The following is a 72,089-nucleotide window of genomic DNA, read 5'->3' as shown; positions in this document are numbered from 1 at the left end:
GGGTTAGTGGACCCACTAGGCCGTACCGCCGCAGCGGGGAGGCAGCTGGCAAAACAGGACACCCCAGAAATACAATGTCCCGCACAAGGGTACCTGAAGAGTCCAGATGGTGGCCGCAGCTCTGACACAGATGAGATGGGTGCAGCAGATGGCGCCAAATGTGTCAGATGACACAGGAGCCGCAAGTTCCTCCAGACGTGGCGAATTCCTCCAGACGTGGCAGACTCCTCCAGACGTGGCAGATTCCTCCGGACGTGGCAGATGACACAGGACGTGGCAGATTCCTCTGGATGTGGCAGATGACACAGGACGTGGCAGATGACACAGGACGTGGCAGATTCCTCTGGACGTGGCACGACTAGATACTAGGGCAAAGCACGGGAAACAGGAACGGGGAACAAGGTACGGGTAACAACAGGAACGGGAAACACTAAGGGACCATTTGCAAGACAGACTGGGAAAACTAACAACGCTCAGGCATCGAACTAGGGGGCTGGACCCCTCTTATAGCCCAGGGTACTCACGGGTCAAAGGTCGTTCAAGGTGTCCTTTAAGAGCGGGGACGAGCGTGCGCGCGCACCCTGCGGGTTCCGGCGAAGGTGAGTGGATGCAAGCGCTGGCGTCTCCTGAGGAGGAGGCTGGGGCCAGCGCTTGCCGACTCGTGGCTGCGGCTGTCAGCGGGAGGCTGGAGCTGACAGCCCGCAGCCACGGACGTTACACCCCAGTTTTGACCGTTTGTACAAACTGAGACCCCTATTAGACCATTTCAGTGCTCGGTTTGCCCAAGCATACACCCCCGAGAAGTGTATTTCTTTTGATGAGTCCCTGGTACATTTTAAAGGGAGTCTTCAATTCCGCCAGTACCTGCCGAGTAAGAGGGCAAGGTATGGCGTAAAGATGTATAAGCTGTGCAAGAGTGCATCAGGGTATACCTACAAATTTAGGATGTATGAAGGGAAGGACAGCAGTATTCAGCCCCCAGAATGCCCCCTCTTACTGGGAATTAATGCAAAAATTGTGTGGGATTTGGTGCACCCACTGCTGGACCAGGGTTACCACCTCTACTTGGATAATTTTTATACCAGCGTCCCACTCTTCAAGTGCCTCGCTTCCAGAAGTCCTGCGGCATGCGGCACTGCTAGAAAAAATCTGAGAGGCCTCCCTAAGACTCTGCTTGGGCAAACACTCAGAAGGGGTGAGAGCAGGGCACAATCTAGCAGCAACATATTGTGTGTCAAGTACAAGGACAAGAGAGATGTCCTTGTATTAACAACAATACATGGCCACACCAGTACCCATGTACCTGTACGAGGTACCAGTATAGAGACCCCCAACCAGACTGCATCCTGGACTACAATAGGTACATGGGAGGGGTTGACTTGTCAGATCAAGTCCTGAAGCCCTACAGCGCCATGCGGAAATCGAGGGTGTGGTATAAGAAGCTGGCCGTGCACATCATACAGATGGCATTGTACAATGCGTATGTGCTACGTCGATGTGCAGGCCAGAGGGGAACTTTCCTGGAATTTCAAGAGGTGATTATCAAGAACCTAATCTTTAGGACCAAGAATAGGGAGCATCCAGTACTTCCGGAAGCGAGGCCACACGCATCGTACCAGGGCAACACTTTCCAGGAGAAGTTCCCCAAACTGGCAAGAAGGGAAAAAGTCAAAAGAGGTGCAGAGTCTGCTCAAAGAGGGGGATAAGGAGGTAAACAATATACGAATGCGACACGTGTCCCGAAAAAAGAGGGCTCTGTATGAAAGATTGTTTTCGAATTTATCATACATCCCTTAATTTTTAATTTACCCTGACAAAGATAGGGATTTTGCAAATACCCTCACTTTTTTTATTTTATATAAAGTGAGTTGTGGGAACCACAAAGGTGTATACCACCAATTTGTACTGATTTTATTTAGGAGATAGGGAGAAAGGGAAAGAGTTGTGGTTCCTATGTAAAATTGAGAGCAATAAAAATAATAAACTTTATTGACTAATTAATTTTAAAATTGTAAAATGAATTTTTTACAAATGTCCAATGTAGGTCAGAATAAATTGCAGTGCAGATGACCCCTTGTCCTGCACTATAAGAGCAAAATTTGCCTGTTAATCATTAACCGTCCAATGCTATTGTCATACAAAAACCATATTCAGATCTTAGGCTGAAATTGATAATTAAATAAATTGTTTTAAATTGTGCTTTATTCTCTATTCTATGGTGGACTGAGTAGAGATCTGATAACAGTGGTATATTGATTTTTATTCCAAGTGTGCTTATATTGTGTGCACTGAATAAATCAGCTTTGCTGCTAGTAAGTGGACACTGTATCAATTTCTTAGAGTTCTCTTATGTGCACTGAGTGTATCATAATTGTTGTTAGTTAGTGAACATTGTATCAATTTCTTGAAATTCTCATGAATGCACTGAGTGTATCAGCATTCAATGTTAGTTAATAGGCATTGTATCCATTTGTTGAATATATTGAATATATCAGCATTAATTATTATTCAATAGTCACTATTACAGCGTCTCTTCTTTGGTATAAATACCAAATATAATAGACAGAAGCACGATAGAATATTGTGCTAGAGTTTGAGCATTAAATTATAGTTGCTGAACAGTGATGCGGTAGCCTGTATGAATAAGCGCCACAAAATGCCCCAATTCTTAAGTGCTTGCTGTCAGTTTTCACCTTGTGTTCGTGGGAACTCGTAGGCAGCAGCACATTAAGGTATTTTGGCTAAATAGCCTGTGTGTTCAACCTTTGTGTGTGGTGCACACTTATAATCTTCACTATTGGGGTCAGCAGCGTTCTAATTGTCGTGCTGAAATTTAGACAGCGATGTAGTGACTTATGTAGAATTAGCACTACTGAAAGCTCTGATTCTTATGTGCTTGCTGTCAGTTACCACCATAGTACGTGGAAGACCGTCAGCAGCAGCAGTGTAGATAGCATACAATCAGTGGCGGATTAAGAAGACCATGGGCCCTGGGCTGTTACCCAAACTTGTGCCCCCCTTCTCCACCACCACCCTGCCGCGCCGTAACTATTGCTAACACTACCTAAACACTAGTACACAAAGTAGGCACATTATGCACAAAGTACGCACATTATGCACAAAGTACGCACATTATGCACAAAGTACACAAAGTAGGCACATTATGCACAAAGTACACACAGTACACAAAGTACCACATTATGCACAAAGTACGTACATTATGCACAAAGTACGCACATTATGCACAAAGTACACAAAGTAGGCACATTATGCACAAAGTACGCACAGTACACAAAGTACCACATTATTCACAAAGTACGCACATTATGCACAAAGTACGCACAGTACACAAAGTACCACATTATGCACAAAGTACGCACATTATGCACAAAGTACGCACAAAGTACGCACAGTACACACATTATGCACAAAGTACGCACAGTACACAAAGTACCACATTATGCACAAAGTACGCACAGTACACAAAGTACCACATTATGCACAAAGTACCACATTATGCACAAAGTACGCACAGTACACAAAGTACCACATAATGCACAAAGTACGCACATTATGCACAAAGTATGCACAAAGTACGCACAGTACACACATTATGCACAAAGTACCACATTATGCACAAAGTACCACATTATGCACAAAGTACGCACAGTACACAAAGTACCACATTATGCACAAAGTACCACATTATGCACAAAGTACGCACAGTACACAAAGTACCACATTATGCACAAAGTATGCACAGTACACAAAGTACCACATTATGCACAAAGTACGCACATTATGCACAAAGTACGGACAGTACACACATTATGCACAAAGTACTCACATTATGCACAAAGTACGCACAGTACACAAAGTACCACATTATGCACAAAGTACACAAAGTAGGCACATTATACACAAAGTATGCATAGAACACAAAGTACACACGAGTATGCACATTATACACAAAGTAGGCACATTATACACGAGTATGCACATTATACACAAAGTACACCTTGTAAACACATGAATATGGATATTAAACACACATGAATATGGACATTAAACACACATGAATATGGATATTAAACACACATGAATATGGACATTAAACACAAATGCACTTACCTTTTATGTCTTCACTGCAGCTCTTCTCCTGCTCACAGCACAGAGCCCGCCGACAGTCTCCCCTCCCCCATGTCCCGACAGCTAGCAGCAGAGGAGAGATGTTTAGAGCAGGGAAGGGGGGCTGGAGGGGGAGCTTCTAAAGCAGCACAGACCACGGCTGCTAAGTAGAAGCGAAGCTGCCCTCGCCTGACAGGTGCGGTCCTGGCACCGGGGCTCCCTCCGGTGCTAGCGACGCCACTGGGCATGAGGGGGTTCGGGCGGTCATAGGCCCCCTGGGAGCCTTGGGCCCCCTGGCAGCCTTGGGCCCCGGGCGACCGCCCGAAACGCCCTAATGATAATCCGCCACTGCATACAATGCTGATCCTCACAAATAGGATCAGCAGCGATGCAGCTCGTCTGTTTGAAGATGGCAGTGTGCTTTGTAAGTTGCCCTATTGATTAAGGGCTTGCTGTCAGTTCTCACCGTCGTCACGGGAGAAACAGTGAATAGCAGCACGATGTAATATAGTGGCTGAGCAGCCTGTGTGTATAAATTTTCTGGTTCAGTGAACCCTGTCAGGGATTCAGCCCAGCAGCGTAGTGTAGTAATGTGGCTGAACAGCCTGTATACATCGATATACTAATTCAGAGAACGCTGTCAGGGAATCAACCCAGCAGCGTATATCAAATTGTAGGCACCGCTCTCTTCCAGGGAGCAGCGTTCATTCATACAAGTCGTTGCCGACTATTGATTGATGTTCTGGGTAGCATTAGGTAGAGTTAGGACCTTATACATTGGTTGCTAAATTAGGACAAAACACCCGACGCGCGTTTCGCCGGCATTCCGGCTTCCTCTTGGGGTGTAACCCGCCGGTTCTGACGCCCTTATATATGGTAAATGCTGATTGACAGCTAAGGGGGCCAATAAGGTTGTTTCAAGTATAACAGTGTGTTGATGACAGGTGGATTAATTACCAAGTATCTGTCAAAAGGCTCAGTATTATTTATTTACAGAAAAATCAACTATAGAAGAGTTTTATATTTATATTAGGTATTATTTACAGTTGCTTATATTTGTTTTAATTAATACGTTGCTTATACATATGTGAATCTTTGAAATGTTAGATTTTTGTTTTTATTTTTATTTATTGTTTTGCACCATGTCTGATCAGATAAAGTGAAATGAAAAGAATTTTTAGACATTATTATCAAATAATATATACAAGAATAATAAATTGATCATACTCATCATTCCCTGTCTATTTATATTTATTTTAGTGTCTAAAGTATATTATATTGATATATGTTCACATATATATCCCCATTTTTATTCTCCACTTTAAATTGTTTAACCAATTCTAGACTGTCTGTTGTTTTGTGTTTTTATTTTTTATTTTTTATTATTATTTTGTACTAGAGTAACTTTCATAAGTAGTATTCAAATAATTGAAACCACTTAGAGGGAAGGAAAGTTTGAAGCTAATTACTTATCATATTAAATTATTGCGTTTTATTCCTCACGTGCTTGTGCTGGAATGCCAGATAGGATCAATTATTTTAGGTTATGGGCCACAAAGATCTTTATTATTTATTATAAATTTATTAGGATTTCTCCTTTGGTGTAGAGCTTATATTCACAGAAAGCAACCAAAATTAAAACTCTCATTTAGGCCATTTGGACTAACTGAGTTCATCTGAAATATCCATTGACTTTCCCTTATTAAAAGGGCTTCATCTAAGTTGCCTCCTCTTATACCCATTTTGAGTTGGCAGATTGCCCATCCTTTGAGATTTGTCCAGTTTAGATTGTGATGTTGCTTGTAATGTCTGGCGATTGGGGTCGGGGTAAAGGGTTTATTGTACGCTTGACTATCTAATTTATTTTTCTCATAGTTTATAATGGAGCCAATATGTTCTCTGATTCTGACCCTCAAATCTCTTTTTGTTTTGCCTACATATCTGAGGCCACAAGGGCACTCGAGGCAGTAGATAACGCCTGTTGATGAGCATCTAATGTGTTCCCTTATGGTGTAGATTTTTCCTGACCCATCCAAAAAAGTCTTTGTGCTTTTTAGAATTTTACATGCCCTGCATAGTTTGCAAGGGTAGAATCCTGGTGCAAGGATTTTTTGTTGATTGTTGGTTCGAGAGAAATGACTCGAAACCAACATATCTGAAATGCTTTTACCCTTACGATAACCTGTGGGAATTTTTTCTCCTAAAATTTGGCCTAGATCTATGTCTGTTTTTAGAACATGCCAATGTTTGTTTAAGATGTCAATCATTATATTCCAGTCTTCATGATAGTCGGTAATGAATCTTGGTTGACGTGGGAATTCAAGATCTTTTTTCTTTGGGGTTAGGAGATCAGTCCTGTTTGTTCGTAATGCTATATTATAGCCTTCTTTTATGCTTCTATTAGAGTAATTCCTCATCTGTATTCTTAATTTTAATTCTGCAGCTCTCTCTTTGAAAATTTCAAAGGTTGAACAATTGCGTCTCAGGCGCAGAAATTCACCTCTGGGAATTCCCCTAATAGTGCTATTAGAGTGTGCACTCTCAGCATCTAACAGACTGTTTGTGGCAGTTTCTTTTCTATATAGGTCCGTATTCAATTCTCCATTATCATCTTTGTATATTTTAATATCCAAGAATGGTATAGAGTTATAGCTAAAATCCAGTGTCAATTTAAGATTGCAATTGTTGTCATTAAGTTGGCGTATAAATTCTTGAAGGTTGGAGACAGTGTCACTCCAGACCACCAGAATATCGTCTATAAAACGCCGCCATAGACTGACATGATTAGTAAAATAGCTCATTCTGTCATCAAAGACGACCATTTCTTCCCACCAACCCAAATAGATGTTAGCAAAGGTGGGTGCAACTGCCGCTCCCATTGCAGTTCCTCGGATTTGCAAATAAAAACGACCATCGAATAGAAAATAGTTCCGTGTAAGAATAAATTTGAGGGCACGAAGAACAAAGTTTTTCCGTACAGGGTTATAATTAGTATCCTTAGATAAGAAGAATTCCACTGCTCTACACCCCTTGGAGTGGTCTATACTTGTGTAGAGACTTTCCACATCGCAAGTCACCAAGATCTCATCTGGATTTAGGTTTATTCCTTCCATTTCTTTCAAAATCTGCATGGTGTCTCTGGTGTAGGAAGGCAGCTGGTAGACAATATCTCTAAGTTCATGGTCTAACCAAATGCTGCATTTTTCGGTTAAATTTCCCACACCAGAGACAATGGGTCTTCCTGGAGGGTTATCCTTGTTTTTATGTATTTTGGGAAGTAGATATAAAGTGGCTACCCTTGGATCTTTTACCATTAAGTACTTTTTTTCATTGAGGGATATAGCTCCCAGACTAAAGCCTTCTTCTATCATGATTTTGTATTCTTCAACGAATTGCGATGTGGGGTCACCCCATAGGGGTTTGTAACAATTTTTATCAAGTAGTTGACGCTTAGCCTCATGTATATATTTATCCTTAGGCCAAATAACAATATTACCACCCTTATCGGATCGCTTGTAGACTACATCATCCCATAATTTGAGTTCTTTTAGCGCTTTTTGTTCTTCCGGCGAGATGTTGTCACTTGTTGTGTGAGCCGGGAGTGGCAGAATATCTCTACTAACCAAGTCCACAAACACTTTTATTGCTGGACATGTATCCATTGGTGGCATTATGGTAGATTTTGGTTTTAGATGTTTTTTAGTTTTCAAAATTAGAGTATTTGTTTCATCTTGGTTGAGGTTTTCTGAAAGTAGTTCCTCCAAATCCCTAATAGTTTCCATTTCTTGCTCCAACATTGGATCTTCTGGGAGTACTATAATTTGATCTTCTAGTAAGGTATTGTGTTTAAAAAAAATCTTTTTGTAGGTAAGTTTACGTCCAAAGAGATGGAGATCTTTAATAATAGAGAATTTGTTTAATCTAGTTGTCAGGCAAAAATTTAGACCTCTTTTCAAAATCCTCACCTGAGCCCCTGTTAGAGAATGTCCAGAAAGATTTATGACTTGTAATGAGTCCAAAGGTACAATTTCCTTATCATGGGTTACATCCTTTGATGTGTTAGATTTTTTCTTTTCCCTCTCTGGGATCCCCTGAATCCCCATGTTCCTCTGTCCCGTAAAAAAGGGACTTCCGAATTGGGGTTTGTCTCTTTGTCTAATTCTGGTTTTCTCTTAGGCAGATCTTTTTGTCTATTTCTACTTCTCTGTAATGGGTATTCAGATTCAGATTCTGAGGCTTCTGTTGCCTCTGTATCAGTATCTGTAAAATTATGTGTTCCGATATGTTCAGGATTTCTTGTTCTGTTTTTATTATTCAGGCGGGTAGATTTCTTTTTTCCCCATTGATATATTTCCCCCTTAAGATAATCAGATTGGTCCCTCAGATATTTCCTCCTTTTTCTATTTTTAACTTTTGTTTCTACAATATCAACTTGATCCAAAGCTTTGTTGAAAGCTTCTTCAAACCCACGTGAACTTTCATGAGTCTGTAGTTCAGGAGTGAGTGTTTCTATTTCTTTCTCTACTCTCTCCAAAATATAGGACTCATCCTCAATCAAAATTTCCATCAAACTATTTGAGCAATTTTTCAGTGCCGTTTCCCACTTCTCTCTCAATCCTGACTTAGACAATTCATATGAGGGAAAAAGGGAAATTCGTAAACCTCTTGAAATTAATCCTTGCTCTAAATACTGTGATAGAGTTGACTTAGTCCACGTGGATTGTATTTGTCTTATCTGTAGGTCTTTAAATTTTTTTAGGAGTTCATCAGCATACAGATTTTATCTAGACGCTGTGGATCCGGGACTGTATTCTGTAAGAAAGCACTAGAGAGCTCTTCTCTCTGTTTTAACCCCTTAGTGACCAGCCCATTTTAGGCCTTAATGACCAAGCTATTTTATTCGTTTTTCTATAGTCGCATTCAAAGAGCTATAACGTTTTTATTTTTTCGTCTATATAGCTGTATGAGGACTTGTTTTTTGCGGGATTAGTTGTGCTTTTTAATGGCACCATTTTTGGGTACATATCATTTTTATATTAACTTTTATTAACCTTTTTGGGGGGGGATTATAACAAAAACCTGAAATTCCGCCATTGTTCTATGCGTTTTTAAATTGACGCCGTTCACTGTGCAACGTAATTAACATGTTACTTTTATTCTATGGGTCGGTACGATTACGGCGATACCACATATGTAGAGTTTTTTTTATGTTTTACGACTTTTGCACAATAAAAACACTTTTGAACTAAAATTATTTGTTTTTGCATCATCGCTTTGCAAGAGCCGTAATTTTTTTATTTTTCCATCAATGTAGTGATTTTTTGGGCTTGTTTTCTGCGGGACAAGACGTAGTTTTGAATGGTACTGCTTTGGGGTGCATGGGACTTATTGATTCATTTGTATTATGACTTTTTTGGGGGGCAATGAAAAAAATTGCAATTTCGCCATGGTTTTTTGCGTTTTTTTTTTTACGGTGTTCACCTTGCGGTTTAAATGACATATTAACTTTATTAATGGAGTCATTACGGTCGCGGCGATACCACATATGTGTACTTTTTTTTTTTTTTTACACTTTTACTAAATAAAACCACTTTTTATGGAAAAAAATGATTTTATTACTGTACTTTTTATTAATAATCTTTATTTCACATTGATTACTTCTTTTATTAGTCCCACTAGGGGACTTTACTGTGCGATGTTCCGATCGCTGCTATAATGCTTTGGTATACTTCGTATACCAGAGCATTATTGCCTGTCAGTGTAAATCTGACAGGCAATCTGTTAGGACGTGCCTCCGGCGCGTCCTAACAGGCATATGTCCAGGGCAGACCTGGGGGCTTTTATCAAGCCCCCGGCTGCCATGACACCCCATCGGAGACCCGCGATTGCATTCGCGGGCCGCCGATGGGTGACAGAGGGAGCGCACTCCCTTTGTAAACAAAGTTAAATGCCGCGGTCGCTATTGACGTTGGCATTTAACGGGTTAAACGGCCGCGATCTAAGTAAACTTCGATCGCGGGCGTTGGAGCAGGAGCTCAGCTGTCATCAGACAGCAGAGCCCCGGCTCCTGCCTGCACGGGAGACCCGTGCAGGACTTAGACTAGGCTGACGTGAAAAGGCGTCAGCCTAGCCTAAAGCCCATTAGTGACTCACGTGAAAAGGCGTATTGGTGGTCACTAAGGGGTTAATTGTCTCGAATTGATTTGATCTGTAATTTTAAATTGAGCCATAAATAATATCACACTGAGTTGGAGAGTATTCAGCTGAGAGTGTCCAAGCAGGACAGATTGAAATTGTCAAAGATAGGGATTTTGCAAATACCCTCACTTTTTTTATTTTATATAAAGTGAGTTGTGGGAACCACAAAGGTGTATACCACCAATTTGTACTGATTTTATTTAGGAGATAGGGAGAAAGGGAAAGAGTTGTGGTTCCTATGTAAAATTGAGAGCAATAAAAATAATAAATTTTATTGACTAATTAATTTTAAAATTGTAAAATAAATTTTTTACAAATGTCCAATGTAGGTCAGAATAAATTGCAGTGCAGATGACCCCTTGTCCTGCACTATAAGAGCGAAATTTGCCTGTTAATCATTAACCGTCCAATGCTATTTATTCAGATCTTAGGCTGAAATTGATAATTAAATAAATTGTTTTAAATTGTGCTTTAGGCCTCATTTACACGAACGTATTATACGCGCGTGCGACGCGCGTGCTTTGCACGCATGTCGTACGCACCTATATTAGTCAATGGGGCTGTTTAGACGATGCGTGAATTGCGCTCATTGCGTGTGCGCAGAAAAAAACTCACGACATGTTCTATAATCGTGCGTTTTTCGCGCACTCACGCACCCATTGAAGTCAATGGGTGCGTGAAAACCACGCATGCCGCACGGAAGCACTTCCGTGCGAACTGCGTGATTCGCGCAAGAGCTGTCAAACTCCTGAATGTAAACAGAAAAGCACCACGTGCTTTTCTGTTTACAAACATCCAAACGGAGTGTCAAATTCGAGATGAGCGCCCCGAACTTCACCGGGTTCGGCCAAACTCGTTTTGACCGAAACCGGTAAAAAATGTTCGGGTACGCGACGTCAGGAGACAGTCACTGTCCACGGTGCTGAAAGCGTTAAACTGGTTCAGCACCATGGACAGTGACTTCCGCTCCGAAAATCCATGAACCTGTAAAAAAAAAAAGACGTTCTGACTTACCGATAACTCCGGTCCGACCTCCCGGGATGACAGTTCAGTCAAAGTGACAGCTGCAGCCAATCACAGGCCAAGCACAGGCTGCAGCCAATCACAGGCCAAGCACAGGCTGCAGCCAATCACAGGCTGCAGCGGTCTCATGGACTGCGGCGTCATCCTGGGAGGTGGGGCCGGATGACAAGAGAGGGACGCGTCACCAAGGCAACGGCCGGGAGCCCGGACTGGGGGAAGCAGGAAGTTCTTGGTAAGTATGAAAGTCTTTTTTTATTCACAGGTTGGTGTATATTGTGTTCGGCATTCACTGTCGAGGGTGCTGAAATAGTTACTGCCGATCAGTTAACTCTTTCAGCACCTTGGACAGTGACGGGCGTCGACTAGCCTCATCAATATGATGGCGGCTGCGCGAAAATCACGCAGCCGCGCATCATACACGGATGACACACGGAGCTGCCAAGTGCCTTTTGCGCGCGCAAAACGCAGCGTTTTTTGCGCGCGCAAAACGCACACGCTCGTGTAAATGAGGCCTTATTCTCTACTCTATGGTGGACTGAGTAGAGATCTGATAACAGTGGTATATTGATTTTTATTCCAAGTGTGCTTATATTGTGTGCACTGAATAAATCAGCTTTGCTGCTAGTAAGTGGACACTGTATCAATTTCTTAGAGTTCGCTTATGTGCACTGAGTGTATCATAATTGTTGTTAGTTAGTGAACATTATCAATTTCTTGAAATTCTCATGAATGCACTGAGTGTATCAGCATTCAATGTTAGTTAATAGGCATTGTATCCATTTGTTGAATATATTGAATATATCAGCATTAATTATTATTCAATAGTCACTATTGAGAGGTGCAGAGTCTGCTCAAAGAGGGGGATAAGAAGGTAAACAATATACGAATGCGACACATGTCCCGAAAAACCAGGGCTCTGTATGAAAGATTGTTTTCGAATTTATCATACATCCCTTAATTTTTAATTTACCCTGATACACTCCGCACAGCTTATGCCCCTCATCTTTCCCTTCTGAGCCTTCCCGTGTGCCCAGGCAGCTAATAACAGCCACATGTAGGGTATTGCCGTACCCGGGAGAACCCACATTACATCTTATGGTGTGTATATCTCCAGTGGCACATGCTGGGCACACTATATCGGGCACGGACATGCCATATATATATAGAAAATTGCAAATCTCACTCTACCCCATCTGCTGCGCATTATCTTTTACACATTACCTGTGGGGTCAAAAGGCTCACTACACCTCTAGCTGAATGTCTTAAGGGGTGTAGTTTTTAAAATGGGGTCACTTCTCAGGGGTTTCAACTGTACTGGTACCTCAGGGGCTCCTGCATACATGACTTAGCACCAGAAAAACTCCAGTAGGCCAAATGGTGGTCCTTTCCTTCTGAGCCCTCCCATGGGCCCAAACGGCAGTTTATCACCACAAATGGGGTATTGCCGCACCAAGGACAAATTGGGCAACAAAATGGGGTATTTTGTTTCCTGTGAAAATAAGAAATTTTGATAAAAAATGACATCTTATTGTTCTACACACAGGTATCCAGGCTACCAGGACTACTATTATGGGTAAGGCTATCTGAGTTATTAATGTTGGGAGTATTTTACTCTAGAAAACACCCTTTGGACACTTCTGTCCTTAACAAAACAGCTCACACTCAAACAACTAACGTTATATACGATAGCACACTGCCCTATTCATATGTCCTTAATATAAGGACATTAAACACACCATACACTTGGTTTTCCTACTTACCTGTGTTCATATCATATAGAGTCTCTCCACTCATGTACCTTTTTAACATGTATGTTTTTATATGTATTTAATAAAATGTGTTATTCTCTTCATATATACTTGGCTCTATACTCTGTTTCTTGTGTGTGTATAGGGTTTAAGTAGAGTATAACAGAGAGAGTTCCCAGCATTATCATTCCCTTACCCCCCTACAACATTACGAATTATATTCACTTGGGACTGGTGTTGATTTATTAAATTTCTTTTGATTCTCTTGATTTTTTTTGCTGTTTTTGACATTCCACTATGTTCTGCATAAAGCTTAGTGTCAGCTGTACTGTGACTTCTTTATCATAACGGAGCCATACCGGGCCCTTATACACCCTATATGCTTCCCCAATAGAATCCATAAAACATAAAAGGGCCGAGCAGTGCTCCGGGGTCTTTTCGCAAATCACTCTAGCTAGAATCGCAAATGAAAACGTTCACCATATTAACCAATTGGTAAACATTTGCGGAATCAGGAGATAACGCCTTTTCTCCTCCTCCTCCTTCTTTTATGCTCTAGCCCCTCTTCCCCTGATCCAGATAGAACTTCTCCAAGGGGAGGAGGGAGAACATCTCCACATACTCATCCTTCCCTATTTGTTTCCTGACCTCCTGCTTAAGATGGGCACCGATCCCTCGAAGCAGACATACACAGCCAAGTTATCCCTGTTTACCTAATTAGGTGTCTCAGTCTGGACTGAGACCGCAACCGCCTCATAACTCACCGGAAGAGGGTTAACAAGGGAAAATGAAACAGGACCGCCCACGCGAAAACCTGGGATGGACCCGCACCCTTCACCAGGGAACCGCCCACCATGTTCAGCAGGCACACCACTGAGTCCCTCAGGCATCTGCACACGCCTCCTGCTGTGTTACCCCACAGCCCCTAGCGGCAGGGGGCAAACCTGACCTAAACAATAATGGCACCAAGCACCAATAGTGATGCTTTTGAAAAGTATCAAAAAACTTTATTAAATATAGAGGACAAATGAATAAAAAGTGTCACACAATAGATATAGCAACATCTCCAGAGTGAAATACACAGGGTGAACACATGCCCATAACAATACGGATACATCTTATTTATAAAGTGTATAGTGCTAAGCAATATATATGAAATAAGGATATATATACCATATATAATATAAATTGTCTTTACAATACTGCAGGATGGACAAGGACATGGACAAGAAGCTAAATACAAGTAGTGATGGTCCTAGGATAGGTGCAACACATGTTCAAAAGAGTACAGCATATGAAATAACATGCCTCAATATATACCCATCTATATGACACAACCGGGATGGCGCCAACCACGACGCACGTTTCGGCACAGCCTTCATCTGGGGGTGACATCATCTCCTAACAGGTATAATATAATAATATATATATTATATAATATATTATTATATTATATAATATAATATAAATTTCGGTATAATAATGATACAACAGTAAACTGGAGATAACCGTCCAACACTGCGAATTTAACCCCTTAATGACAATACGCCTTTTCACGGTGGTCATTAAAGGGGTTCTCTGGAAAAAACTTTATGGTCTCATGTTTACTTGATAAAGTGGTTCTGTTTCCACTAAACGCGTTGTACCTCAAGAGACCCTCTATCTCTCTTTTTTATGTATGTTTTATTATGATCTATTGTTTTAGACAATTAATTATATATATTTTTTTTCTCAAAAAAGTATTGCGCCTGAATGGTGTCTCTTTTTTACAGAGGATCCCACCTGGTTCCCACTGTTTTTATCTACCTGTTCTTACTGAAGATGTCCTCAAAACTGGCTTAATGAGATGGTAGATCGGAGAGTGACTGAGGCAGTGGAGGCAAAACAAGGCGGACCTGTTGCAGGCAGCGGCTAAGGCATCTTGGCCCCCATTGGGGGACCTCTCCAGAACTCCAGTGAAGGACCTGGGCGTGTAGACGAAGCCAAGGCAGACCCAGCAGAACCGGGTTGATGGCTTTAGGCAGGACGAGGAAGTTGATCTGTTCTGAGTGAAGGACTCCGATTTGTAACGTAAGTGGTTTCATGATAGCCACAATAGGATCGGGCAATGGTAGTCCATTTACAGAAGCAACAGCAAGGGATCTCTCTAGGAGAACTGTGGGTAGATGTAGTCGGTCTACTAAATCCTGCTGGATGAAACCTGCAGCTGCCCTGGAGTCAAAATAGGCAGAGGAGAAGTGTGATGTCTCTCCCGAGATGATGGTCACAGGAATAGATAATTTGGAAGAGGTTTTGATGTTTGGCATCATCCCACCTAGAGTTGCATCTCTAGGAGCTGGAGTCTCCCAGCTTTTGTGGACATTGGCGCACGAAAGGGCCTTTAAGGCCGCAATACAAACACAGACCTGAAGAGCGTCAGCGCTGTTTCTCCTGCTCGGACAACTTGACTCTGTCTACCTGCATTGGTTCCTCAGGTAGAGCAACAAGAGGGGGCAGTAGTGGTCTCTGGAACGAGGGTGCTAATCTGTGAAAACGTCTCTCCACCGAACCTCCTCATCGCGTTCCTGGATCCTCATGTTGACCCAGGTAGCCAACAGGATATGGGCATCCAAGGTAGGTGGGAGGTCGCGGGCTGCCGCTCGTCCATGGTGTGTGAGGACAGTCCATGCCATAGGTCGCCACCAATGCTTCATTGTTCAATGCCAACTCTGCTGCCAGGGTACGGAAGGAGATGGCATACTCTCCTGCTGTGGACCCCCTTGCTTGAGGGTTAGCAGAGTGGCTGCTGCTAAGGATGTTCGACCCGGCTTCTTGAACACGTCACAAAAAGTCTGTAAGAACAGGGCTAAGTCCCAAAATTTGGGCCCCTGTCATTCCAGGATGGGGTTCGCCCATGCGAGGGACTTGCTAGCGAGGAGGGAAATAATGAACACTACCTTGGCCTCATCAGAGGAGAAATGGTGAGCACGCATTCATAGCGAGGAAAAAGAGGCAGTGCAACTGTGGATCTGGAAAACAGACAGTAGGAGTATTAGGCAGTGGAACGGCAGCAGTCTCTGGGGAAGGCACAGGGAGTTGATCCAGTCGGGCGATGATGGAGTTTACAGCCACGAGGAGTTGATCCTGACGTGCATATAGATACAATATATACTATTGGGGTCCACCCCTTAGTAATTGCTGACGTGCATATAGGTCACGCATATCCGTCTGTATGACCTGAACTGTGGTCTTAGGCTGGCCAGCGGGTTCCATGGCCTGAGCGTACTGTCACAATCTAGGGAACATATGTAGCTGACTTTAGCTTGACTAATAACGCATTAAATACACAGTGGAAAGATCCCTTATCTTGACCTTTTCAATGACTTCTCAATGGTTATTTTTGTGTGATATCATGCTGCAACAACTTATCAGAGTCAAGTTAAAGATGGCTACATCCGTATGTGGACCCACTAGGCCGTGGGCTCCGGCTCAGATAGGGCTAGGTGTGGCAGGTTGCGCCAGACGAAGCGGATGGCACCAGGAATGGTAGATGACACACAGACGTGGCATATCCAGCCGGCGGTACCACACGACTCTGATAAAAGGCAGGCACAGTTAGGAAACAGCAAGGGATACAGGAAATAGGATGCAGGGAACGGGAACTCTGGGATCAAGCAGGAAAATACTAAGGGACCCTTTGCAATACAAACATGGGAAAAGTACAAACAACGCTCAAGCAAGGAGTGGAAGGGCAGAGACCTTTTTAGAATCCAGGGTGCACTGGGGTAGGATAGAAAACTTTTAGGAAGCGCGCACGCTGGCCCTTTAACCCCTTAAGGACGCAGCCTAGTTTGGGCCTTAAGGCTCAGAGCCCATTTTTCAAATCTGACATATTTCACTTTATGTGGTAATAACGTTGGAATGCTTAAACCTATCCAAGCGATTCTGAGATTGTTTTCTCGTGACACTTTGGGCTTCATGTTCTTGGTAAAATTTGGTCGATATATTCAGTCTTTATTTGTGAAAAATTGCAAAATTTAGAGAAAATTTAGAAAAAATAGCATTTTTCAGAATTTAAATGCATCTGCTTGAAAAACAGACGGTTATACCACCCAAAATAGTTACTAGTTCACATTTCCCATATGTCTACTTTAGATTGGCATCGTTTTTTGAACATTATTTTATTTTTCTTGGACGTTACAAGGCTTAGAACATAAACAGCAATTTCTCATATTTTTAAGAAAATTTCAAAAGCCTTTTTCTTAAGGTACCTCTTCAGTTCTGAAGTGGATTTGAGGGGCCTATGTATTAGAAACCCCCATAAAACACCCCATTTTTAAAACTAGACCCCTCAAAGTATTCAAAACAGCATATAGAACGTTTTTTAACCCTTCAGGCATTTCACAGGAATTAAAGCAAAGTGGAGGTGAAATTTGCAAATTTCATTTTTTCTGCTGAATTTCAATTTTATTAAATTTTTTTCTGTAACAGAGAAGGTTTTACCAGAGAAACACTACTAAATATGTATTGTCCAGATTCTGCAGTTTTTAGAAATTTCCCACATGTGTCTCTAATGCGCTCGTGGACTAAAACACAAGCCCCAGAAGCAAAGAAGCACCTAGTGCATTTTGAGGCCTCTTTTTTATTAGAATATATTTTAGGCAGCATGCCAGGTTTGAAGAGGTGTTGAGGTATCAAAGCAATGGAAACCCACCAGAAGTGACCCCATTTCGGAAACTACACCCCTCAAGGAATTCATTTATGGTTTTTGTTATCATTTTGACCGCACAGTTTTTTCACAGCACCTATTTGAATTTGGCTGTGAAATGAAAAAAATGATATTTTTTCCAATAAGATGTCATTTTTGATCACAATTTCTTATTTTCACAGGGAACAACATACCCCATTTTGTTGCCCAATTTGTCCTGAGTGCGGCAATACCCCATTTGTGGTGATAAACTGCCGTTTGGGTCCATGGGAGGGCTCAAAAGGAAAGGAGTGCTATGTGTTTGTTGGAGTCCAGATTTTGCTGGATTGGTTTTCGGTTGCCATGTCGCATTTGCAGAGCCCCAGAGGTATCAAAGCAATGGAAACCCACCAGAAGTGACCCCATTTTGGAAACAACACCCCTCAAGGAATTCATTTATGGTTTTTGTTATCATTTTGACAGCACAGTTTTTTCACAGCACCTATTTGAATTGGGCTGTGAAATGAAAAAAATGATATTTTTTCCAATAAGATGTCATTTTTTATCACAATTTCTTAATTTCACAGGGAACAACATACCCCATTTTGTTGCCCAATTTGTCCTGAGTGCGGCAATACCCCATTTGTGGTGATAAACTGCCGTTTAGGCCCATGGGAGGGCTCAGAAGGAAAGGACCACCATTTGGCCTACTGGAGCTTTTCTGGTGCTAAGTCATGTACGCAGAATCCCCTGAGGTACCAGTTCAGTTGAAACCCCGAGAAGTGACCCCATTTTAAAAACTACACCCCTTAGACATTCATCTAGAGGTGTAGTGAGCATTTTGACACCACAGGTACTGTGTAAAAGATAATGCGCAGCAGATGGTGCAGAGTGAGATTTGCAATTTTATATATATATATGCCATTTCAGTGTCCAATATATTGTGCCCAGCATGCGCCACCGGAGATATACACCCCTTAAATTGTAATGTGGGTTCTCCTGGGTACGGCAATACCCTACATGTGGCTGTTATCAGCTGCCTGGGCACACGGCAGGGCTTAGAAGGGAAAGATGAGGGGGATAAGCTGTGCGGAGTGCATCAGGGTAATAAAACTGGTGTAAATTAAAAATCAAGGGATGTATGATAAATTCTAAAACAATCTTTCATACAGAGCCCTGGTTTTTCAGGACACGTGTCACATTGGTATGTTGTGTCCTTCCTTATCCCCCTCTTAGAGCAGACTCTGCACCTCTTTTGATTCTTTCCCTTCTTGCCAGTTTGGGGAACTTCTCCTGGAAAGTGTTGCCCTGGTACGATGCGTGTGGCCTCGCCTCCAGAAGTACTGGGTGCCCCCCCTTCCTGGTCCCTAAATAATAGGTTTTTGATAACCACCTCTTGAAATTCCAGGAAAGTTCCCCTCTGACCTGCACATCGATGTAGCACGTACGCATTGTACAATGCCATCTGTATGACGTGCACGGCCAGCTTCTTATACCACACCCTCGATTTCCGCATGGCGCTGTAGGGTTTCAGGACTTGATCTGCCAAGTCCACCCCTCCCATGTACCTATTGTAGTCCAGGATGCAGTCTGGTTTGAGGGTCTCTGTACTGGTACATGGGTACTGGTGTGGCCATGTATTGTTGTCAATACAAGGACATCTCTCTTGTCCTTGTACTTGACACACAATATGTTGGTGCTAGAATGTGCCCTGCTCTCACCCCTTCTGAGTGTTTGCCCAAGCAGAGTCTTAGGGAGGCCTCTTATATTTCTTCTAGCAGTGCCGCATGCCGCAGTACTTCTGAAAGCAAGGCACTTGAAGAGTGGGACGCTAGTATAAAAATTATCCAGGTAGAGGTGGTAACCCTGGTCCAGCAGTGGGTGCACCAAATCCCACACAATTTTTGCATTAATTCCCAGTAAGGGGGGGGCATTCTGGGGGCTGAATACTGCTGTCCTTCCCTTCATATATCCTAAACTTGTAGGTATACCCTGATGCACTCTCGCACAGCTTATAGATCTTCACGCCATACCTTGCCCTCTTACTTGGCAGGTACTGGCGGAATTGAAGCCTCCCTTTAAAATGTACCAAGGACTCATCAATGGAAATACACTTCTCGGGGGTGTATGCTTGGGCAAACCGGGCACTGAAATGGTCTAATAGGGGTCTCAGTTTATATAAACGGTCAAAACTGGGGTCATCTCGGGGTGGGCACTGCTCATTATCAGCATAATGCAAGAAGCGAAGTATTGCCTCATAACGCATCCTGGACATGGCCATACGGTACATCGGGGTGTGGTACAAGATGTCCGTGCTCCAGTAGGTCCTAATGGACGGCTTTTTCAGAAGCCCCATGTTCAGGTGAAGTCCCCAGAACTTGCCCAACTCTGCTGCATCTACAGGGGTCCACCTGTTGGATTGGGCATAAAATGATGTGGGGTTCTTACTAATATATTGTTGGGCACATAAATTTGTCTGGGAGACCATTAGTTCTATAAATTCATCAGTGAAGAACTTCTTGAAAAAGTCCATCTCACTGAGCCCTGCCGTGTTAAATTTGATCCCCGGACTGCCCGTATACTCGGGGATTTGGGGCTCATAATTTTCTGGTGTGGGGGTCCATATGGGGTCACTTCGCTCTGGGGCTTCAACTGCGACGGGGTCACTTCTCTCGGGGGTCTCAAGGAATGCATAGTCCTCTTCGGCAGAAAATGACCTTTGGGACATCTTTTTTTATTATTTGTGCGACACGTGTAATTTGTGTGATTAGACACGTGTATTACGTATACAGGAAAAAAAAAAAAAATCCCTAACTCAAAGCAATAAGATGATACTTTTTTTTTTTGTATTTTTTGTTTTTTTTAGAGAACAAGTGGCCTTCCCTAACACTAAAGCTAACTAGGGCGAGGGTTCCTAACACTAAAGCTAACTAGATTTTTTTGTCAGAAACAGCAGTTGTCACAGCTCAAGCACGCGCCGGGATTAAATGGCGCCGTGTTTACTCAGGTCAGTACTATTACTGACCTGAGCGCGAACGATGTACTTAGCGCGACGTAATAGTACTGACCTGAGCGCAAAGGGGTTAAGGCACTCCTCGCACACTCCAGGAAGGAAAGGCCGCGCCAGCCGTGGTCTCTGGGGAGGTGGCCAGGAAGTTGCGGTCGCGGCCGTTCATCACAGGGTGAGCGACAGAGGTCCGCAGTCATAACACTGAGATTTTTTTTGGTGTTGTATATATGTACTGAGCAGTGGCATAACTACCGCCGTAGCAGCCGCTACGGGGCCCGCAGCATGAGGGGGCCCGTGTCGCCCGCCGGCACGGGCCCCCACCATGGCCGGAGGCTCCGCTGGCAGCCGTTATGGCTCCTACAGCGGGACGCCACTGAACACTACGGCAGAGCAGGGAGGTATCTCCCCGCTCTGCCATTAACTGGTTCCCGACCGCTGGCTGTATTTTTACGGCCAGCGGTCAGGGTCCTTAAAACCCGAGCCATAGACTTTTTACGACTCCGGTTTTAACTTGCTGCCCGCGCGATCGGGCTGCTGAATGTCGGGTCTCCGGCTGTCAGTGACTGCCGGGGACCATGAGGAGAGGATAGAAGCAGCTTTCGCTGCCAGCGATCACACATGTATCCCCTATCCTGTGGATAGGGGATACATGTTTTTTGTAGGACACACTGTAGGTCACATTTTTTTGGGAGGGGGGACGCTGTATGGCGTTCCCTACAGGGGGGGAACGCTGTATGGCGTTCCCTACAGGGGGGGCTGTATGGCGTTCCCTACAGGGGGGGCTGTACGGCGTTCCCTACAGGGGGGGGCTCTATGGCGTTCTCTACAGGGGGGGGATGTATGGCGTTCCCTACAGGGGGGGCTGTATGGCGTTCTCTACAGGGGGGGCTGTATGGCGTTCTCTGCAGGGGGACTGTATGGCGTTCTCTACAGGAGGGCTGTATGGCGTTCTCTACAGGGAGGGCTGTATGGCGTTAGCACTGTCCAATAAATATAAAGTAAACAGAAGAAAATACGGTCCAGCAATCCTCATGACAATGTGATGACTTTATTAGAAAAACATTTTATAAACCACACGGCATGTTGAAGTGATGATACAAGACTGCTTACGCGCTTCGAAAGCCAACTACATTCTTCGCAAATGTACGCCATCTCCTCCAAACAGTCAATTACATCAGAAGTCCAGTTCCTTGTGCTGCATGACTCGTGGACGCCCTATCCGTGGCGATATCCGTGTCCTTTCCACTGCTTCTCACTTGAGTCCTGTAGGCACAAAAAACATTCTGCAAGTATCCATTGTCATCCGTGCCTGCAGATTCTGCTTTAATGATGCAACTCACTCAACTCCTTGTCTATTTCATCGTTTACTGATGCCTCTTTTAGATGCGACAGATGTATTTTTTGTATACTTACCAGCCTGCTTCACAGGCACCATCCCTTTTTATTGGCACCTGATCAATAAGGGGGTCCTGCTCCACCACCATAACACTGCAATACTAAACAAAATCTTCCATAGACATCACAAAAACTAGACAAGCCTTTCCTCCCTTATGTTTCCCAACATTTCCTGGGACAAGTGTGTGTAGGTAGAAATCAACAAACATGTTTCCTGGCCCCAAACTTTACCCCCTCTTTCCAGTAAAGGATTGGCTTTCGGTATCACGCCTCCTCGCTTTTACCTTTTTACTTTATCCTGCGTAAACATTTTTTTCAGCATCTTAAACGTCTTGCCCATTAGCCCATCTATCCCCAACATCAGACCACTTATTATCATCTGACAGATCAGAATCAGACTCAACCAGCTACTGTTGCCTTCTTCTGCTTCTCTTTACATCCAGATGCGCTGCTCCTGTAATTCCAAACATTGTGCCAGTACCCCGTGTTCTAAACATTTTGGCAACCCCAAGGTGTCCTCTCCCATGTTGAGATTATGAGGCCCTACTGGGATATTGCTGCCTTCATCGACCCTGGATCCCTGCGCAAGGATCCTGGCACTTGGCCCATCATCGTGCCATGTTCCCTCAAATTTTTGCTAGAATGATACCATTGAGGATACCTGCCTTGCTTCCTTGATGCCATTTGCTCCAAACAATCCAGTACACCCCAAGTCCAGGTCCTTGTGCTGCATGACTTGTGGGGGCTCTATACGTGGCAATATCCTGGCACCTTCCATTGCTTTCCGCTTGAGTTCTGTAAATATAAAAACATTCTGCCAGGGTCCATTATCACCTATGCCTGCAGATTATGACTGTGTAATGAAACTCACTTAAGTCCTTGTCTATTGCATCCAGGCCTTGACACATCGCAAATGTTCTTGGCAGACCAAAGCTGTCTAAAATCCCCCTACACTCCCTCACCCAATTACCTTACACCTACGTTCAGTCCCAAACCGAGCCATGTGGCCAGCATTTTGGACAAAGATACCCCTAACTTACATTATGCCTATTCCTACGAACTATCCAAGGTTCCCCACTGCTACGCCTTTCTTGGCATTTTGCCCGCTCATTACTTTTTCAATGTACAGAGCTACTGGTGGATACTGTATATAGTAACTAATGATGGACATACCGCATATAGATGAAATATTACTTCAGAGAGTCCCCCTGGCAGCAGGCAGCCGATCTCAAGAAATTCTGGAACAAAAAGTATAAACTGTGAAGATATTATGACGTGCGCTTAGTATGGTTCATCATATCAACAAATATATGTTCAGCCTATTGAAAACATCAGGGAGATTGTTCCCACAGTCTTGTCATGTGTCTCTATAGGAACATTCTGGATGACATCACATTATAGAATTTCTATAGGTTGTTATTTGCTATAGTACTTACATATATACAGTGGATCTTCTGGCATGTCGGCTGTCACTGGTGCCACATATTCAGATGTTATAAATGTCTGTAAAATACATAATGGGTTTAATGCACATACATAAAATAACCCCATATCTATAATGAATAATAATATATTTACTTTCACACATTTCATTTTCTATCTCAGGGCGAGTCCAATGCCCCTCTGCCACACAAATAACACCAGCAGTATAATGGCACATAATAGTTGGAGGACCCTGGTATAGATTTTGTATCAGGGACCAGGAGCTTATTGTTATTCTTCTATATAATCTTATCCTTAATGGAAAACTTCTAATTTGTCTTTTGTGGAGTCTTTTGGACTGGAGTAGAGAGAGTAGAAAATGGTAAATTGGATTTCTGGATTCAACAGACAAAATAATTATTAAAGGGGTTTTCTGACAGTTTCATAAACCTTAGTCTAAGCCGCATATGGCTAAAAATAACAAATTGTCCCTACTCATTTTTTAAATTCCCTGTGGCTCCTGCGCTGGTGGTTCTGTTGTCTTTAGTTGCTAGGCCACAGCGGTCATGTCCGTGTGGATGGCATGTCACGTGGCAGCTATTGTGTCACATCCAGGGCCGGCCTTAGGTTTATTGGTGACATGTGCAGTATCTGTGACGTCCTCCCCCTTATGATGCACCATGTAGTGTCCAAATAATTTAATCATACAGTGCCCAAATAACATCACCCAGTCAATAAACTAGGGATTGTATCTTTCTGTTTTTTTATATTATAGGTTTGGGCCCTAAATGCCGGATCGGCAGTGTAAGTTGAGGGTGCCCAGGCCATCTATGGTGGTAGTGCCCTCTTCAGTATTGACCAGTAATACACACTATGTGATCATTTAGAGATGCAGTTAATAAAATACACTGACCTTGGACTCTCCTACTGAATACATCCGACTGAATGTAGAACGTTATGTGATGTGAGGTGGAGGGCTCTGCTTAATCTTTGATCTGCCCTCCTGGGACGTGTGGTTATCATTAACTCTTATGAGGAATTAATTCTAGGAGAAAGAAAGACAATGTATTAGGACAAATCTCAATCAATGGCAACATTTCTATCTAGAACAGAGTCCAGTCCCCAACCAGTGTAAAATTACCAAAGGGGTAAATAGGATGACCGGCTGGGGTCCAGGGATTTGGGGTGGCCCACAGCTCTGGGGCTCCATACGCCCCTGAAATTGGACAAACAATAACGGCGCAGGGAGGAAGCGAAATGTCTGACCCGGTTGGTCGTCTATTAGGTGAGTATAATTTTTTATTTTATAGGAGCAAAGGGGGCACTATTAATATGGGGGATAAAAGGACTGAGTCGGGGCTTAGAAAAGGGGGCTTCATTACTGTGGGGCCATACAAAAGGGGCATTCTGACCCAGGACATACAAAAAGTGTCATTCTAACTGTGGAGGGTATTGGTGGATACTGCATATAGTAACTAATAAGAGACGCACCTTGCATAGATGAAATATTGCTTCAGAGAGTCCCCCTGGCAGCAGGCAGCTGATCTTAAGGTGTTCTGGAAAAAACAATAATTGTGTAGTTTTATTTCTCCAGACAGACGTGTGCTCAGTATAGACCACCCAACAATGAAGGAAATATACATTAGGGCTCATGTACACAGCAACTTCATGTGGACGGACCTGTATGGTGGCGCACAGACTGCAGTACTGGTAATGTAGACACTCTGTGTGCGCTGTGTGCTCCCCCATAAGCCAAATGTGTATTAGGAAATTACATAAATAACAAGTCCCTTATATATTACTAATACCATAATATCTTCTTTATGGAGCATTTCTATAATAATAATAATATAAAGCTGCAGCAAAATTCCCAGCGTTTACTTTTGCTACATGTGGGTGAGTTTTTGAGACTGTAACTATTCACCTGTAACACTTGTGAATTTTGCCGCGCAGCAAATCTGCAGCGTCTGAATTCAGCTTTATGGCGTAGAATATAGTACTCAAATACTGCAATCATACAGTGCCCAAATAACACTGCCAGACAAGTATTGTCTGCCACACTGTAATGTAATCCATTATCAAGGAATTGTATCTGCATCCTGAGTAGTGCCCTTTACTTTTTTTACATGAAGAGTGGGATTGAGTGTTCAAGCAATGGGTGCCCCAGACATCAAGACCAGTGGCGCCCCATTCATTAGTGACAGGTGATGCACCCAGTGTAACCGCACAGGTCGCACACCCCTAAGACAGGCCCTGGATGAAGAACATCAGGGAGATTGTTCCCACAGTCTTGTCATGTGTCTCTATAGGAACATTCTGGATGACATCAGATTATAGAATTTCTATAGGTTGTCATTTGCTATAATACTTACATATATACAGTGCATGTCCTAGCATGTCGGCTGTCACTGGTGCCACATATTCAGATGTCATAAATGTCTGTAAAATACATAATGGAATAAACATAAAATAACCCCATATCTAGAATGAATAATAATATATTTACTTTCACACCTTTCATTTTCTATCACAGGACGAGTCAGACATTGAAAACATTTTGTAATGTTAGTGTAAACCCAGGGAACATAACTATAGGGGTGAAGAGGTTGCAGTCACACCCAGGCCCAGGTGTCCATGACTGACATTAGGGGGGGTCACAATGTGGGCAATTTACAAATGCCAATCCCCAATGCCCCCATCTCCTAGAGGAATCCCGATTTTCGCTGCTAGAAACGCGATGTCAGTGAGAGAAGCACCCAGGCGGAAAGGCAGCTTCTGAGTTGCCCGGCCGCTTCTAAAACAGAAGCAGTGGAAGGGAGCCAGCGCAGCGCCCCGTTCCACCTGCTGGAGGGATGCGCCCTATGTAATGGCACAGGTCGCACACCCCTAAGGCCGGCCCTGGCTACTGCTGAGCCTTATTAGGATAATATACGGTAGCTTTTTAAGACTATTTAATTAAATTAAATTAGACATCATATTGAAAACGACTGAGAAGTCACATTCCACATTACTGACAGCTGCAATTCTCAGACAATGGTAAGGGTATGTTCACACACTTAACTAAAAAACGTCTCTAAAATACAGAGCTCTTTTCAAGGGAAAACAGCCTCTGATTTTCAGCCATTTTTTAAACCACAAACATTTTTTGAGGCGTTTTTACCAACGTTCTTGGAGCTGTTTTTCTATTGAGACAATGAAAAACGGCTCAAAAAACGGCCGAAGGAGTGAAATGCACTTCTTTTTACAGGGTGTTTTTTATGCGCCGCTTTATCAAACGCCCACGTAAAATGCACCATCGGAAAAAAAAACAGTTTTTCCCATTGAAATCAATGGGCAGATGTTTGGAGGCGTCTAGCCTCCGTATTTTCGGCTGTTTTTCGGGGTGTTTACGGCCAGGAAAACTGCTGAAAATAGGCTGTGTGAACATACTCTGTTGTACTGAGTTGTAACTTTAATGAGAAAATATGAAACATTGTAATCTGAATGTAAAATGTTCAGTTGTTACTTGCATTAATAGAAACATTTTACTGGAACTTGAACTGTTTGTCTAAAAAAAAAAAATCAACCCCCGACAATACCCAGAAAAAAATTGTTATACAATCATATAGTTGTGGTGAGGTGTTGGTGTGGTTAGAAATTGCTGCAGTAATGTCCAGTGTGAATCTGGCCTTATATGAGAATTCTAGAGCGTATATATTTCATGTGTCCAGTAACATGTAGAATTAATGATAAAATGCTGCATCTTACCTGTCAATCACACAGTCAATCACAGTCCCGGTCCAGACGTCATTGGCAGAAATTGTAAAGAATATGTAATCCAGCTGCACATAGAACCTAACGGCTAGTACTGTCTATGACATCATCAGTGACATCATAAGCGGCTGCAGTATCTGTTACATCATCTAATTATCTCCTACTGCCTGGATAGACTGTCTGTGCATACACTGGTTATAGGCGTTACATGGGACTGCTGTTTATAAACATGGAAGAAAGATACATGTGTGGTTATAGGGGCTACGACTAAGAACATGTAATGTATGAAACGTGTAATCTGTTACTAGATGGATTTTATACTGTAATACAGATGTAGCCATCTTTAACTTGACTCTGATAACTTGTTGCAGCGTGATACTTTCTTGATCCCGCAGCACTCCGTGTTTCAAGTGTGCGTGAGTAGGCTTCCACGCCAATGTGTAAAAAATGGGAACTCAGCACTCCAAGGTATTATGCAATAAGTGATATTTGATTTCACATATAGCGAAAAGTAGTAATCCAAAAATAATGGCGCCATTACCCAACAGCGACCGAGGTCACAAGCGCCGCATATCCGTGTCTAAAGAAGGTTGAATGTATAGACCGAAACGTTAACAACCTATTTTTGGATTACTACTTTTCGCTATATGTGAAATAAAATATCATTTGTTGCAGCGTGATATCACACAACAAAAGCCATTGAAAAAGTCAAGATAAGGGATTGTTTATTTAATGCGTTAAAAGTCAAGGTAAAGACGGCAACATCTGAACTAATAAAGGATACATTTTATTGAATTTCGTTTTAGGCTACATTCACACAACAGTAAAAAACGTCCGCTTTCAGAACAATGATGTTCTATGGGTATATTCACACGGCCTTTTTTTAACCACCCGTGAATATTGGCCGTCAAAAAATAGAACATGTCCTATTTTTGGCCGCTTTCACGGCCAGACGGCCCCCATAGAAGTCAATGGATCAGTTTTTAACGGCCGTCAATACATATAACAGCCGTTAAAAACGGTTCTGTGATTTGGGGATTCAAGAGCCAAGGGAACTATTGGCTCCCTTGCTGGTAATCGGCGGCGCAATGACACATACTCACCGATGCAGCGCCGTCCTCTACAGGTGTGGTCTCTAGTCTCATGGGTTCTGCGAAGGTGACGAGATGACGTCCTCGCGTCGCCTTTGCAGAACCAGTGAGACTAGAGATCACTCGTGACGTAGACGGTCATGCATCGGTGAGTATGTAGGGCATTCAGGCGGACAAAAATTATGGATATTGTTGCGCTCACTACAATGGTAGCATGGCGCTAGTACAGGGGACATTGTTGTCTACTGTAGCAAATTTTTCGGCACGGTCCTGAATTTACAGAGAGAGTCCCGGAAGATTACCACAGGGAGGGGGGGTGTGGTGCTTTCTCCGGAGAGGTGTCTGTGTCATCATCTACATGGGGGCTGTGTGCCATCGTCTACAGGGGGCTGTGTGCCATCGTCTACAGGGGGCTGTGTGCCATCATCTACATGGGGCGGTGTGCCATCATCTACAGGGGGGCTGTGTGCCATCATCTACAGGGGGGCTGTGTGCCATCATCTACAGGGGGGCTGTGTGACATCATCTACAGGGAGGCTGTGAGCCATCATCTACAGGAGGTCTGTGTGCCATCATCTACAGGGGGTCTGTCTGCCATCATCTACAGGGGGTCTGTGTTTCATCATCTACAGGGGGTCTGTGTGGCATCATATACAGGGGGTCCGTGTGCCATCATCTTAGGGGGGCTGTGTGGCATCATCTACAGGGGGGCTGTGAAACAATCATGACAATGACCTTTGTTTGGGTGTTTTCAGGGGGTTGGGACAAAAGAAGCCAGACAAATGAAATTCATCAGTTTTTTTAACGGCCATGACAAACGGATGCAAAATGGATGTCAAACGGCCATTAAAAACGGACAGACGGACTGGAAGTGTATAAAAATTTGCAGACACAATGATGCAAAACGGCCATGAAAAACTGACAGTTGATCAGTTTTTAATGGCCATTTTTTTTCACTGTTGTGTGAATGTAGCCTAAGTTCTGGATCGTCTCCATTTTAATGGATAAAGTTACCGGACAATTATCCGCCCACCGAGAGTTTATTGGACACATGGACGGCCTGGTGAGCAGATGAACTTCTTGTTTCTTTGTTTGGAGTCGTGTACAGATACAGCAATCCTTATCCTGACTCTGATAACTTGCTGCAGCGTGATAATTTATCACTTAAGTCACTGAAAACCATTGAAAAAGTGAAATTAGGGGGCGCTCGCGAGCTGCTAACCAAGATGGCCGCATGCTGAGGTAGCTCCGCGACTCCTGGGCACAACAGCTATATAAAGCAAACATTTGAGGTGAATTCACTCGCCCTTTTACCCTTCTTCTCCCTCCGGAAGATCTTCTGCCCGGATTGTTCATGGTTCGGAAGAGCGCAGTGGGCCGAAAGGACTCGAAACCGGAGTCCTCCGTCCCTGCCCCCCAGCCTGAGACTGCAACTTCGCCCGCCATGTCGGCTGTTTCGGACGACGATATACAGGCCTCGCCTGAACTTATTGCAGGCTCCCAAGAAGACGGCTCGCAGATACCCCAGTTCACCACCAGGGACGCTTCTTTGCTGCAGAAATTTAAACAGCTCCTGCAGCAAGAATTGCAGCTCACCGCTTCTAAGCTGTCGAGAGATCTTACCAAAGAGATACGTGAACTGGGAGCCAGGACAAACGTCTTGGAAACTAAGATGGACGACACCATTGAAGTTTTGAATGCGCACGATGCCGAATTTGATTCACTGAGAGCAGACCTGGATTCAACGATGCTACGCCTGGAGGACTTCGAGAACCGTGCACGACGGGGGAATCTCCGGATAAGAGGTCTGCCCGAGACATACGAGGACCTTAACTCCTCCATTACGGCCCTATTCCAAGAGCTGGCACCGGATCTCCCAGTGGATAGGCTGGAGATGGACCGGGTTCATAGGTCGCTAGGCCCTAAACGACAAGATGGCAAGCCACGAGACATAGTGGTGAAGCTCACTTATTATGCCACCAAAGAAACCCTGTCTCAAAAGGCTAGAGCCACATCGTCCCTAAAGTTTCAGGGCCACGAGTACCAAATATTTGCGGACCTTTCTCCGATAACTATACAGAAAAGGCGAAACATGAGAAACCTACTGGCTGTTCTACAAAGCCGCCATATCAAATATCGATGGGGATATCCTTTCAAGCTCCAATTCTCCCTAGCCAACAAATATTATTCGGCCAGCACGGCAGATGAGCTTCGGCAAATTTTGGTCACCCTACAGCTTCTACCGACAGACGCCGCCCGATCAAGTCAACTTTCTCAGGAACGTCGTGATGGGCCGCCGCTACGTCCTATTTGGAACAGGGTCCCCCCCCGCAGACCACCCGGGAGATCTGGATCCGTTTATGATATCCGAGATGACCCCGACTGATGGATGAGTACTTTTAACATGTTTCCACCCTGTATATTGGTTCTCTTGCGGCGGGGACTGATCTATTTGCTGGGTGGCGGGCGGTAGTGGAGGCCATGTTTTGCTGTATCTGGAATAAGTTTGCTGTTTAACTAGATGCAAGGTTTATTAACTTGGCACTAACCATTTATTTTTATTTTTTCTATTAATGTGGTTGTCGTTTTGCTGTCCTGCCGGCTAGACATACTTTGCCTTGCCTTTTGGCGGCACTGTGTGTATGGCCTGCAGGGGGTCAGCCGGCAAGATAATTCCAAGTAATTGTTGCCTTGATTGATGGCTATGTTTAATTTTGGTTATATGACTGTACGTGACTCGGCGTGCCTGGTCCGCCATCTTACTTGGGGCAGAATGTTCTGGAAATTCTGTATCTGGAATAAGTTAGCTGTTTAACTAGATGCAATGCTTATTAACTTGGCACTAACCATTTATTTTTATTTTTATTTTTTCTATTAACGTGGTTGTCGCTTTGCTGTCCTGCCGACTAGACATACTTTGCCTTGCCTTTAGGCGGCACTGTGTGTATGGCCTGCAGGAGGTCAACCGGCAAGATAATTCCAAGTAATTGTTGCCTTGATTGATGGCAATGTTTAATTTTGGTTATATGATTGAACGCGACTCGGCGTGCCTGGTCCGCCATCTTACTTGGGGCAGAATGTTCTGGAAATTAATGTTCTCTCCCCCTGGCCCATACTCCCTTGCTAGTTTTCCCCTCTCTGTCATTGCTTTCCCCTATATGTCATGACATGGTGTTTAGGTTCACCTCAACAGATTGCCGTTACCACACCTTTGTGCCCAGGTGTTGGCGAACCCGAACTCTATCAGTAGTATCCCCTGTGCTACTGTCCACCCTTTTCGGTCGATTTTCGGACGAATTTCCCTCTTCAGTTTTCCAAATGCATATTTGTCTCTACACCCCTTTTTACCTATTCTGTTTCTCCCTCCCCTCTCTTTCCAGCCCTTCTTTCCCTTTCCCCCTGCCGGTCAGAACTCATTATAAAATCATCAGATCATACATATGGCTACTTCTGCCTTGAAAATAATCTCTCATAATGTCCAAGGCTTCAATTCGCCACATAAACGATCGAAGGCATTTCATTTCTACAAAGCCTGTCATGCGGACATTGTCTGCCTCCAGGAAACCAGGTTCTCTGTTGCCTCCAAACCACAACATCTTAGTGCACACTTTCCTGTTTTCCATTGTTCTTATGCCCATGAAAAGCGACGCGGGGTAGTTATTGCCTTCAGAAAGAATCTCCCTTTTCTTTGTAACAAGGAAATTCTTGACCCTACTGGTCGATATGTGATTCTGGTCGGTACTCTATTTGATGTAGAGGTGACCCTAGTGGGATATTACGGACCAAATGAGTTTCAAACAGAGTTTTTTTCTCACTTATTTAAACAGATAGATGCCAATCGAAAGGGCTTGCTAGTGGTCATGGGCGACTCAAACCTGGTAATTAATCCAGCTTTAGATAAATCCCCGACCCTGACATCATCCACACCTCAAACTTCCTCGTCTATGTTTAGTGACATGCTACAGGCTCACGATCTACATGACCTGTGGAGGGAATTACATCCCAATACAAAAGATTTTACGTTTTACTCCAACCCCCACTCCTCTTTTAGTCGCATTGATCACATATTCACGTCTCAGCGTTCATTACCACTATGCTCCGCCGCAAAGATACTTAGCACACCCTGGTCTGACCACAACCCGGTTGAGGTCTCCTTCTCTTCTCTAATCCCACGGGGGCTATCCTTTAATTGGCGACTAAACGACTCCCTTTTGACATCCAAAGACTCATTCGCACAGATTGAAGAAGCGGTTAAGGAATACTTTAACTTAAATGTAGGTTCCACGTCTTCGCCGATCATACTATGGGAAGCCCATAAAGCCACCCTGCGGGGGACTCTCATTAGGTTGGGGTCTATTAAAAAAAAAAACAGAGAAAAGAGGATAACAGATTTATACCAAACACTAGCACAAAAAGAAAATGCTTGGAAACAGACGCCTTCGCATGCTAATAAAGCGTCAGTTGAGGCTACCAGATTAGAGCTTGACCTTTTATTGACGGAACAGGCTGAACGTAAGCTACGATGGTCCAAGCAGCGCTATTACTCGCAAAGCAATAAACCGGGTAAACTTTTAGCACGTCAGCTGCGAGTTCCCGCTGCGCCAAAAGAACCAATTAGATTGCGGACAGCCTCCGGCACAATAACAGCAGACCCTAATAAGATTGTTTCCCAATTTCAAACTTTCCTTTCCAAATTATACTCATCCCCCCCACCTTTTGATCCCTTGAAGGCTGAAGGCTTGTTAGCTAATTTGGTTTTTCCAGATATTACCTCCTCTAATCTCGAAGCATTGGAAGCTGAGATTTCTGAGACTGAAGTTCAGGCAGCTATCAAGGAATTAAAACCTTCCAAATCTCCTGGCCCAGACGGTTTCTCCCCATTATATTACAAAAAACTTTCTCCGCTCCTAAGCCCATATTTGACCCAACTCTTTAACACTATCAGAACTGGCACAACCCTTCGGACACCAACCCTGACAGCACATATTGCAATGATCCCCAAACCTCAAAAGGATGCTCTTCAAATTACCAATTATAGGCCAATATCCCTCCTGAACACTGACATAAAAATTTTAGCTAAAATCCTGGCGGGTAGAGTAAACCGCTTCCTTGACGGGATTATACATGGAGACCAAGCAGGCTTTGTCCCTGGAAGACAAACAAGCGACTGTACCAAGAGAGTTATATCCTTGGTTCACCTAGCACGCAAGAGAAATGTGGCGTCAATGCTTCTCTCGCTCGACATTCAAAAAGCCTTCGATACAGTATCTTGGTCTTACATGGATTTTGCCTTGGGGAAGTGGGGTTTTGGTAGCCACTTTATGTCATGGGTGCACGCCCTCTACTCCAACCCTACTGCTAAAGTCTGTTACGCGGGCTACCAGTCTGCTTCTTTTCCTATTGAACGGGGCACCAGACAAGGATGCCCTCTATCCCCTATTCTATTTATCCTAGCACTTGAACCCCTAGCCATGATGATTCGCCAGAATCAGAACATTAGGGGACTGGAGTTAGGGGGAGTGCAACATAAATTGTCCCTCTTTGCAGATGATATGCTACTCATGCTCTCCCAACCCCTTATTTCCCTTCCTAACTTAATGCAAACTCTATCAGATTTCGCTGCTATTTCTGGACTTACTATAAACCCCGCAAAATCTATCGCTTTAAATGTTAATCTATCACAACAAACCCTGCACTCACTACAAAGCCATTTCCCCTTCCAGTGGGCCGGACACTCATTGAACTACCTGGGTATCCAGTTGACTCCCTCCTATGAGCAGCTGTATTCCGCTAATTACCCCTCCCTTATTCGCTCAATAACATCTTTGATGACATCCTGGCAATCCACCTATTTATCTTGGATAGGCCGTATTTCTGCAGTCAAAATGACCATCCTTCCAAAGCTTCTTTATTTGTTTCAAACCCTGCCAATCAAAATCCCAGCACATATTCTGCGCCTCATCCAGAATCGGATCTCATCTTTTATTTGGAAGGGAGCACGCCCTAGAGTATCCAGGTCCACCCTCTGTGCACCAAAGGCAGATGGGGGACTGGGGGTTCCGAATGTCTCCAAATATTACCAGGCAGCTATGATAGCATCCTTAACTAAATTGCATGCTTCTGCAAATATGCCTCTATGGGTATACCTGGATATTCCGGAGATGTCGCCAACCCCGATCCAATCAGTGCCCTGGTTACCTCCCTCTCTCCGCTCCTCCCACCTATCACCCCCACTCATGCACATTTTATCGGTATGGGACTCAGTTAAATATTCTAGCAGATTGATCTCGCCGCATCTTCCCCTCCTTTCCCTGTGGCATAACCCTTTATTCTCCCCAGGTACAGACAATTACCAAGCCTTTAAATGGTGGTGGACTAGTGGTATACTCAGAGTCCATCATCTTCTAACGCCCACCCATTCCCGGATTCTCTCGTTCTGTGAGCTTCAGACCTCTCAGCAGATTCCCAACGGCGAAGTGTTCCGATATCTACAACTTAAGAATTGGATTACTTCTCTTCTCCACAACAAGACTGCTTCAGACTCTTACTCACAGTTCGAGCGAATCTGCGAAAACAACCCTAACACTAAAGGGATCATATCAGTCTTGTATAAATGGCTCCTTAACAACCCCACACCTGTTCCCCACACATACGTGGATAGATGGCACCGGGATCTGGGGGTGACGCTCGAACCAGCAGATTGGCATAATATCTGGAGTATAGTATCACACTGCTCCATTAACACAAATATTTTAGAATCGGCTTATAAAGTCATGATGAGGTGGTATTTGGTTCCTAGCAGACTTGCACGTGCCTTTCCCACCTACCCTGCCTCTTGCTTTCGTGGTTGCCACTCTCCCGGTGACATGCTCCATATTTGGTGGTCCTGCCCTAAGCTTATCCGATTCTGGAGTAGGGTATTTGGTCTCGCCCAAAGTCTGTTTGGCATTATTATAAGAAGAGATCCGAAGATAGGCCTTCTCCACCACAAACCCCCAGAGCTTACGAACGCACAATTTCGGTTATTCTCTTATATCCTTTTGGCTGCAAAAATAACTATAGCCCACTCTTGGAAAAAACATACAGTAACTTTTGCAGGGGTTAAAACTAGAATGGACCAGATGTTTGTGAACGAAAAACTCACAGGAATCTTACTAGATAGGGTTGCCGGGTTTGAGTCGCTTTGGTCGCCCTGGATTAGCTACGCATACCCTCACTTACCTGCCAATATGATCACTGCTTATTAAGTCCAGAGACTTTTCTTTTCATTCTAGATTTCTGACCGGCTCCTCCCCCCTTACCAATCCCAGTTTTCCGCTATATTCTTCCCAACCCTTCTATTCCCCCCTTCTCTGTCTCTTGTTGTATAGGATGTTTCCTTTTCATATATTGATCCTGCATTTACTGTCATTGCATTCACGAATGCTTGTCATTTTGTTTTTTATAACAACATTATAATTCATTGAGTGAAATGGTTTATATTTAATTTTATTTTAATCTGTTTTTGATATATGTCTTTTACCTAAATGTAAAAATGTTCAATAAAATTTGTTGAAAAGAAAAAGTGAAATTAAAGTTTCTTGACACTGTGTATTCAATGTATTTAACCCCTTCGAGCTCAGCAACGTAATATTCCGTCGCCCTGACCGCCCCGTTCGCGCTCAGCGACGGAATATTATGTCGCAGGGAAAATGCATCGCCATTTTCCACCGGCGCGTGCACGAGCTGTGACAGCTGCTGTTTCCGACAGCAGGCTATCACAGCTCAATACGCCGGGACCTATTGCGATGGTCCCGCCTCCAGAATCGCCACTATTGGTCAGTCAGTGAGTAACTGTCCAATAGTGGCGATCGGTCTCTTCACTTCCTCTCCCTGACATCACATCCTGCCGCACCCGCCCTGAGATGGAGATAGCGAGGCGTTCAGAGCGGTTGTGAGTAGAGGGAGAGAAGAAAAAGAGTGAAAAAAAGTGAAAAAAATACAACTTTTTTCTGCTTCCCACCTCCCCAATCCACTACCCAGTCCTTTACCCTTCCTCCTTGTGTTCCCCCCACATTTTTGGTCAGTGATCTCCTATCACTGACCACTTCTTAGTCTTCAGGACCAATTTCTTGGTCCCTGGGGATTATTTTTTTCTTTATAAAACATATAAAATAAAAAAATATATAAAAATAAAAAAAACGAAAAAAAAAACTGTTAATTTAGACAATTTATCTAGTTAGTTTAATATTAGTGTTAGTTAGTGTCAGGGAACCGTCAAAAAGCATAGTTAGGTATAGCGTCAGGAATCCATCACCATAGTTAGATCTAGCGTTAGGGGTCCATCACAGTAGTTAGGTTTAGCGTCAGGGAAGCTCGGAATAATCTAGATAGGTTTAGTGTCAGGCACCCGTCACCGTAGTTAGGTTTAGTGTTAGGGAAGCTCAGAATAATCTAGTTAGGTTTAGTGTCAGAGAATAGTCGCCGTAGTTAGATTTAGTCTCAGGGAAGTTCAAATAAAATCTAGTTAGGTTTAGTGTTAGGAACCCTCGCCCTTGTTAGGTTTAGTCTCAGGGAAGCCCACTCGTTCTATAAAAACACCAATTTTTTGAGCTGGTTTAGGCTTTCAGCCTATTGCTCCTAGTTAGGAAAGCAATCAAACATGTCCCATCGGACATTTAGTGCCAAAGAGGCATATTAATTTCTTGCCTCCGACACAGAGTCGTCGGATGGTGAGACTCTGTTTTATTTATCAACCTCCTCATCCAGTGATGAAGAAGAGGAACCTCCTAGGAGATGCCCCTTGACCACCAGTGCAGTTGAAGCCCCCGAGCGAAATGACCCCGCCGCAGTTCAAGCCCCCATTTGGACCCCCACACCAGACATTTATGAGCCCAAAATCCCAGAGTTAAAATTTAATACGGCAGGGCTCAGTGAAATGGGCTTTTTCAAGTTCTTCTTCACTGATGACTTTATAGATCTTATGGTCTCCCAGACAAATTTATATGTCCAACAGTATATTACTAAGAACCCTACATCATTTTATGCCCAATCCTACAGGTGGACCCCTGTAGATGTAGCAGAGTTGGGCAAGTTCTGGGGACTTCACTTGAACATGGGGCTTCTGAAAAAGCCATCCATTAGGACCTACTGGAGCATGGACATCTTATACCATACCCCCAATGTACCGTATGGCCATGTCCAGGATGCATTATGAGGCAATATTTCGCTTCTTAAATTATAAGGATAATGAGCAGTGCCCACCCCGAGATGACCCCAGTTTTGACCGTTTGTACAAACTGAGACCCCTATTAGACCATTTCAGTGCTCGGTTTGCCCAAGCATACACCCCCGAGAAGTGTATTTCTATTGATGAGTCCCTGGTACATTTTAAAGGGAGGCTTCAATTCCGCCAGTACCTGCCGAGAAAGAGGGCAAGGTATGGCGTAAAGCTGTATAAGCTGTGCGAGAGTGCATCAGGGTATACCTACAAATTTAGGATGTATGAAGGGAAGGACAGCAGTATTCAGCCCCCAGAATGCCCCCTCTTACTGGGAATTAATGCAAAAATTGTGTGGTATTTGGTGCACCCACTGCTGGACCAGGGTTACCACCTCTACTTGGATAATTTTTATACCAGCGTCCCACTCTTCAAGTGCCTCGCTTCCAGATGTCCTGCGGCATGCGGCACTGCTAGAAAAAATCTGAGAGGCCTCCCTAAGACTCTGCTTGGGCAAACACTCAGAAGGGGTAAGAGCAGGGCACAATCTAGCAGCAACATATTGTGTGTCATGTACAAGGACAAGAGAGATATCCTTGTATTAACAACAATACATGGCCACACCAGTACCCATGTAACTGTACGAGGTACCACTATAGAGACCCCCAAACCATACTGCATCCTGGACTACAATAGGTACATGGGAGGGGTTGACTTGTCAGATCAAGTCCTGAAGCCCTACAGCGCCATGCGGAAATCGAGGGTGTGGTATAAGAAGCTGGCCGTGCACATCATACAGATGGCATTGTACAATGCGTATGTGCTACGTCGATGTGCAGGCCAGAGGGGAACTTTCCTGGAATTTCAAGAGGTGATTATCAAGAACTTAATCTTTAGGACCAAGAATAGGGAGCATCCAGTACTTCCGGAAGCGAGGCCACACGCATCGTACCAGGGCAACACTTTCCAGGAGAAGATCTCCAAACTGGCAAGAAGGGAAAAAGTCAAAAGAGGTGCAGAGTCTGATCAAAGAGGGGGATAAGGAGGTAAACAATATACGAATGCGACACGTGTCCCGAAAAACCAGGGCTCTGTATGAAAGATTGTTTTCGAATTTATCATACATCCCTTAATTTTTAATTTACCCTGATACACTCCGCACAGCTTATGCCCCCCATCTTTCCCTTCTGAGCCCTGCCATGTGCCCAGGCAGCTAATTACAGCCACATGTAGGGTATTGCCGTACCCGGGAGAACCCACATTACATCTTATGGTGTGTATATCTCCAGTGGCACATGCTGGGCACACTATATCGGGCACGGACATGCCATATATATATAGAAAATTGCAAATCTCACTCTACCCCATCTGCTGCGCATTATCTTTTACACATTACCTGTGGGGTCAAAAGGCTCACTACACCTCTAGATGAATGTCTTAAGGGGTGTCGTTTTTAAAATGGGGTCACTTCTCAGGGGTTTCAACTGTACTGGTACCTCAGGGGCTTCTGCATACATGACTTCGCACCAGAAAAACTCCAGTAGGCCAAATGGTGGTCCTTTCCTTCTGAGCCCTCCCATGGGCCCAAACGGCAGTTTATCACCACAAATGGGGTATTGCCGCACCAAGGACAAATTGGGCAACAAAATGGGGTATTTTGTTTCCTGTGAAAATAAGAAATTTTGATAAAAAATGACATCTTATTGTTCTACACACAGGCATCCAGGCTACCAGGACTACTATTATGGGTAAGGCTATCTGAGTTATTAATGTTGGGAGTATTTTACTCTAGAAAACACCCTTTGGACACTTCTGTCCTTAACAAAACAGCTCACCCTCAAACAACTAACGTTATATACGATAGCACACTGCCCTATTCATATGTCCTTAATATAAGGACTTTAAACACACCATACACTTGGTTTTCCTACTTACCTGTGTTCATATCATATAGAGTCTCTCCACTCATGTACCTTTTTTACATGTATGTTTTTATAAGTATTTAATAAAATTTGTTATTCTTTTCATATATACTTGGCTCTATACTCTGTTTCTTGTGTGTGTATAGGGTTTAAAGGAACAGTGTCATCACAAATTATTTTTTTATATGTTAAAGATGTTAGTGCTTTATTAAAAACGTTTATATTCATTTGTGTGTTTGTGTTTTACTTTTTCTTATTTTTACACTTTTTCTTCCCTATGGGGGCTGCCATTTTTTGTTCCATTTCTGTGTGTGTCGATTAACGACACATACAGACATGGAATACGGCAGCCACAGTCCCATAGGGACTGCGAACGGCTCCCGTCCCATTGACTGCAGTGTACGGCGTCTGTGTGGGAACTGCGCAAGCGCCGCTCCCACACAGTCCTATTCGAAATTGGCGCCGTCCGGCGCCATTTTCCTGTGGACCAGAAGTCGCGGCCGGACAGTAATATTACTACTTCCGGTCGCGGCTTCCGGATTTGTGCACTTGCACCAGCGGCAGCAAACGGAGCGGACGGGCCGGAGGGAGCCGCGGCGGCAGGAGCAGGTAAGAGATTTCAATGTGTGTTTGTGTGTGTTTACTACTGTATGTAAACCTACTACACTGTGGGTTAGCTCAAAAAATGGCGACACACAGTGTAGGAGGTTACACCGTTCAAACCCCTCGTTTATCCCGGCACTAGCCAGGATAAAGGAGGGGGGGATGCTGAGAGCTCACTAGAGCGAGGGCTTTTAACCCAATGTTGCAATGCTGCAATTTTGGGAACAGCTCCATCTAGTGACCAAAAATGGGTAGTATTATAAATTAGAAATAATTTATAATATTTCCTGGACTCGTGCAAAAAAATAAAAAAAATTTGAACAATGTTTAACCACCCACACACTAAATGTTTAATTTTTAAAAAAAAAACATGTTTTTCTGGCAACACATTCCCTTTAAGTAGAGTATAACAGAGAGAGTTCCCAGCATTATCATTCCTTTACCCCCCTACAACATTACGAATTATATTCACTTGGGACTGGTGTTGTTTTATTAAATTTCTTTTGATTCTCTTGATTTTTTTTGCTGTTTTTGACATTCCACTATGTTCTGCATAAAGCTTAGTGTCAGCTGTACTGTGACTTCTTTATCATAACGGAGCCATACCGGGCCCTTATACACCCTATATGCTTCCCCAATAGAATCCATAAAACATAAAAGGGCCGAGCAGTGCTCCGGGGTCTTTTCGCAAATCACTCTAGCTAGAATCGCAAATGAAAACGTTCACCATATTAACCAATTGGTAAACATTTGCGGAATCAGGAGATAACGCCTTTTCTCCTCCTCCTTCTTTTATGCTTTAGCCCCTCTTCCCCTGATCCAGATAGAACTTCTCCAAGGGGAGGAGGGAGAACATCTCCACATACTCATCCTTCCCTATTTGTTTCCTGACCTCCTGCTTAAGATGGGCACCGATCCCTCGAAGCAGACATACACAGCCAAGTTATCCCTGTTTACCTAATTAGGTGTCTCAGTCTGGACTGAGACCGCAACCGCCTCATAACTCACCGGAAGAGGGTTAACAAGGGAAAATGTTTTACAGGACCGCCCACGCGAAAACCTGGGATGGACCCACACCCTTCACCAGGGAACCGCCCACCATGTTCAGCAGGCACACCACTGAGTCCCTCAGGCATCTGCACACGCCTCCTGCTGTGTTACCCCACAGCCCCTAGAGGCAGGGGGCAAACCTGACCTAAACAATAATGGCACCAAGCACCAATAGTGATGCTTTGAAAAGTATCAAAAAACTTTATTAAATATAGAGGACAAATGAATAAAAAGTGTCACACAATAGATATAGCAACATCTCCAGAGTGAAATACACAGGGTGAACACATGCCCATAACAATACGGATACATCTTATTTATAAAGTGTATAGTGCTAAGCAATATATATGAAATAAGGATATATATACCATATATAATATAAATTGTCTTTACAATACTGCAGGATGGACAAGGACATGGACAAGAAGCTAAATACAAGTAGTGATGGTCCTAGGATAGGTGCAACACATGTTCAAAAGAGTACAGCATATGAAATAACATGCCTCAATATATACCCATCTATATGACCCAACCGGGATGGCGCCAACCACGACACACGTTTCGGCACAGCCTTCATCTGGGGGTGACATCATCTCCTAACAGGTATAATATAATAATATATATCATATAATATATTATTATATTATATAATATAATAGAGCATCTACTCCCCTATAAATTTAGTTGTAGCATATGGGGAAGGCACTCGTGCAGGGGGGCACGAAGGCAGAAGTCATCTCTGTCTAAGTGTCATACTGTCAAAAAACATGTTTGCTACCGCGCTCATCATTATAGCTGCTTTTGGTTTACAATCCTATCGCCCATTTAAGCCTTGCCAAAAAACAGTCTACATCAGTCCCTCTCTCCTTGCCTCGCCCATGTACAGCTCCCATTCACTATTCACTTTCCTCAATCAACTTAACCCATCTCATCCCACTGCCCAACATAAAAATCACTCTCATAAATCACATAACCATCTGCTGTCTCTGTCCATTCTCCTCCTACTAGCTGCAGGGGACATCTCTCCCAACCCTGGTCCTCCCTTTTCTTCTGCCAAGCTCAACCACTTACCGGTCACACATAGAAACCCTGCAAATCTTCTTGCCATTCCTTGTGTGTCTTCTCCTGTCTCTTTTAACTGTGCTCTCTGGAACTCTCGGTCCGTGTGCAACAAGCTCACCTTTATTCATGACTTATTCCTTTCTAACTCTCTCAACCTTCTGGCTCTTACAGAAACATGGCTACACCTGTCTGACACGGCTTCCCCTGCTGCTCTATCTTATGGTGGTCTCCAGTTCTCTCATGCCCCTAGACCTGAGAACAGGCAGGGTGGAGGAGTAGGTATACTTCTTTCCCCACACTGCATTTTCCAGGTCATTCCCCCAGTCCCCTCACTCACATTTCCCTCTTTTGAAGTCCACACCCTCAGACTCTTTCACCCTTTCTCCCTCCGAGTGGCAGTTGTCTACCGCCCACCGGGCTCACCCCGCCAATTCCTGGATCATTTTGCTGCCTGGCTTCCACAGTTTCTATCCTCTGAAACACCCACTCTCATCATGGGTGACTTCAACATCCCCATTGATAACCCAATCTCCTCATCTGCCTCCCAGTTTCTATCTTTAACCTCGTCCCTAGGTTTGTCACAACTTACTAACTCTCCTACACATGAGGACGGGCATTCACTTGACCTGGTCTTCTTCCGGCTCTGCTCAGTTTCTGACTTTATTAACTCTCCTCTCCCGCTTTCTGACCACAATCTTCTCTCCTTTACTATCAAATATTCTCTGCCTCCTCAGGTCATCCCTACCTATTCAACTCCAGAACACCGGCAGTCAAAAGAAAGACCAGAGGGGTGTTCAACAGGGACAAGAGAAACAGGAGGCTTTGAAGGTAATTAACCTCTCCTCCTATACTCTGTCGTCCTCCCAAATTAGTGTTCTGCAAAAGGGTCTGTCTTTTTCCCCTACGGGTAAATTTGATCTCTTCACTACTATCAAAGATTTGGCTCTCTTCTCCAGAAAATTACTTTTCAAAAAACATTTCTGTAGAAGTGATTATAGTGTTTCTATGGGTTCCTCAGCAGAAATACAGGCATTTGATGCCCTTCTGTCATTACTAGAGGAACAAGAGGGGAATATCGATCCCAGACTTCCCATGCATCTGTGCCGCCACTCTCAACATTTCCCCCCTTCACGTTATGTCCCTCAGTGGATATCTTCTTTAAACTAGCCAAGAAAGATCTTGAAAGCATCTCCGATTCCAGTACACCATGTAATCTCAACTACAAGGAGAGGCAGGCTATTTTGGAACTCAGAAAACTGAGGGATGTTATTATCAAACCAGCTGATAAGGGGGGGAATGTTGTATTATGGCCGGCACAGATGTATGAATGCGAGGCTTTTCGTCAACTTGATATGAGTAATCGTTATCGCAGGCTACCATCGGACCCCACGTTAGTTTTTAAAGCAGAACTTGATAGTCTATTACAACGAGGTGTTGATTCAAACATTATCACCTCTAAACTAAGAGAGGGTCTTTCTGTGGATTTTCCCATTAAGCCCACGTTTTATTTATTGCCCAAAGTGCACAAAAAATGTTACCTGCCCCCCCGGCCGTCCAATAGTATCAGGGATCGGTGGCTTGTGCGAGAATATCTGCAGATTTGTGGATTTCTACCTACAGAAATGTGTGGAAACCCTGCCGTCCTATATCAGGGACACTACGGATATGTTACAACGCCTTGACGGTTTGCATCTTGAGGATGACATGTTTCTTGTCACATGTGACGTGGAGTCCCTGTACACATCTATATGCCATGACCACGGGATCCGAGCATCTAGACATTTTCTACAGATGACTAATCATGACCCGGACCTTATTGAGTTTATTTTATGCCTCCTCGACTTTGCACTAACACACAATTTTTTTGTGTTCAAGGATCGTCTCTTCCTACAGCTCCAGGGCACAGCAATGGGGGCTACTTGTGCGCCCTCATATGCTAATTTGTTCCTGGGGCTGTGGGAGTGGGAAACTGTGCAACAGACTCCGGGTCATGACTCAGTGCTCCTGTGGTCAAGGTATATAGACGATATTCTATTTATCTGGCAGGGCTCCACATCTAATTTGGAATCTTTCCTCGGTTCCCTGAATAGGAACGATGTCAATATAAAACTCATGTGGCAGTTTAGTTCAGCTCGTGTTGACTTCTTGGATATCTGTATCTGTAGAGATGATAGCGGTTTTATTTCTACCGATATTTTTAGGAAAAAAACCTCCACAAATGCCCTCCTCCATGCTACGTCTGCCCATTATCCGAAGGTTACAACATCTATACCCGTGGGCCAGTTTTTGAGGGCAAAGCGTATCTGTTCCAGTGACAGCAACTTTGAGCGTCAAGCATTGGATTTGACGGCAAGATTTAAGAGCCGTGGGTACAGCCAGAGGGTTATAAAGAAAGGCTATCTCAGAGCTAAAAATTCGACTCGTGATGGACTTTTGGTGAGTAGATCCAAGAGACATACAACAGATCAGAATGTCAGATTTATCACCACTTTCAACCCCCATTGGACTGAGATTCGTGATATCCTGCAAAAGCACTGGCAGGTCCTTCTCACTGACCGGGATCTGTCAGGGGTCCTATCCAACTATCCCTCCATTACTTGGAGACGTTCTAAAAATCTTAAGGACCTCCTGACAGCTAGCCACTATATCCCCAGTACTCCCCCTAATCCATTTGGGAGTAAAGGCCCACCCTGGGGCTCATATAATTGCGGTAATTGTTCTGCTTGTAAATACGTCCTACGTACCTCTAACTTCCATAGTTCAAACAGAAAGAAAGACTATAAAATTGTCTACCACATTACGTGTAATACCGTAGCTGTGGTGTATTTCGCCACCTGCCCGTGTGGGCTTATTTATGTTGGCATGACTACCAGGCAACTGAAGGTGCGAGTACTGGAACACGTCAGCAAAATTAAGTCGGCTTCTAATGTTTTGGACATGGATAAACTCCAGCCTGTTGCTCGACATTTTCGCGAGCACCACTCTTGTAACCCCAAGGGCTTTGAGGTACGTGGAATAGACAGAATCTCTCTGGGTTGCAGAGGTGGGGATGTACGCATAGCACTACTGAGAAAAGAGATGAAATGGATCACGTTACTTAATACTGTGGCCCCATTTGGTTTAAACGAAGCCACTAGTTTCAGGCCTTTTTTGTAAATTTTTTAACCATGCGTGAATTTTATTTTCTCTAGGGTTTTTTTCTTGTTTTTTATATTGTTTTTGTCTTTTTCAGTTTATTCTGTCCAGTGAGTGGGTCAATTTTCTCTACATCTATGAGGATCGTACATGGTCGCTATTGCAAATCAGAGGCGGAGAAGATTTATATATATATATATATATATATATATATATATATATATATATATATATATATATATATATATATATATATGTCATTCCCATGCTTGAATATGTTCCCGATGTATTGTGTATTTTTTGTAGTATTATTGCTGCCTATACATGTGCTTCTTATATATGTGCGGTGAGTGCTGCGATATATATTTATTACTATATTACATATTTTTGGTATATACATAATTTTTTTATTACTACATTTATTCTTGTGTATATACTTTTTGCTGCAGCACTTTGTACATCTATTAATGCATTTATATGTGTATATGCACTTTTGGGATATTTTGAATTATGGATTTTACCTATTATCATATATGGGATTCTACATTATCTGCTTCTGTTTATTTCTGTATATAATTAGATGGACTATATATATATCTTATATCTTATATATTTTTTATTTATATACATATGTATTGCACATTTTATGTCTGTATGTTCTATATAAATTCACACTTGTATATGTATTCACTGTATACACATGGTTTTATTATATTTATTTATTATTTTTACTACGGGTGGTTGCTATCACATGTTTATACTACTATGTATCTATTTTGATTTAGTCATATGTATATCTCTTGCACTTTATATTATATTTATTATGGAATAATATATTTTTCACTTGGTCTCTTATTGTGCACGGTCTTTCACTTTCATATGTGCACTCCACTTTATATATTTTTTATTTTTTACTCTTAATATATTGTTCCATCTATCATTCTTTAGTCCATCTTTTGCGATTAGTTCCTGTCCGATCTGTTTCATTTTCCATTAATCTCCCACTCACTGTGTTAGCTTTGTCATATGTTGTCTCCCCTGTGGCGTCTGCACAGACGCTCGGCTGCGCATGCGCAGTGTGGCTCGCATCCGGGAGTGCCGCTCAGCGTCTAACGTTGTCATGGTGATGTTCACCATGCATCTGACGCGCGGTGCGTCCCGTGTTGTGGGCGTCACTGGGCGTGGGTGCCGAGCGCCGATTTGCACTCATCACAGGTGAGTTCAACCTTGTTTTATTCATTTATAAAACCTCTGAGTATTACACTAAACTAGCCTCCTGATGAAGCCGGTCTATCGGGCGAAACGCTCGTCGAGGCGTCTGTTCACCCTTCCAGCTCTTCTGACCCCTCACGCTCCTCAAACATGTCTCAGGGTATGTGTTCATTTGGTCTAGCTATGGCGGTTATTTCTTCCTCTGCTATCTGAGCTACTACAACTTCTGATATACACCAGTATCTGCATTTTTTCCTGTGCCAGCATTGCACGCTCCATTGGATGCATATTTATTTAGATGCACCCTTTATTAATTGTGCTGGCTTTGATGCATCATTACATGTAGATTGCCACATGCACACTGCTCTTTCTATGTGTTATCATATATCGTGTAGGCTCTGTTTGTGTATAGGTTTTCATCTCTGTACACTGTCATTTTTTGCTGGTAACATTGTGCCATATGTCACATTATACATCCCTGGGCTTGTGTGTTATTTACCATTATCTGAGCGTGTTTAAGGTCATTAGTGGGCGGTTGATTCTGTCGGTCACGGTCTTGCACATCTGACCCTGCTGTTTATGTCTCCGTATATGTTGTATCATTCCTCTTTTCCTATTATTGTGTTATTTTGTCATTATATTTAATAAAGATATTTTTTGTACTTTTTACACTGAGTACAATATTTCTTTTAGGGATATGTCCCAATTGGTTCGTTTCTAGGTTTAATTGTTATAGGGGACCCCACTACATGCCATCTTTTTGATGTGAGGTTTTTGGTTAGGTTGTCATCCCTACGTATCAGACATACAGAAATCTACATGCCATTAACACTGTGAAACTCATAGACAGTCTACAGTCCTCATTGTCCCCTATCTCTTCCCTCTCCTGTCCCAATCTGGCTGCCAAACTTTATAATAACACTCTCAAAAATGCATTGGATGAAGCAGCCCCCCCTACACTCCGAACCACACGACAAAGACGACGACAACCCTGGCACACGCCTCAATCCCGCTTTCTTCAGCGGTGCTTGAGATGTGCCGAACGACTGTGGAGAAAATCGCATTTGGATGCAGATTTTCTCCATTACAAATTTATGCTCAAAACTTACAACTCTGCCCTTCACCGCGCCAAACAAGTCTATTTCACTTCTCTCATCTCCACACTATCTAATAATCCAAAACGCCTATTTGATACTTTTCACTCCCTCCTTAGTCCTAAAGTGCAGGCGCCAATCACAGATCTCTGTGCTGAAGACCTGGCCAATTATTTTAAAGTTAAAATTGACAACATCCGGCATGATATTCTCTCCCAGTCCCCTAGTAACATCGATCCCCTTCCCTCCCGCACTCCCTCTTCCTCACTCTCAGCATTTGACCCAATAACTGAAGAAGAAGTCTCGAGGCTCCTCTCTTCTTCTCGTCCTGCTACCTGCCCTAGTGATCCTGTCCCCTCACACCTCCTCCAGTCCCTCTCCCCAGCTGTCACTAGTCACCTGACTAAAATATTTAACCTCTCTCTTTCCTCTGGTATCTTTCCCTCCGCTTTTAAACATGCCATTATAAACCCATTACTGAAAAAACCAACTCTTGACCCATCCAGCGCTGCTAACTACCGACCAGTCTCTAATCTGCCCTTCATCTCCAAACTCCTGGAACGCTTGGTCTACTCTCGCCTTATCGGCTATCTCTCTGCTAACGCCATTCTTGACCCCTTACAATCTGGTTTCCGCACTCTACACTCCACAGAAACTGCCCTTACTAAAGTCTCAAATGATCTCTTGGTGGCTAAATCGGACAGTAAATCCTCTCTCCTTATTCTTTTGGATCTCTCTGCAGCCTTTGACACTGTAGACCACAAACTCCAACTTAACATGCTCCACTCTATTGGCCTCAAGGACGCGGCTCTCTCTTGGTTTTCCTCCTATCTCTCTGACCGCTCGTTCAGTGTGTCATTTGCTGGTTCCACTTCTTCTCCTCTTCCCCTTGCTATCAGGGTTACTCAGGGATCAGTCCTAGGTCCGCTGCTCTTTTCTCTTTACACAGCTCCTATTGGACAAACCATCAGCAGATTTGGCTTCCAGTACCATCTCTACGCTGATGACACCCAATTATATACCTCTTCCCGTGACATCACCCCTGCTCTAATACAGAACACCAGTGATTGTCTGTCCGCTGTCTCTAACATCATGTCCTCTCTCTATCTGAAACTGAATCTTTCTAAAACTGAGCTCCTTGTGTTCCCACCATCTACTAACCTCCCTAAACCTGATGTCTCCATCTCTGTGTGTGGCACTACCATCACTCCTAAGCAGCACGCCCGCTGTCTCGGGGTTATTTTTGACTCAGATCTTTCCTTTACTCCTCAGATACAATCACTTTCACGATCCTGTCATTTTCACCTCAAAAACATCTCCAGAATCCACTTTTTTCTTACGGAGGAAACCGCCAAAACTCTCATTGTTGCTCTGATTCACTCTCGTCTTGACTACTGTAACTCATTACTAGTCGGTCTTCCCCTCACTAAACTCTCCCCTCTCCAATCTATCCTCAATGCAGCAGCCAGGCTCATCTTTATGACCAACCGCTACACCAATGCCTCTAATCTGTGCCAGTCACTGCACTGGTTGCCCATCCCCTTCCGAATAAAATTCAAACTTATTACTCTCACCCACAAAGCTTTCCACAGTGCTGCACCTCCTTACATCTCCTCCCTCATCTCTGTCTACCACCCTACTCGGGCTCTACGTTCTGCCAACGACCTTAGATTAAAATCCTCCATAATCCGAACCTCCCACTCCCGTCTCCAAGATTTCTCTCATGCTGCACCCGTCCTCTGGAATGCGCTACCCCAGACAATCCGATTAATTCCCAATATCCACAGTTTTAAACGTGCCCTGAAAACACATCTATTTAGACAGGCCTATAACATTCCCTAATCTGACTCCTTTCCATGGCCCTCCTTTTAGATTAGTCATCAGAATAAGATTCCCTCACACTCCTTCTCTTCATGTCCGCCATACACGGATACTGGCTGGTGACCGGCTCATGCAGCTTTATGTTACCACCGCATGTGTATAAAAATGGCCGGACCATTGTACAGAACAAACACTGTTACACTTTGTGTCTCATTTATTTCCTCATAGATTGTAAGCTCTTGCGAGCAGGGTCCTCACTCTCCATGTTTGAACTGTAAATGATCTTTGTCACTATGTAATGTCTGATATAGTTTGTTTCATGTCCCCTCTAAATTGTAAAGTGCTGCGTAATATGTTGGCGCTATATAAATAAAGATTATTATTATTATTATGATACAACAGTAAACTGGAGATGACCGTCCAACACTGCGAATTTAACCCCTTAATGACAATACGCCTTTTCACGGTGGTCATTAAAGGGGTTCTCTGGAAAAAACTTTATGGTCTCATGTTTACTTGATAAAGTGGTTCTGTTTCCACTAAACGCGTTGTACCTCAAGAGACCCTCTATCTCTCTTTTTTATGTATGTTTTATTATGATCTATTGCTTTAGACAATTAATTATATATATATTTTTTCTCAAAAAAGTATTGCGCCTGTATGGTGTCTCTTTTTTACAGTGGATCCCACCTGGTTCCCACTGTTTTTATCTACCTGCTCTTACTGAAGATGTCCTCAAAACTGGCTTAATGAGATGGTAGATCGGAGAGTGACTGAGGCAGTGGAGGCAAAACAGGGCGGACCTGTTGCAGGCAGCGGCTAAGGCATCTTGGCCCCCATTGGGGGACCTCTCCAGAACTCCAGTGAAGGACCTGGGCGTGTAGACGAAGCCAAGGCAGACCCAGCAGAACCGGGTTGATGGCTTTAGGCAGGAAGAGGAAGTTGATCTGTTCTGAGTGAAGGACTCCGATTTGTAACGTAAGTGGTTTCATGATAGCCACAATAGGATCGGGCAATGGTAGTCCACTTACAGAAGCAACAGCAAGGGATCTCTCTAGAAGAACTGTGGGTAGATGTAGTCAGTCTACTAAATCCTGCTGGATGAAATCTGCAGCTGCCCTGGAGTCAAAATAGGCAGAGGAGAAGTGTGATGTCTCTCCCGAGATGATGGTCACAGGAATAGATAATTTGGAAGAGGTTTTGATGTTTGGCATCATCCCACCTAGAGTTGCCTCTCTAGGAGCTGGAGTTTCCCGGCTTTTGTGGACATTGGCGCACAAAAGGGCCTCTAAGGCCGCAATACAAACACAGACCTGAAGAGCGTCAGCGCGGTTTCTCCTGCTCGGACAACTTGACTCTGTCTACCTGCATTGGTTCCTCAGGTAGAGCAACAAGAGGGGGCAGTAGTTGTCTCTGGAACGAGGGTGCTAATCTGTGAAAACGTCTCTCCACCGAACCTCCTCATCACGTTCCTGGATCCTCATGTTGACCCGGGTAGCCAACAGGATAGGTGGGAGGTCGCGGGCTGCCAGCTCGTCCATGGTGTGTGAGGACAGTCCATGCCATAGGTCGCCACCAATGCTTCATTGTTCCATGCCAACTCTGCTGCCAGGGTACGGAAGGAGATGGCATATTCTCCTGCTGTGGATCCCCTTGCTTGAGGGTTAGCAGAGTGGCTGCTGCTAAGGATGTTCGACCCGGCTTCTTGAACACGTCACAAAAAGTCTGTAAGAACAGGACTAAGTCCGAAAATTTGGGCCCCTGTCATTCCAGGATGGGGTTCGCCCATGCGAGGGACTTGCCAGCGAGGAGGGAAATAATGAACGCTACCTTGGCCTCATCAGAGGAGAAATGGTGAGCACGCAGTCATAGCGAGGAAAAAGAGGCAGTGCAATTGTGGATCCGGAAAACAGACAGTAGGAGTATTAGGCAGTGGAACTGCAGCAGTCTCTGGGGAAGGAACAGGGAGTTGATCCAGTCGGGCGATGATGGAGTTTACAGCCACGAGGAGTTGATCCTGACGTGCATATAGATACAATATATACTATTGGGGTCCACCCCTTAGTAATTGCTGACGTGCATATAGGTCACGCATCTCCGTCTGTATGACCTGAACTGTGGTCTTAGGCTGGCCAGCGGGTTCCATGGCCTGAGCGTACTGTCACAATCTAGGGAACATATGTAGCTGACTTTAGCTTGACTAATAACGCATTAAATACACAGTGGAAAGATCCCTTATCGTGACCTTTTCAATGACTTCTCAATGGTTATTTTTGTGTGATATCACGCTGCAACAAGTTATCAGAGTCAAGTTAAAGATGGCTACATCCGTATGTGGACCCACTAGGCCGTGGGCTCCGGCTCAGATAGGGCTAGGTGTGGCAGGTTGCGCCAGACGAAGCGGATGGCACCAGGAATGGTAGATGACACACAGACGTGGCATATCCAGCCGGCGGTACCACACGACTGATAAAAGGCAGGCACAGTTAGGAAACAGCAAGGGATACAGGAAATAGGATGCAGGGAACGGGAACACTGGGATCAAGCAGGAAAATACTAAGGGACCCTTTGCAATACAAACATGGGAAAAGTACAAACAACGCTCAAGCAAGGAGTGGAAGGGCAGATACCTTTTTATAATCCAGGGTGCACTGGGGTAGGATAGAAAACTTTTAGGAAGTGCGCACGCTGGCCCTTTAAGGCACTCCTCGCACACTCCAGGAAGGGAAGGCCGCGCCAGCCGTGGTCTCTGGGGAGGTGGCCAGGAAGTTGCGGTCGTTCATCACAGGGTGAGCGACAGAGGTCCGCAGTCATAACACTGAGATTTTTTTGTATGATTGGTGTTGTATATATGTACTGAGCAGTGGCGTAACTACCGCCGTAGCAGCCGTAGCGGCTGCTACGGGGCCCGCGGCATGAGGGGGCCCGTGTCGCTCGCCGGCACGGGCCCCCATCATGGCCGGAGGCTCCGCTGGCAGCCGCTATGGCTGCTACAGCGGGACGCCACTGAACACTACGGCAGAGCAGGGAGGTATCTCCTCGCTCTGCCATTAACTGGTTCCCGACCGCTGGCTGTATTTTTACGGCCAGCGGTCAGGGTCCTTAAAACCCGAGCCATAAACTTTTTACGACTCCGGTTTTAACTTACTGCCCGCGCGATCGGGCTGCTGAATGTCGGGTCTCCGGCTGTCAGTGACTGCCGGGGACCCTGAGGAGAGGATAGAAGCAGCTTTCGCTGCCAGCGATCACACATGTATCCCCTATCCTGTGGATAGGGGATACATGTATTTTGTAGGACACACTGTAGGTCACATTTTTTGGGGAGGGGGGACACTGTATGACGTTCCCTACAGGGGGGGACGCTGTATTGCGTTCCCTACAGGGGGGGGCTCTATGGCGTTCTCTACAGGGGGGATGTATGGCGTTCCCTACAGGGGGGTTGTATGGCGTTCTCTACAGGGGGAGCTGTATGGCGTTCTCTACAGGGGGGGATGTATGGCGTTCTCTACAGGGGGGGATGTATGGCGTTCTCTACAGGAGGGCTGTATGGCGTTCTTTACAGGGAGGACTGTATGGCGTTAGCACTGTCCAATAAATATACAGTAAACAGAAGAAAATACGGTCCAGCAATGCTCATGACAATGTGATGACTTTATGAGAAAACATTTTATAAACCACACGGCATGTTGAAGTGATGATACAAGACTGCTTACGCGCTTCGAAAGCCAACTACATTCTTCGCAAATGTACGCCATCTCCTCCAAACAGTCAATTACATCAGAAGTCCAGTTCCTTGTGCTTCATGACTCGTGGACGCCCTATCCGTGGCGATATCCGTGTCCTTTCCACTGCTTCTCACTTGAGTCCTGTAGGCACAAAAAACATTCTGCAAGTATCCATTGTCATCCGTGCCTGCAGATTCTGCTTTAAAGGGAATGTGTTGCCAGAAAAACATGTTTTTTTTTTAAAAATTAAACATTTAGTGTGTGGGTGATTAAACATTGTTCAAATTTTTTTTATTTTTTTCGCGAGTCAGGAAATATTATAAATTATTTCTAATTTATAATACTACCCATTTTTGGTCACTAGATGGAGCTAGTTCCCAAAATTGCAGCATTGCAACATTGGGTTAAAAGCCCTCGCTCTAGTGAGCTCTCAGCATCCCCCCCTCCTTTATCCTGGCTAGTGCCGGGATAAACGAGGGGTTTGAAAGGTTTAACCTCCTACACTGTGTGTCGCCATTTTTTGAGGTAACCCACAGTGTAGTAGGTTTACATACAGTAGTAAACACACACAAACACTAACATACATTGAAATCTCTTACCTGCTCCTGCCGCCGCGGCTCCCTCCGGCCCGTCCGCTCCGTTTGCTGCCGCTGTTCCATGTGCACAAGTCCGGAAGCCGCGACCGGAAGTAGTAATATTACTGTCCGGCCGCGACTTCCGGTCCACAGGAAAATGGCGCCGGACGGCGCCAATTTCGAATAGGACTGTGTGGGAGCGGCGCATGCGCAGTTCCCACACAGACGCCGTACACGGCAGTCAATGGGACGGGAGCCGTTCGCAGTCCCTATGGGACTGTGGCTGCCGTATTCCATGTCTGTGTGTGTCGTTAATCGACACACACAGAAATGGAACAAAAAATGGCAGCCCCCATAGGGAAGAAAAAGTGTAAAAATAAGAAACAGTAAAACACAAACACACAAATGAATATAAACGTTTTTATTAAAGCACTGACATCTTTAACATATAAAAAAATTATTTGTGATGACACTGTTCCTTTAATGATGCAACTCACTCAACTCCTTGTCTATTTCATCGTTTACTGATGCCTCTTTTAGATGCAACAGATGTATTTTTTTTATACTTACCAGCCTGCTTCACAGGCACCATCCCGTTTTATTGGCACCTGATCAATAAGGGGGTCCTGCTCCACCACCATAACACTGCAATACTAAACAAAATCTTCCATAGACATCACAAAAACTAGACAAGCCTTTCCTCCCTTATGTTTCCCAACATTTCCTGGGACAAGTGTGTGTAGGTAGAAATCAACAAACATGTTTCCTGGCCCCAAACTTTACCCCCTCTTTCCAGTAAAGGATTGGCTTTCGGTATCACGCCTCCTCGCTTTTACCTTTTTACTTTATCCTGCGTAAACATTTTTTTCAGCATCTTAAAAGTCTTGCCCATTAGCCCATCTATCCCCAACATCAGACCACTTATTATCATCTGACAGATCAGAATCAGACTCAACCAGCTACTGTTGCCTTCTTCTGCTTCTCTTTACATCCAGATGCGCTGCTCCTGTAATTCCAAACATTGTGCCAGTACCCTGTGTTCTAAACATTTTGGCAACCCCAAGGTGTCCCTCTCCCATGTTGAGATTATGAGGCCCTACTGGGATATTGCTGCCTTCATCGACTGTGGATCCCTGCGCAAGGATCCTGGCACTTGGCCCATCATCGTGCCATGTTCCCTCAAATTTTTGCTAGAATGATACCATTGAAGATACCTGCCTTGCTTCCTTGATGCCATTTGCTCCAAACAATCCAGTACACCCCAAGTCCAGGTCCTTGTGCTGCATGACCTGTGGGGGCTCTATACGTGGCAATATCCTGGCACCTTCCATTGCTTTCCGCTTGAGTGCTGTAAATATAAAAACATTCTGCCAGTGTCCATTATCACCTATGCCTGCAGATTATGACTGTGTAATGAAACTCACTTAAAGAGGCTCTGTCACCAGATTTTGCAACCCCTATCTGCTATTGCAGCAGATAGGCGCTGCAATGTAGATTACAGTAACGTTTTTATTTTTAAAAAACGAGCATTTTTGGCCGAGTTATGACCATTTTCGTATTTATGCAAATGAGGCTTGCAAAAGTACAACTGGGCGTGTTGAAAAGTAAAAGTCCAAGTGGGCATGTATTATGTGCGTACATCGGGGCGTGTTTATTACTTTTACTAGCTGGGCGTTCTGATGAGAAGTATCATCCACTTCTCTTCAGAACGCCCAGCTTCTGGCAGTGCAGATCTGTGACGTCACTCACAGGTCCTGCATCGTGTCGGCACCAGAGGCTACAGTTGATTCTGCAGCAGCATCAGCATTTGCAGGTAAGTAGCTACATCGACTTACCTGCAAACGCCGATGCTGCTGCAGAATCATCTGTAGCCTCTGGTGCCGACACGATGCAGGACCTGTGAGTGACGACACAGCGTGATCTCTGGAGAACACGGCTGTGTCTGCACTGCCAGAAGCTGGGCGTTGTGAAGAGAAGTGGATGATACTTCTATACACAACGCCCAGCTAGTAAAAGTAGTAAACACGCCCGATGTACGCACATAATACACGCCCAGTTGGACTTTTACTTTTCAACACGCCCAGTTGTACTTTTGCAAGCCTCATTTGCATAAATACGAAAATGGTCATAACTTGGCCAAAAATGCTCGTTTTTTAAAAATAAAAACGTTACTGTAATCTACATTGCAGCGCCGATCTGCTGCAATAGCAGATAGGGGTTGCAAAATCTGGTGACAGAGCCTCTTTAAGTCCTTGTCTATTGCATCCAGGCCTTGACACATCACAAATGTTCTTGGCAGACCAAAGCTGTCTAAAATCCCCCTACACTCCCTCACCCAATTACCTTACACCTACGTGCAGTCCCAAACCGAGCCATGTGGCCAGCATTTTGGACAAAGATACCCCTAACTTACATTATGCCTATTCCTACCAACTATCCAAGGTTCCCCACTGCTACGCCTTTCTTGGCATTTTGCCCGCTCATTACTTTTTCAATGTACAGAGCTACTGGTGGATACTGTATATAGTAACTAATGATGGACATACCGCATATAGATGAAATATTACTTCAGAGAGTCCCCCTGGCAGCAGGCAGCCGATCTCAAGAAATTCTGGAACAAAAAGTATAAACTGTGAAGATATTATGACGTGCGCTTAGTATGGTTCATCATATCAACAAATATATGTTCAGCCTATTGAAAACATCAGGGAGATTGTTCCCACAGTCTTGTCATGTGTCTCTATAGGAACATTCTGGATGACATCACATTATAGAATTTCTATAGGTTGTTATTTGCTATAATACTTACATATATACAGTGGATCTTCTAGCATGTCGGCTGTCACTGGTGCCACATATTCAGATGTTATAAATGTCTGTAAAATACATAATGGGTTTAATGCACATACATAAAATAACCCCATATCTATAATGAATAATAATATATTTACTTTCACACATTTCATTTTCTATCACAGGGCGAGTCCAATGCCCCTCTGCCACACAAATAACACCAGCAGTATAATGGCACATAATAGTTGGAGGACCCTGGTATAGATTTTGTATCAGGGACCAGGAGCTTATTGTTATTCTTCTATATAATCTTATCCTTAATGGAAAACTTCTAATTTGTCTTTTGTGGAGTCTTTTGGACTGGAGTAGAGAGAGTAGAAAATGGTAAATTGGATTTCTGGATTCAACAGACAAAATAATTATTAAAGGGGTTTTCTGACAGTTTCATAAACCTTAGTCTAAGCCGCATACGGCTAAAAATAACAAATTGTCCCTATTCATTTTTTAAATTCCCTGTGGCTCCTGCGCTGGTGGTTCTGTTGTCTTTAGTTGCTAGGCCACAGCGGTCATGTCCGTGTGGATGGCATGTCACGTGGCAGCTATTGTGTCACATCCAGGGCCGGCCTTAGGTTTATTGGTGACATGTGCAGTATCTGTGACGTCCTCCCCCTTATGATGCACCATGTAGTGTCCAAATAATTGAATCATACAGTGCCCAATTAACATCACCCAGTCAATAAACTAGGGATTGTATCTTTCTGTTTTTTTATATTATAGGTTTGGGCCCTAAATGCCGGATCGGCAGTGTAAGTTGAGGGTGCCCAGGCCATCTATGGTGGTAGTGCCCTCTTCAGTATTGACCAGTAATACACACTATGTGATCATTTAGAGATGCAGTTAATAAAATACACTGACCTTGGACTCTCCTACTGAATACATCCGACTGAATGTAGAACGTTATGTGATGTGAGGTGGAGGGCTCTGCTTAATCTTTGATCTGCCCTCCTGGGACGTGTGGTTATCATTAACTCTTATGAGGAATTAATTCTAGGAGAAAGAAAGACAATGTATTAGGACAAATCTCAATCAATGGCAACATTTCTATCTAGAACAGAGTCCAGTCCCCAACCAGTGTAAAATTACCAAAGGGGTAAATAGGATGGCCGGCTGGGGTCCAGGGATTTGGGGTGGCCCACAGCTCTGGGGCTCTATACGCCCCTGAAATTGGACAAACAATAACGGCGCAGGGAGGAAGCGAAATGTCTGACCCGGTTGGTCGTCTATTAGGTGAGTATATTTTTTTATTTTATAGGAGCAAAGGGGGCACTATTAATATGGGGGATAAAAGGACTGAGTCGGGGCTTAGAAAAGGGGGCTTCATTACTGTGGGGCCATACAAAAGGGGCATTCTGACCCAGGACATACAAAAAGTGTCATTCTAACTGTGGAGGGTATTGGTGGATACTGCATATAGTAACTAATAAGGGACGCACCTTGCATAGATGAAATATTGCTTCAGAGAGTCCCCCTGGCAGCAGGCAGCCGATCTTAAGGTGTTCTGGAAAAAACAATAATTGTGTCGTTTTATTTCTCCAGACAGACGTGTGCTCAGTATAGACCACCCAACAATGAAGGAAATGTACATTAGGGCTCATGTACACAGCAACTTCATGTGGACGGACCTCTATGGTGGCGCACAGACTGCAGTACTGGTAATGTAGACACTCTGTGTGCGCTGTGTGCTCCCCCATAAGCCAAATGTGTATTAGGAAATTACATAAATAACAAGTCCCTTATATATTACTAATACCATAATATCTTCTTTATGGAGCATTTCTATAATAATAATAATATAAAGCTGCAGCAAAATTCCCAGCGTTTACTTTTGCTACATGTGGATGAGTTTTTGAGACTGTAACTATTCACCTGTAACACTTGTGAATTTTGCCGCGCAGCAAATCTGCAGCGTCTGAATTCAGCTTTATGGCGTAGAATATAGTACTCAAATACTGCAATCATACAGTGCCCAAATAACACTGCCAGACAAGTATTGTCTGCCACACTGTAATGTAATCCATTATCAAGGAATTGTATCTGCATCCTGAGCAGTGCCCTTTACTTTTTTTACATGAAGAGGGGGATTGAGTGTTCAAGCAATGGGTGCCCCAGACATCAAGACCAGTGGCGCCCCATTCATTAGTGACAGGTGATGCACCCAGTGTAACCGCACAGGTCGCACACCCCTAAGACAGGCCCTGGATGAACAACATTGGGGAATTTGTTCCCACAGTCTTGTCATGTGTCTCTATAGGAACATTCTGGATGACATCACATTATAGAATTTCTATAGGTTGTCATTTGCTATAATACTTACATATATACAGTGGTTCTCCTAGCATGTCGGCTGTCACTGGTGCCACATATTCAGATGTCATAAATGTCTGTAAAATACATAATGGAATAAACATAAAATAACCCCATATCTAGAATGAATAATAATATATTTACTTTTACACCTTTCATTTTCTATCACAGGACGAGTCAGACATTGAAAACATTTTGTAATGTTAGTGTAAACCCAGGGAACATAACTATAGGGGTGAAGAGGTTGCAGTCACACCCAGGCCCAGGTGTCCATGACTGACATTAGGGGGGGTCACAATGTGGGCAATTTACAAATGCCAATCCCCAATGCCCCCATCTCCTAGAGGAATCCCGATTTTCGCTACTAGAAACGCGATGTCAGTGAGAGAAGCACCCAGGCGGAAAGGCAGCTGCTGAGTTGCCCAGCCACTTCTAAAACACAAGCAGTGGAAGGGAGCCAGCGCAGCGCCCCGTTCCACCTGCTGGAGGGATGCGCCCTATGTAATGGCACAGGTCGCACACCCATAAGGCCTGCCCCTATTTTTTCAGGGACCAGTTCAGTTCTGAAGTAGCTTTGAGGGCCTTAAATATTAGAAAGTCCCCATAAACCACCCTATTTTGAAAACTGCACCCCTTAAAGTATTCAAAACAGCATTCAGAAAGTGTTTTAACCCTTTAGGCGTTTCACAGGAATTAAAGCAAATTAGAGGTGAAATTTACACATTTCATATTTTTTGCTAAAATTAATTTGTAATACATTTTTTTCTGTAACACAGAAGGTTTTACCCAAGAAACGCAACTAAGTATTTATTGCCCAGATTCTACAGTTTTTTAAAATATCCCACATGTGGCCCTAGTGCACTACTGGACTGAAGCACCGGCCTCCGAAGCAAAGGAGCACCTAGAGGATTTTGAAGCCTCCTTTTTTTTAGAATATATTTTAGGCACCATGTCAGGTTTGAAGAGGTCTTGTGGTGCCAACACAGTGGAAACCCCCCAAAAGTGACCCCATTTTGGAAACTACACCCCTCAAGGAATTTATCTAGGGGTATAGCTAGCATTTTGACCGCACAGTTTTTTTGCTAAATTTATTTGAATTAGTCTGTGAAGGTGAAAATCTACTTTTTTTCTGAAAAATCATAGAATTTTCTAAATTTTTACAAGGAATAAAGGAGAAAATGCACCCCAACATTTGTAAAGCAATTTATCCCGATTACAGCAATACCCCATATGTGGTAATAAACTGCTGTTTAGACCCACGCCAGAGCTCAGAAGTGAAGGAGCACCATTTGGATTTTGGAGCGCAGATTTTGCTGGAACGGCTTTCGGTGCCATGTCGTGTTTGCATCGCACTGGAGGGACCTAAACAGTGGAAACCCCCCAAAAGTTATCCCATTTTGGAAACTACACCCTGTTAATGCAATCATGGGCCAAAATATATTAGACTGAAATTTGTAATGGGTATGTCAACCGATACCCGCCCTCCAGTGATTTATCCAGTTTCCAAATCATAGGTGATAGATATATATATCTGAGAGAAAAGATGACACAAGAGACCATGCTTGTATGCTCAAAATCCTTCTCTGCTCTTTATTGATCCAAACAAGTATATAAGTATAATGACAGGAAAGGTGTAGGCTTTGGTTTCAGCCAATCATCTACAATATGATAATGACTCTGATTCAGCCAATGAGAATATTTCAATGCATTATAATAATTCTTCACCCTCCAAGCCCCAGGTGGCCTGAACATTGTCCCATGGGAAGACACACATTTCAGAGACACAAGTTAATTTGTCTCTACTTCTTATCTCACTAGAGAATGGAGACTGCAGATAAGTTTAAATCATTTAAACAGAGGGCTGAATCCCCTTCCCTCATGGTAAACAATGCCATTGTTCATTCGGCCAAGGCTATTTGATCTGCTCCTTACAAGAGTAATAAAACATTCAATTCAAGAACACAACATAGAATTGCTTCAAGACATCTGCTGACATATTACTTTTTACTTATTAATCTCAAGATGGCTCCTTCAGGCCAAAATATGGATTCCAACGATCCAAAATGGACGCCTACCATACAAAATGGAGTCCATGCAAAATGTTATCTTTTAAACATATTCTAATCACTTTCACATTTCCCACCTTTTGTTTATTTGAGGATATTTTGCATCCACGCCAGGTACTTAAAGGATGGCTTATCCACCCTTGAGGACTTACCTAACCGTTTCACCTCATCCCCTGGGCATGTCAACAAAGTTCCTTCCCATAATTGTTTCACTCATAAGGTACACTTGATTAAAAGATCTAGGATGGTGGGTAATCATTTTAACCTTTGCTGCGAAGCATGGCCAAGGTTTTGTCAGGCCTCAAAATATGAGCCTCAGATGCAAATATAATGCAATACATAATAAACCTGCAGGACACTCTGGAGCAGACCCATTACCCATCCCCCAACACCCTTAAACCAGTTAGAGGGATTGAGCCATGACAACCAATCCGGCCACTTCAGGGTCCAATCATCTTTAGAATTGGCTTTCCTGAACTCTTCCTTTATTTTCTCAGCTTTATCTCTGTCTTACTTGTCCTGCATAATGCCAGTAGGGTCTATATAATGGCAACAGGCTGGGACAACTACTTGGCACATGCACATCCCCCCTTGGGCAGCATTAAAAACATCAAACACATAATCTGTGAAGTGTCCCATCTGTCGGCCACTTTCTCTATATTATGAGCATTTTTTACTGTTAAACCTACTAATATTGGCAATAATCCAAACTTCTCCTCTACGGTACTTGTATTGGTAATAATTGTTGCACTGTCACTTACTGTCGTAATGGGACTTTTACCCCTGCAGATATAACAAGTCATGGGCAGCATCTTCCTCAAACCTAAAGACACCCGAGTAACATAACCTCCGGGCTCTCAGTGCTGCCATGTACTTCTTACTTATGAGTGACAACAACCAGTGACCTTCACCTCACACCTCCACATAAAACACCTCAAGTTGTTATTCACAGTACCGTGGCATATTTACACACATTATAATTATAAACCTCAGACAATATAAACAATAGGGCCTCAATTAATAATATAATGCTATCACCAATCTCATGCTATCAGCCTTCAGGTTTGGGTCCCATCAGTTCATTGCAAGTCCTGTACATCATCGTCCTCTTCTTCTTCTGCTACTGCTGACGGATTCACTCAGGTCTTTGGTCTTTACTTTGAACTTTGCTGATGTCATCAGGACTTGGTTTGGTCCTTCCCATCTGTCTGACACCGTCTCTTTTAGTTTACGTCACCGGGCTGTACATAGCACCTCATGCTGTGAGCCTGGGGTGAGATCCCACGTAGACGGATTAGTGGTGTATTATTGTGACTACCACAAACCCTCCATATCTGTTCTCTTTCTCTGGCAAGTTACTTGTCTGGGCGGCTGCTTAGAATTGTGACACTGCCGTCAGTTCATGACAAACGCGTTGTACTGGCTCAGTCTGCGCCTGCCGCATCTCAGTGATGGAGTTCATCATATTAAAAGTCTTCTAGTTCATGTTTACTGGCACTTGCTGGGGACCCAACCCTTGTCAATTGTTAGAATAAATTCTCATCTGGTGATAACTTCATCCGCATACATTATAAAAGTTGTTCTAAGTACATACAATAACAATGTCAGGCCCTTAAACTACATCAAACAAACACCTTTATGTAAGAAAAACTTCTCTGTTCCACTGGACAGTTACCTAGAAGATGTGTAATTACTGGGTACATTTCATTTGCACTTGGTGTTTACACTTTTCAGCAGGATTTATATCATATTCTGAGCTGATTACTTTTAACAGCTTCTACTCACAGAAATATACACAGATACCATACGTTTTATCTGACGAGTTTCTCAAACCAATTTTTTCCTACTCTGGTTTGCATTGCCTTGGAAGGCCTCTCAAGATCTGTTCTCTTCGTGGGAGGCGGGTATTATAAGGTTGGCACCGGTCTGCCAGGACTGTTCTGTAGGCAAATCAAACAGCTCTAACAGAATTTAGCAGCAACAGCTGTAAAACCTGGGACATACCAATTAGATCTCACCAAATCGATCCTTGCAGTCTTGGGGCATATGTGAGGTCATACACCATCAATACAAGTGCCATCAAGAATGCCTTGGGTGGTAACGGTTTACCTTCCTTTTTCCGTCCACATTCTGTTAGAATCTGGTTTTCACGCCTTCCGCTCTCAGTTGGACTCTTCCTGTGGAGAACAATCTTTTTTATCACATAATCATTAATTGATCTTAATTAGATAATTCAGTTGAAGAAAAACATTAACAATGGCAGATTTATGTTAAACGTTCACACTGGGCAGTAACTAAAGCTGATACATACAAACTGATTCATCTTCTTTTTATTTATATATCTATATACTGCACAGAATTCTCTGCTCTAAAATTTTCCTTTCACAACAAAAATATTTTCAAATGGAATCTACTTGCACTGAGAAGTTATCATTTACACAAACATAATACTGACGCACGCCTCCAATAGTCCAATGCTAAGGCTGGTCCAGAACTTTACATAAAACTTAACCTCAGTATTTAATATTCCCACAACACTTCTTGAATACAGTTATTAAACAAAGTTTGGAATAACATCTAGAGAACTACTGACATCTTATCACTGTACAAACACCAGTTCAATACTTGGAATAACACTATTCCCCTGTCACTACACACAACGTCTGGAGTGGGGAATATACTGGCCGGGCTTCAGGCCCCCCTGAGAACAGGTCTACACATACAAGCACCTTTTTCATACACTTCTACCTCGGGTAGTTGTATGTTTTGCAGTCGCTGGGACGGGTAATCTGGCCGGGCTGCACTTTTCATAGGTACCTTTGCTGTTTTACCTATGTCATGCCGTGCGCATATCATGCAGGCTGCTACAAACCTAGTGGTGGCATTATTGTATCCAGGGACAAGCCAATTTACTGACACCTGGCTGCACATACTCTTGTTGTCAGTTCTGTCACCTCTTGCTCTCTCAATGGGCTTACCCAATGATCCAATAAAGTTCCTACTACCAATGGGCCCATAATTGTGGGCGATACCAAAAGCGTGCCTAGAGTCAGTGTAAATGTCGGCCGTCTTAACTTCTGCCAGGTTACAAGCCTCAGCGAGCACCTCCAGCTCCGCTCCTTGAGATGAACAAGAAGGTGAGAGTGGTTTCTGGATAATTTACCTCGTGCCTCGTATCCTGTCTTGTACATACTGTATATGATCAAGTATTTCTACATTACAAATTTACATTAAAAAAAACCCCATGTCACATATAGATAGAACATTTCAAAGGGGGGCGTCTTCATTCTCAAAAATAAAACAAATGTTATACACTTCTCCACACTCATCTGATAATCCAGAATATTTGTAAATCTCACTTTTATCAGGTTCTGCAAATACTTGATTAATACAAAAACAAATAAAAATTATTAAAATCTTGCATAAAAATAACAATATTCAGATAATTTTCACCTCCTTCCCTACTAAATCTGTAAAGACTCATGGTCTCTTACACAATACCTCATATTGGGTGGATACTACAGCACAGCATATCCAGTGCCATATTAACCATTCAGGAAAAATCTAAACACAAATACCTCAACATTTAGGTTACTGTCACACACATTTAATCTGGATTACTCATTGGGGTCTCATACACATTTTGTAGACCTCCTCAAACCAAATTCATTAATTCCATACAAACTAAAATTGTACCTGATCAGTCCCCTCACTACTCCCTCCTTTTTGGACTCTGCGAAAGTACTGTAGCAGGGTTCAAAACTACATCTCTCAACATAATAAGGTTGGGCACTCTATCTAGGGGTACTAGTTTGCCCCCTTTTAATACACAATAGCCTAAAACAAAAGTGACTTTCTCCTGGCAAAACAGCATGTTATTTTTAGATACCTTGCAACCATATACTTTTAAAACCTCATACATTTTCAAAAATTACATTTAGTCAGCACTATAGCACTTCCTATGCATATGTAAAAACCAAAATAACAACTATAATTCTTTATCCAATAAAACAGAAAATAATATATCTGCTAATGTTAATTACTGCAAACCAATAAACTATATGTGGGACATTAAATCTTATCACATCATAACACATAAATATGCAGCGTAACTTTTATCTTTTATGCAGATAAATTCTGACATAATATTTTACACACTCGGCACTTACGGACAACAGCGCATGCGCAAAGATAAGAAACATTCCTAACCACTGCAACCAGCGAGCGGCCTTTTCCTGTCTCACACATATAACCCCCCTTTCCTTCAGGCCAATGCTTTTCTAAAATGACTCCAATTTAACCCTATATACAAAATACCAAGTACTGCTATTAAAAATGTGAACATACAATATAGATCTAAAATCAGTGCAATATTGTAATCCCTTGTCTCATCAGTCCATGCTCTATATATAAGCTTATATCAGTCTGCTTTTCAGACTTTACACTGCACACGTTATATCACACACATGTTACATCACACAGCCCCTCTCCGTCACAATTGATATTTGTCATCATCATCATCAATTCCTTATATGCAGCACTCCGGATTCATTTTCTCTCTCTGTCTATTCACAAACAGCCATTTATTAACATCCACCTACATTTTTGAACAATCAGCTCATTTGATCACATATCTCATCCTCCCCACTCAGCCATTCACTCTGTGGGCTGTAGTCCGGGGATTTGCTACGTATGTTGGTGATTATTTCTTTAAGGGCCTCGGGTGTGTGCCAATACCAATGTCCTTCACTGTAATTGTGTAGGTAGTTATACAACTACGACACATGTGGGTCATTCTTTGCTTTGAACACAGATTGTTATGTTACAACGGTATTCATTTCCAGCGGTCTCATATTAATACAGACTGACTGACTTGGATGTTATGCTACATCAAAAAGTCCATACCAGATTATCAAATGCGTGTTAGAAATCAGTCTGTACTGATTCCCACCTTATGCCAGTCTGATAATGCATACAACTGGTTTTTGTTAAGGACCCTTACACACAATATTACAAGCTGGCAGTGTGTGCTAAAAGTGTATCAATGATTATTCAAAACAACATTCAAAGTTTTCCCTATTGCACTGGGTAATGGTACATACACCCTTATCACACATCTCACATGCACTTTCATATATATTCATTTTGATTACTACAATCCTGACAAAGAACCTATTATTACAGAACCCCTTTTAGTTGTTATAGCGTCTTCCTTCCCCTGTTTGTCACAATAATCTTTGGCTGTACATCACACTACGGAGCTTCCCCTGTTGCTCTGCTCTCCAAGTTCTCCATTATCAGGACTTAACCACAGAAGTCCTTGTGGTACTAAAAGTACTACAGGATATTACCTACGAATATCCAACCAACCTTTGTCACCTACGGACAAATTCTGCCACCTACGGACAGATTGTGTCACCTACGGACACATAGTACCACGCCGAGCCAGGCGTCCCCGTCACTCGACTATAGTAGAGCAAGCAGGCAACAGGAAAACATTCCCCTTTGATACAACAGCCAAATAATAAAAAATAACATTTTGAACAGACCTATAACAATTCACAGTTCATTGCAGGTTCACTACACAGCATTCAGCTTCCTCATCTTACACAGACAGATATACGCTATGGATTCACACTACTTCTACACAAGTTTCTCTCTTTTTTTCCCTACGTCATCACATTTCACAGGAGGGGGTCACACATTCACTCCTCACAGCTTCTGTTCTCAATCTTAACAATTTCAATGTTCTATGCCGGCAAAAATTCTCCCATACCATGAACCTCCAAGATTCACACATCTGTACAACAACTCAATATAACGTACGTATCTGCAATCATTCATCACGCTAAAAGCGTTCAACATACCTGCTGGATAAACACTGCGTATCAGGAGATGTGACGTCATGACCGCTAATTCCGGCCTCGGCAATGAATGAGTGAACCATGTTTGTAAGAATAAGCTTCTTACGTACCGGCCGGTTTTTGATATTCACTGATGCAAATGCCGTCAGGCCTCCAGCGACAGCGTATCAGACGAGCAATCTCCCGCGTTTTCGGCACCAAAAACTGTTAACGCAATCATGGGCCAAAATATATTAGACTGAAATTTGTAATGGGTATGTCAACCGATACCCGCCCTCCAGTGATTTATCCAGTTTCCAAATCATAGGTGATAGATATATATATATATCTGAGAGAAAAGATGACACAAGAGACCATGCTTGTATGCTCAAAATCCTTCTCTGCTCTTTATTGATCCAAACAAGTATATAAGTATAATGACAGGAAAGGTGTAGGCTTTGGTTTCAGCCAATCATCTACAATATGATAATGACTCTGATTCAGCCAATGAGAATATTTCAATGCATTATAATAATTCTTCACCCTCCAAGCCCCAGGTGGCCTGAACCTTGTCCCATGGGAAGACACACATTTCAGAGACACAAGTTAATTTGTCTCTACTTCTTATCTCACTAGAGAATGGAGACTGCAGATAAGTTTAAATCATTTAAACAGAGGGCTGAATCCCCTTCCCTCATGGTAAACAATGTCATTGTTCATTCGGCCAAGGCTATTTGATCTGCTCCTTACAAGAGTAATAAAACATTCAATTCAAGAACACAACATAGAATTGCTTCAAGACATCTGCTGACATATTACTTTTTACTTATTAATCTCAAGATGGCTCCTTCAGGCCAAAACATGGATTCCAACGATCCAAAATGGACGCCTACCATACAAAATGGAGTCCATGCAAAATGTTATCTTTTAAACATATTCTAATCACTTTCACACACCCCTCAAGGAAATTTTCTAGGGGTATAGTTAGCATTTTTCTTAAATCATAAATTTTTATTGAGTTTGTCATCTTCAATCAGTACATTAATATTCATAAACAATGCACAAATATTGAATACATTAATATCCAAAAAACGTACAGCAAGTCACATGAAAAGTGTCAAACATGTTTTCGTAACTTAGGGTAGGGAAAGGAAGGACAGGAAGGGGAAGGGAAAAATTCAAGTTGGAATAGGTAATTGGTCTCTACAGTCCACAAAGCGGCGCATCCATGGGCCCCATATATTGGAAAAGACTACATATCTGTGATTCCTTAGGTAAAATAGGCGTTCATAGGTACAATGGTTGGACACTCTCCCTATTACTTCATTACTTGAAGGAGATGTGGAGGATTTCCAAGCCTTGGCTATGAATAGTTTGTTTGTGAGAAACACATGGCCCACTAGGCCCCTAAAATCATGTGGAAGGTCTTCCAGTCCTATTGACAATAGAGCCAACGCAGGATCCTTGTTGATGGAAGTTCCCAATACTGAGGAAAGAAGATGAAATACATCCTCCCACAATTGCATTATAATAGGGCACTTCCAAAAAATATGAAAAATGGAGCATATCTGGCCACATCCCCTCCAGCATAGGGATGACGTATGGGGATAAATACTTGCTAGTTTGGATGGTGTATAGTACCATCTCATCAACACTTTATGGTAGACCTCTAAGAGATTCATACACAGGGAGGATTTCATAGTCCACTTGATAGCCGCAGCCCATTGCTCATTGGTAAACGTCTGTCCCAAGTCCAGCTCCCACCCCAGAGCCCGCTTGTTGATCTCCACATCCCCATTTAGGCAATCATATATACGTTTTGTAAAATTCAGGTCCACTTTGCTGGGGTTAGAGAGATGATCACAGATGAATCGAGGTAAGGAGGCCGTAATAGTTGGAAACACAGTTAAATAAGATGCAATCTGCACATACCGGAATATATCCCTACTTGGAATTTGATACATGGCAACAAGATCTGGGAATGGTCGTAGGTTGTCTCCGTGATATAAATCAGATATATGGTGTATGCCACACCCTACCCATGTCTGCACCCTCAAACCTGGAATCATCATTTCAAGAACGTTTAAGGGTAAGGGAAATGGTGCTCCCCGTTCAGTGGAGGAAGTGGCCGATAAAAGGGACAACCAAGCCTATACGGAAACCTTTATTGTGGGAACCACTGGCAGGGGTAGAGATGGTTTTACCGCACAAGCCAACAGGACACTCCTAAGGGAATTAGTGTCCGTAAGATTTTGCTCAATTTGCATTTTCACAATTTAAATGTATCTGCTTATAAAACAGATAGTAATACCACACAAAATAGCTACTATTTCACATATCCCATATGTCTACTTTATGTTTGCATCGTTTTTTGAACGTCCTTTTATTTTTCTAGGACGTTACAAGGCTTAGAACTTTTGCAGCAATTTCCCACATTTTCCAGAAAATGTCAAAAGGCTATTTTTTCAGGGACGAGTTCAGATCTGAAGTAGCTTTGAGGGCCTTAAATATTAGAAAGTTAGCTAATGAGGCCGGGGAAAACCAGGCGCATAGTTGCTTGACAATCAATGCTTTATGGTAGGAAATAATATTGGGCATCCCTAGCCCCCCTCTACGTCCATTAACTATCAATGTGGATGCAGCAATCCTCGGGTGACGGCCTCCCCAGATAAATGTTCTAAGTTGTTTTTGGAACTTCATGAGAGTATAAGATGGTATAGGAACCGATACAGTGCGCAAGAAATACAACATTTTAGGTAAAATAAACATTTTATAACATACATTGCGATTTAGAAATGTTGTTGAGATCTTCCTGAATAGAGGACAACAAGGGTTCTAGATTCAACCTAGGCATCAGAGAAAGTGGAAACCCAACTTGGATCCCCAAATAAGGGATAGAAGTGTTCTCCCATTTGAAAGGGAATTCGGTTTGGATGGCTCCCTTTAAAGTATGATTGATGAAAAGCCCTAACATTTGGGATTTTGTGGCATTGATCTTATAATATGAAACTGACCCAAACCTCGATATTACCTGCATTATCTCTCGGAGAGAAGATAAAGGGTCAGTAACCGTGAGGATGACATCATCTGCAAATAGACCCAGTTTATGTTGACGGAATCCTACAGGTATCCCCCTTATGTTTATATTAGAGCGAATAGATTCCGCAAAAGGTTCCATAACTAACGTAAACAACAACGGTGTAAGCGGGCACCCCTGTCGTGTCCCATTTGTGTTATTAAAAGGTGTGGAGAGAGAGATCCGTTGGACAGTACCCTAGCTGAGGGAGATGTACAGGGTGGGCCATTTATATGGATACACCTAAATAAAATGGGAATGGTTGGTGGTATTAACTTCCTGTTTGTGGCACATTAGTATATGGGAGGGGGGAAACTTTTCAAGCTGGGTGTTGACTATGGTGGCCATTTTGAAGTCGGCCATTTTGTATCCAACTTTAGTTTTTTCAATGGGAAGAGGGTCATGTGACACATCAAACTTATCGAGAATTTCACAAGAAAAACAATGGTGTGCTTGGTTTTAACGTTACTTTATTCTTTCATGAGTTATTTACAAGTTTCTGACCACTTATAAATTGTGTTCAAAGTGCTGCCCATTGTGTTGGATTGTCAATGCAACTCTCTTCTCCCACTTTTCACACACTGATAGCAACACCGCAGAAGAAATGCCTCCCGATCTGACCCCCTTAGACTTTTATCTTTAGGGTCATCTGAAGGCAATTGTCTATGCTGCGAAGATACGAGATGTGCAGCAACTGAAACTACGGATACTGGAAGCCTGTGCTAGCATTTCTTCTGCGGTGTTGCTATCAGTGTGTGAAGAGTGGGAGAAGAGAGTTGCATTGACAATCCAACACAATGGGCAGCACTTTGAACACATTTTATAAGTGGTCAGAAACTTGTAAATAACTCATGAAAGAATAAAGTAACGTTAAAACCAAGCACACCATTGTTTTTCTTGTGAAATTCTCGATAAGTTTGATGTGTCACATGACCCTCTTCCCATTGAAAAAACTAAAGTTGGATACAAAATGGCCGACTTCAAAATGGCCGCCATGGTCAACACCCAGCTTGAAAAGTTTCCCCCCTCCCATATACTAATGTGCCACAAACAGGAAGTTAATATCACCCACCATTCCCATTTTATTTAGGTGTATCCATATAAATGGCCCACCCTGTATATAGAGCCTGGATAGCCTGTATTATAGGACCTCCAAAACCAAATCTCTGCAGAGTCTCAAAAGCAAATCCCCAATGTATTCTGTCAAACGCCTTCTCTGCATCCAGGGTAAGGAAGAGAGAAGGCGTCCTACTACCTCCCACTTTTGCCAATAGATTGACAATGCGTCTGGTACCATCAGAGGCCTGTCGCCCCTTCGTGAATCCAACCTGGTCCGAATGTATCAGTGTGGGGAGAATATCTATCAATCGAGTGGCTAAAATGTTTGCATATATTTTTGTATCACAATTCAGGAGGGAAATCGGTCGAAAATTAGCTGGGGTAGTGGGAGACTTTCCCGGTTTAGGAATAGTGATTATTGTGGCTTGTAACATTTCGCTAGGGAGACTTCCCGTTTCTAAAGCCCGGTTATATACCGCTGTCCTATGAGGAGAGAGAATCGGTGTGAAAGCGCGATAATACTCATTAGAGTAACCATCAGGGCCTGGTGCTTTATCCGATTTCAGTACCCCTATAGTTTTGGAAACCTCCAGGGGAGTGACAGGAGCATTTAACAGAGACAGTTGATCTTGCTTTAGAGATGGTAGTTGCACTGAACTTAAAGGGAATGTGTTGCCAGCAAAACATGTTTTTTTTTTTTAGTTAAACAATTAGTGTGTAGGTGATTAAACATTGTTCTAATTTTTTTTATTTTTTTCACGAGTCAGGAAATATTATAAATTGGATTAAATTTATAATATTTCCCAGCACTGGTCACTAGATGGAGCAATTCCCAAAATTGCAGCATTGCATGTGGTAAAGCAACCACATTGCTTTATGCTGCAAAATTGGGAAAAAATCCCTCGCTCTAGTGAGCTCTCAGAATCCCCCCCTCCTTTATCCTGGCTAGTGCCGGGAGAAACGAGGGGTTTGAACGGTCTAACCTCCTACACTGTGTGTCGCCATTTTTTGAGCTAACACACAGTGTAGTAGGTTTACATACAGTAGTAAACACAC

The 72,089-nt window shown here is 43.3% G+C and overlaps 2 long non-coding RNA genes across 3 annotated transcripts; both read right to left on the bottom strand.

Moving 5' to 3' along the window:
* Positions 1-21,799: 21,799 nt before the first annotated feature.
* On the bottom strand, positions 21,800-24,631 carry LOC142740495 (uncharacterized). Of its 2 annotated transcripts, XR_012880729.1 has the most exons (4): positions 24,504-24,631; positions 23,605-23,671; positions 23,342-23,406; positions 21,800-22,963 (listed from the first exon to the last, which is right to left on the bottom strand). It is a non-coding gene; the product is annotated as an uncharacterized LOC142740495 (long non-coding RNA). The 2 variants fall into 2 exon arrangements; XR_012880728.1 differs by having other exon boundaries at positions 21,800-23,406.
* A 457-nt stretch (positions 24,632-25,088) lies between these two features.
* On the bottom strand, positions 25,089-27,403 carry LOC142740494 (uncharacterized). Its single transcript, XR_012880727.1, has 3 exons — positions 27,338-27,403; positions 25,963-26,029; positions 25,089-25,146 (listed from the first exon to the last, which is right to left on the bottom strand). It is a non-coding gene; the product is annotated as an uncharacterized LOC142740494 (long non-coding RNA).
* Positions 27,404-72,089: the final 44,686 nt, after the last annotated feature.

This window comes from Rhinoderma darwinii, chromosome 2 (assembly GCF_050947455.1).
Source record: "Rhinoderma darwinii isolate aRhiDar2 chromosome 2, aRhiDar2.hap1, whole genome shotgun sequence".
In the NCBI taxonomy this organism is placed as follows: Eukaryota; Metazoa; Chordata; class Amphibia; order Anura; family Rhinodermatidae; genus Rhinoderma; species Rhinoderma darwinii.
The sequence above is the reverse complement of the archived record's forward strand: the minus strand, read 5'-3'. Positions and strand labels throughout refer to the sequence as shown.